The 72,089-nt window shown below is 45.3% G+C and overlaps 2 protein-coding genes across 2 annotated transcripts; both read left to right on the forward strand.

Moving 5' to 3' along the window:
* The first annotated feature begins 3,732 nt into the window (after positions 1-3,732).
* Positions 3,733-9,223, forward strand: LOC128475372 (uncharacterized). Its single transcript, XM_053457875.1, has 7 exons — positions 3,733-3,782; positions 6,837-7,121; positions 7,468-7,704; positions 7,856-7,951; positions 8,403-8,462; positions 8,995-9,051; positions 9,204-9,223. Exons 1-7 carry the CDS (start codon positions 3,734-3,736, stop codon positions 9,221-9,223), a joined length of 804 nt encoding a protein of 267 aa, XP_053313850.1. The 5' UTR covers position 3,733.
* A 25,672-nt stretch (positions 9,224-34,895) lies between these two features.
* LOC128473021 (butyrophilin subfamily 3 member A2-like) lies at positions 34,896-56,919 on the forward strand. Its single transcript, XM_053455045.1, has 5 exons — positions 34,896-35,016; positions 50,248-50,293; positions 50,737-51,066; positions 51,761-52,039; positions 56,872-56,919. Exons 1-5 carry the CDS (start codon positions 34,999-35,001, stop codon positions 56,907-56,909), a joined length of 711 nt encoding a protein of 236 aa, XP_053311020.1. The 5' UTR covers positions 34,896-34,998; the 3' UTR covers positions 56,910-56,919.
* The last annotated feature ends 15,170 nt before the right edge of the window (positions 56,920-72,089 follow it).

The following is a 72,089-nucleotide window of genomic DNA, read 5'->3' on the forward strand; positions in this document are numbered from 1 at the left end:
TATGGTTAATGGGGTCTTTAGGGTTGATTTCAGGGGCTGTTATGGTTAATGGGATCTTTACGGTTAATTTCAGGGGCAGTTATGGTTGATGGGGTATAAGGGTTAATTTTATGCTGATGACTGAGGGTTAATTTAATTAATTTAATAAAGTTAACTGTAGGTGCAGTTATAGGTAAAGGGGGGCAAACTCAGGGGAATCTAAATCCTGGGGGCAGTGTGAACATTATTAATGTATTTATTTATAAAAGTATGGTATCAGTGATATTCTCTGAATGATTCGAATCTCTGTAAGATTCGGATCCTTGTAAGATCCGGATCCCTGTAAGATTCGAATCATTCGACTCTTCGGATCATTCGACTCTTCGGTTCATTCGACTCTTCGGTTCATTCGACTCTTCGGTTCATTCGACTCTTCGGTTCATTGGACTCTTCGGATCATTCAACTCTTCGGATCATTCGACTCTTTGAACGACTCTCTGACTCTATGAGTCATCGTTCCTGTGTGAATTAATGAGCTTTAACCTGACCCCAGAGTGCTCTGCAGATGACTCACAGCTCTAGGATCAGGTTACAGCTGCATGATGATTCACAGACTGAACTAGTCTAGTGAACCGACTCATCCGGATCACTAAAAAGAACCGGATCAAATGAACGATTCGTTCATGATCCGGACATCACTAATTATATAATGATGGGGATTTTTCAGAGCGTTTGCTCTGAAAAAACCCTCATTTTATAATCGATAATAATCGATTCAACTAATCGATAATGAAATTCGTTGCCAACGAATTTCATTATCGATTATTATCGATTTTATCAATTAGTTGTTGCAGCCCTAATATAAACACACACATATATATATACACACACACATATATATACATACACACATTATATATATATATATATAGACACAAACACATATATATACATACACACACACATTATATATATATAAACGCACACACACATATATATACATACACACATTAACATAAAACAAGATATTGGGATACAAACCGCCCCCTTAATCTGCCTCCCAGAGACAACAGGGGCAGTAACGGGATTAACAATACAATAGGTGGGGGAGACTGATTTATACATTAGACTAAAACAATGGTGGTCTCTCCCTGGTGGCAGATCCTGGCTGTCTGCTGGAGATAATCCCCTCAGCCAGTGATGAGAGGATACTGCTGGGGGTAGCCACAGAAGTCTCTACAAACCCAGGGCCCATAGTCAATAGGGAGGAGGCTGGCAGTCAGACCTCTCCAGTGGCCCCGGTGATGGAGGATTCTGTCACAACAGTAAAACAAGAACTTTATTTACAAACACACAGAACTTTATATATAACCTCAATCCAATGTGTTTTGGGTGTTGTGGGGTAAGCAGGCGCCGGGCGTTGTGGGGTAAGCGGGCGTTGCAGGGTAAGCGGGTGTTGCGGGGTAAGCGGGTGTTGCGGGGTAAGCGGGCGTTGCAGGGTAAGCGGGTGTTGCGGGGTAAGCGGGTGTTGCGGGGTAAGCGGGCGTTGCAGGGTAAGCGGGTGTTGCGGGGTAAGCGTGTGTTGCGGGGTAAGCGGGCGCCGGGCATGGTGGGGTAAGCGGGCGCTCTCCTCCCGTCAGCTTCATTCTCGCGTTCCGCTTCGGCCCCGGCTTGGTTCTCCCGCTGCCTGGTTTGGCTTCATATATATATATGTATAACGTATACAGATTGCCGAGCGGCCCCGCGGTGTGAGGGATGTAGAGACTCATCGATGGAACCGACTAGTTATACATCCTCCATCCTGCAGGGCGGTGCTTTATCGGGGCCAGTCAGCAATCTGTATAAATGATACGTGTCCTGGAAAACGTGGTCACCCCGGTAACCGACCCGGCTTCCCTCATCACATCCGCACTCTGAGTCCGGTCACAAAGACCGCACCGCCGCACACTCAGACGCACACTCGGCGCGCCAACGCACACTCGGACACACTGATGCACACTTGGATACGCTGATGCACACTCGGATACGCTGATGCACACTCGGACGCACACTCGGACACGCTGATGCACACTCGGATATGCTGATGCACACTCAGACACGCTGATGCACACTCAGACACGCTGATGCACACTCGGACACGCTGATGCACACTCGGACACGCTGATGCACACTGGGATACGCTGATGCACACTGGGATATGCTGATGCACACTCAGACACGCTGATGCACACTCGGACACGCTGATGCACACTGGGATACGCTGATGCACACTCGGATACGCTGATGCACACTCAGACACGCTGATGCACACTCGGACACGCTGATGCACACTGGGATACGCTGATGCACACTCGGACACGCTGATGCACACTCGGACACGCTGATGCACACTCAGACACGCTGATGCACATTAGCTGCTCCGACGCACACTCGTACCGACCAATCTCAGCCACATAGACATCCACCGAAACACATGTGTGACCCGCACTTACACGTCCCTGCCACATACTATATATAATATAATGTATGTAATATGTAATATAATGTATGTCATATATATAATATAATGTATGTAATATGTAATATAATGTATATCATGTATGTCATATATATAATATAATGTATGTAATATGTAATATAATGTATATCATGTATGTCATATATATAATATAATGTATGTAATATGTAATATAATGTATGTCATATATATAATATAATGTATGTAATATGTAATATAATGTATATCATGTATGTCATATATATAATATAATGTATGTAATATGTAATATAATGTATATCATGTATGTCATATATATAATATAATGTATGTAATATGTAATATAATGTATGTCATATATATAATATAATGTATGTAATATGTAATATAATGTATATCATGTATGTCATATATATAATATAATGTATGTAATATGTAATATAATGTATGTCATATATATAATATAATGTATGTAATATGTAATATAATGTATATCATGTATGTCATATATATAATATAATGTATGTAATATGTAATATAATGTATATCATGTATGTCATATATATAATATAATGTATGTAATATGTAATATAATGTATGTCATATATATAATATAATGTATGTAATATGTAATATAATGTATATCATGTATGTCATATATATAATATAATGTATGTAATATGTAATATAATGTATATCATGTATGTCATACATATAATATAATGTAAATAATATATATGTATATATATAACGTCCGCCCTTATCTGCCGCACGCACCCCTCCTACCCGCCCTGCTTATCATTCTGCCCCAAGTTCCCTAACTTTATATGACGAGGCCGCCCCTCCCCCACCGGACAGAGCAGCCGTAACCCCAGCCGATCCGCGGGGGGCCGATAATCACCGGAGGTTATTCCGGGGTAGAAGGGGGGTTTCAGCGGCCGGGTCAGGAATTACCCCTCAGTAACGGCGCCATCGGAGGGACTGAATCAGGGTAGGGTGGGGCAGAAAGCCTTCTGCAGGGGAAACCCCGCGAACAGAACTCTGACTCCCGGCGGAGGCGGCTCCTTCACATTTCCTCATTTTATTTTTTTGCCAAAAATTGTTATTTACGGTTAATATACAACGTGCAGCGGACTCCGCCACGAAAGGGTCAAACGGCGCAGGCGACAAAGCGGGGAGGGAGGAGCCTCATTGCCTGTCACTCGTCCCGGAAGTCACTCGTCCCGGAAGTCCCGGCCAGAAGCCGGCTCCGGAGTCATGTTTCTGTGGATGCTCTTCCCGCTGTCCTTCGTGGCGGTGACACACGGTGAGAACGGATATAGTTTAGTCGGCGGCCCCCTGTATAACGTATATAGATAAGTGGGCGAGCCGGGCCCCTGTATAACGTATATAGATAAGTGGGTGAGCCGGGCCCCTGTATAATGTATATAGATAAGTGGGCGAGCCGGGCCCCTGTATAACGTATATAGATAAGTGGGCGAGCCGGGCCCCTGTATAACGTATATAGATAAGTGGGTGAGCCGGGCCCCTGTATAATGTATATAGATAAGTGGGCGAGCCGGGCCCCTGTATAACGTATATAGGTAAGTGGGCGGGCCGGGCCCCTGTATAATGTATATAGATAAGTGGGCGAGCCGGGGCCCCTGTATAATGTATATAGGTAAGTGGGCGAGCCGGGGCCCCTGTATAACGTATATAGATAAGTGGGCGAGCCGGGGCCCCTGTATAATGTATAACGTATATAGATAAGTGGGCGAGCCGGGGCCCCTGTATAATGTATAACGTATATAGATAAGTGGGCGAGCCGGGGCCCCTGTATAATGTATAACGTATATAGATAAGTGGGCGAGCCGGGGCCCCTGTATAATGTATAACGTATATAGATAAGTGGGCGAGCTGGGCCCCTGTATAATGTATATAGATAAGTGGGCGAGCCGGGCCCCTGTATAATGTATATAGATAAGTGGGCGAGCCGGGCCCCTGTATAACGTATATAGATAAGTGGGCGAGCTGGGCCCCTGTATAATGTATATAGATAAGTGGGCGAGCTGGGCCCCTGTATAATGTATATAGATAAGTGGGCGAGCCGGGCCCCTGTATAATGTATATAGATAAGTGGGCGAGCCGGGCCCCTGTATAACGTATATAGATAAGTGGGCGAGCCGGGCCCCTGTATAACGTATATAGATAAGTGGGCGAGCCGTGCCCCCTGTATAACGTATATAGATAAGTGGGCGAGCCGGGCCCCCTGTATAACGTATATAGATAAGTGGGCGAGCCGGGTCCCCTGTATAACGTATATAGATAAGTGGGCGAGCGGGGCCCCTGTATAACGTATATAGATAAGTGGGCGAGCCGGGCCCCTGTATAATGTATAACGTATATAGATAAGTGGGCGAGCCGGGCCCTTGTATAATGTATATAGATAAGTGGGCGAGCCGGGGCCCCTGTATAATGTATATAGGTAAGTGGGCGAGCCGGGCCCTGTATAACGTATATAGATAAGTGGGCGAGCCGGGCCCCTGTATAATGTATATAGATAAGTGGGCGAGCCGGGCCCCTGTATAATGTATAACGTATATAGATAAGTGGGCGAGCCGGGGCCCCTGTATAATGTATATAGGTAAGTGGGCGAGCCGGGCCCCTGTATAACGTATATAGATAAGTGGGCGAGCCGGGCCCCTATATAACGTATATAGATAAGTGGGCGAGCCGGGCCCCTGTATAATGTATATAGATAAGTGGGTGAGCCGGGCCCCTGTATAACGTATATAGGTAAGTGGGCGAGCCGGGCCCCTGTATAACGTATATAGGTAAGTGGGCAGGCCGGGCCCCTGTATAATGTATATAGATAAGTGGGCGAGCCGGGGCCCCTGTATAATGTATATAGGTAAGTGGGCGACCCGGGGCCCCTGTATAACGTATATAGATAAGTGGGCGAGCCAGGCCCCTGTATAATGTATAACGTATATAGATAAGTGGGCGAGCCGGGGCCCCTGTATAATGTATAACGTATATAGATAAGTGGGCGAGCCGGGGCCCCTGTATAATGTATAACGTATATAGATAAGTGGGCGAGCCGGGGCCCCTGTATAATGTATAACGTATATAGATAAGTGGGCGAGCCGGGCCCCTGTATAACGTATATAGATAAGTGGGCGAGCCGGGCCCCTGTATAATGTATATAGATAAGTGGGCGAGCCGGGCCCCTGTATAATGTATATAGATAAGTGGGCGAGCCGGGCCCCTGTATAACGTATATAGATAAGTGGGCGAGCCGGGCCCCCTGTATAACGTATATAGATAAGTGGGCGAGCCGGGCCCCCTGTATAACGTATATAGATAAGTGGGCGAGCCGGGCCCCTGTATAACGTATATAGATAAGTGGGCGAGCCGGGCCCCCTGTATAACGTATATAGATAAGTGGGCGAGCCGGGTCCCCTGTATAACGTATATAGATAAGTGGGCAAGCTGGGGCCCTTGTATAACGTATATAGATAAGTGGGCGAGCCGGGGCCCCTGTATAACGTATATAGATAAGTGGGCGAGCCGGGCCCCTGTATAACGTATATAGATAAGTGGGCGGGCCGGGGCCCCTGTATAACGTATATAGATAAGTGGGCGGGCCGGGGCCCCTATATAACGTATATAGATAAGTGGGCGAGCCAGGGCCCCTATATAATGTATATAGATAAGTGGGCGAGCGGGGCCCCTGTATAACGTATATAGATAATTGGGCGAGCCGGGCCCCTGTATAATTTATAACGTATATAGATAAGTGGGCGAGCCGGGCCCCTGTATAACGTATATAGATAAGTGGGCAAGCCGGGCCCCTGTATAATGTATATAGATAAGTGGGCGAGCCGGGGCCCCTGTATAATGTATATAGGTAAGTGGGCGAGCCGGGCCCCTGTATAATGTATAACGTATATAGGTAAGTGGGTGAGCCTGGGCCCCTGTGTAATGTATATAGATAAGTGGGCGAGCCGGGGCCCCTGTGTAATGTATAACGTATATAGATAAGTGGGTGAGCCGGGGCCCCTGTATAACGTATATAGATAAGTGGGTGAGCCGGGGCCCCTGTCTAACGTATATAGATAAGTGGGTGAGCCGGGGCCCCTGTATAACGTATATAGATAAGTGGGTGAGCCGGGCCCCTGTATAATGTATATAGATAAGTGGGCGAGCCGGGCCCCTGTATAATGTATATAGGTAAGTGGGCGAGCCGGGCCCCTGTGTAATGTATATAGATAAGTGGGCGGGCCGGGCCCCTGGATAATGTATAACGTATATAGATAAGTGGGCGGGCCGGGGCCCTGTATAATGTATAACGTATACCCGCTCTGTGTTCTCTCCCCAGCGCTGCAGGTCGTGGAGCGGGTGGAGGGGGAGGACGTTACTCTGGTTCCAGAATTTTCCGGGGAGGCCGAGGAGATTCTGTGGAAGATACAGGAGGATAAGCTGGTGGAGCTGGTCGGGGGCCGACTCCCCCATTACTATCAGCTGGAGGGCCGAGCAGAGGCCCAGCTGCCGACCGGCAACCTCACCATCCGGCGCCTGACCGGCAACGACAGCAACCGCTACACGGCGGAGATCCTGATTGGCTCAACATACACGTACTCCGCGCATGAGCTGCGAGTGCTGCGTGAGTGCAACTTATCGACCCGCTCGAGAACGGAAGAGTATTATTTACCGAGCGGGTGGTAGATAAGTGGGACAGCCTCCCAGCAGAGGTGGTAGAGGGTATTAAACATGTGCGGGATAGACATCCAGCTCCTGACTGATTGGGATTATTTAATGGGCGGATTAGATGGGCCTGATTGGGCGATCTCCCGGCAGAAGCCCCACCCCTCCCTGTCCGATTGGTTTAGATTTATGCCCGGTGACCCCTCCGGACTGACGACTCACCGCGTTTAACCCCGTGGGGCGCGTTGGGCTTTTGTCCCTCTGATTGGGTGTATTTGTTGACCCCGCCCCTTTCCCTCCCGCAGCTCCCAGGCCCACCGTGCGCTATGTGATTGGTCAGGAGGGGGTTAATCTGTTTTGCGTGTCCCCGGTGAGCGTGAGCTTCGTGTGGCGGGATGGCGGCGGGAACGTTCTCGCCGAAACGGCCAACTTCACGGCCAGCATCGAGAAGCTCAGGAACAAGACCGATGTGACCTGCGTGGTCAGCAACTCGCACTATAGCAACAACCGAACCCTGCAGCTGGATCTGCCGCCCGAGGGAGGTGAGTCCGGTGCTGTGCGCTCCCTGCCGTTATATAATAGGGGGGTACCGGCCCACCCTCGCTGTACGGTGTGGGGGGGTCGTAGCCCGCCTTGCGTACCCCAACTGATGCGCGTGAGCGATGGCTGAGGCTGATGTGATTTATCTTGCAGGGGAATCTTCCGGGGGCCACACTGCCGTCTGGGTCCCGATCCTGGTCGTGATGCTGCTCGTGATTGTGGTCGGCGTTAGCGGCTTGGCCTATATATGTAAGTCCTCCCCGTTAGTCTGTTCCGTGTCTCCGTCCTTTTAATTGACGGGAGATCGGCTGCAGCCTCCATGTTTACTGCGGTCGGTGCCGACCCCCATCGCCAGGGGCTGAAACCGTGACGGGGGCGGGGGAGACCTCAGCGTGTCCGGCGTGGGGGGGGTTAGAGAGACGGTTAAATCCATAAAAGGGTTAATAAAGGACGGGAGGGAATTTATTTCAAAGGAGGAGAAAAGGGAGCGGAATCTTACACTAGAGAGTCAGAGACTGAGATGGAAGGAAGTTTTACTTTACTGAGAGGGTAGTAGATAAGTGGAGCAGCCTCCCAGTAGGAGTGGTAATGCAGTGAGGGTGGGTGGGATAGACATTTGTCTCCTGTATCTGAGACCCGCGAGGTGTTTGTAGGATAGACGGCCGGAGTCGCCTTCACCGATCTCTCCGTTTATTTGCAGATCGCGATTCCATCAGAAGTTGGTCTTCGGGCTTCAGTGCGGTGCCAAGGGACCCAGTCCGTGAGTACCCAGCGATCGCCGTGAAATAGTAGTCTGTGCCGTCACCGGCCGCCCGGCTGCCTTCTCCCTCCCCCGCAGAGGTGTACACACTTTTTACAGAGACTTCCTGTTTAGAGGGGAAGAGAGAGCCGCCGATCGGCCCGTGACATAAAATTAACTTTATTTGGCAGTTACCATGGCAGCAAATATTGTGAACGTGGCAGCATGCTGGGAAAGCCTCGGTTCCTTACACGCAGCGACTGGAGACGCAGGGAAACTCCCATCACCCCAGTCAGAATAGTGATGAGAGTGATGAGAGTTGTAGCCCCGAAAAGCAGGCAGACCAGGCGTGTGAAAGGGATTTCTTGCGTGTGGCTCACTTTATGTTGTGGGTTGCGTGTGCTGTCTGCATGTATGTAAAGCCGCTTGTCATGGATAACGGTATGAAGGCGGGGCTTCCAAAAGAAATACTTGATTATTTATTATATGCTGTTTTGCGGGATTTGGGCAAACTGGGTGAAATCTGACCTTTTTCTAATTTATTTTTATGTAGAACTCGAAAGAACTAAAACAATCACACCGGAGGAGCCCTTCTGCGATGGGAATGATGGTAAGGGGCGGGGTGAGTGGTATATACCTTAGCCCCACCTACTTTTGGACATACTCTGTCCTACCCAGGCTCCGCCCATTATGCGTAGTTTTCCTATTCAGTATGGTTAAGGGGCATCTGGGGCACTTTAACCCTTTAACGTCCATTGACAGGTCAGGCACAACACGGGTAAAGGTCACTTAACGACCTATGACGTGCCTAACACGTCATTTCATTAACTACGCATAAATGGTGTTGCTGTAATGCCTCGACGTCGCGATCGGCATCATGGGCCGTGTCTGGCCCCTCCCTGTGGGCGTCAACATCCGCCATACATTGTATGGCGGCGTACGCCAGTTTTAAAAGTTTTGGAGGTGATCAGCGATGAATGCTGTTGCTGAAATGATCACAAGACATTCAGCGACACCAAACACTCACCCCAGGACACACCGTGACCGCTCCGGAGAGAGCGGCCACAACCGCCACTGCGAGTGATTTCGCCAATCGCAAGATGGCGGCCGCCTTGTAAAAAAAAAAAATATATAATAATAATTAACAAAGTTGTAAAAGTTCCCCAGAGGGTCCCTCCTGAGAATCTGGCTCCACTTGCTGGTTGAATACAGGTACTGCGTCCAACCATGCAAGTCAATGGAGCCCAGCTTTCTAATCACAGTGTGATTCGTAAAATATATAAAAAAAAAAAAAAAAAAAATATGGGAAAATAAAAGCTTAAAAAAATTGGTAGCATTTAAAATAATTATGCATCCGGTTCCAGCAGAATAAAATAAAATAAAAAGATAAAGTTTATTATGAGCAAGTGCTAAAATTAGTGCTGTATCTTCCCAAAACTCTTGACATTTCATTTCAAATACCCAGGGGGGTGTCTAATTTAATAAAGAATGAATGGTTTGAAGGGGTTAATTGGAGCGGCCGGGCTGGATAGGGCGTAGGCACAGACTGACCAAAATGGGAAAAAAAAGCGCACTTCCTAAATGTGGCCTTTTAACCCCAAACACCAGACAAACCCACGCATGGGGGGTGCTGAACACACAATGGGGGGGGGGTGACGTATACCAGGAGCTATACATTTATACCCAAAGTGCAATTCTGGTGGTAGAATTAGTGCATGGAAAGGGTTAAAATACCAGCATGTGAAATACCCTGGGGTGTCAGAATTTTTTTTTTTTTTTAATTTTCATCATATTTTCTTGTCCTGAAAACAATATATAGCTTATGTGTGTGCGTTCAGTAAATGAGTGAGGAGAAAATTACATCTAAACACGAGCGCCGCAAAAGTGCTAAAACAGCCTCAAAAAGACATCCCCCCCCCCGAGGCTCACAATCTAAATCTGCGTAACCCGGGATTTGTTTTATTCGTAGAAACTCCTGGAGGAGCTGAGAATGGAGAGAACGAAACTCACCCTGACGGAGAGACCAATGGCAGAGCTCCCCAGCCTTCAGCTTAAAGGTAAGGATGTTAGCCACGCCCACTTCTGGCTATGCCCCGCCCCGTATGGTATGTAGAAGGGCGTCTGCGCACTCCCTGGGATGAGTACGGCCGGGGTGTCTCGCTAACCGGGATGTTGTGTTTCCGCTCCTCAGATCAGCATTCGTTCAGAAAGTTCCGGAAGGCGGATGCCGTATCCGGCCCCTGCAGCTGCATTTGGAATAAAGTCTTCCTGAGTGAATGGGCCAACGAACACGGACTGTATTGAGCTTTGTGGGGGGCGCTGTGAATGCCTCCCCCCCCAGCTCATTGCACTTTTATAATTTCCGACTCCGGGGGATGAAGGAGCCGCCGGGCCCCTGGGCCGTCTCCAAACTGTCATCCCAACCCAGAAGCTCTTCTCCTGGCCACGTAGAGGTTAACCACACAGTTTAATGCCCCGGGCAGAGCTGCCGCTGGAAGCGTCTTACCATGTATCTACTACACCTTTTCAGACTTTAGTGTGAGTGTGAGTGTGGGTTAGTACAGGGGTAGTGACCGCGGAGTAGTGGATACATTGTTGGGCGGTTAAAAAATGAGCATCGCTTAGTATAATGAAGTATGGAGAGTATATGTGTGTGTTATATATATCTATCTATATATATATATATATATATATATATATATATATATATATATATATATATATATATATATATATATATATATATATATATATATATATATGTAAGTGTGTGTGTGTATATGTATGTATTTATATATGTGTGTGTGTGTGTGTGTGTGTATATGGTATGTATGTATATGTGTGTGTATATATATGTATTTATGTATATGTGTGTATATATATGGTATGTGTGTGTGTGTATATGTGTGTGTGTATATATGATTGTGTGTGTGTATATATATATGTGTGTGTGTGTGTGTATATGGTATGTATGTATATATATGTGTGTGTGTGTGTGTGTATATATGGTATGTGTGTATATGTGTGTGTATAATACACGCAGTCGTGTGAAATAGAAAGTGCCCCGGTTTGAAGTCTATGCTTTCCATCTCCGGACTCGGCGATCGGCTCTTATGATGTAATAGATTGTAGAACCTCGTTTAGCGGGAATAACCCAAAGTGAGCGTTTTCTCATATGGGGGGGGTCTGGGCCGCTCTTCTGTACAGCGTTGCTCCGGCTTTGTGGGTGGGGGATTGGTTTGTCGGCGGAGGATTGGTTTGTGGGCCGCTCTTGTGAGGTCCGCCGCAGCATTTCAGTGGGGTTGAGGTGAAGGCTTTGGGTCATCGGGGCGCCGGGTTCTTTCCCCTTCCAACCGTTGTGTTGTGATTTGCTGGTGTGGTTGGGCTCGTTGGCCTGGTTCATGAGCCAATCCCGGCCCGGCTTTTGCCGTCTGACAGATGGCCTCACGTTTGGCTCTCGAATACTTTGGTATACAGAGGAGTTTCTGGTCGGCTCAATGACTGCAAGGTTCCCGGGTCCTGCGTCTGCGAAACCCTCCACCCCGGGCTTGGCGAGCGGCACGAGCTGTCTGTGCCGATGCGCTGCTCATTTTGGCCAAACTTTGTTCCAGAATTCTGGTGGTTTCTTCAGATTCAGCTTTGCAAACCTAAGCCGTGGCGCCGCGTTCTTTTTAGAACCCTTCCCAATAACCCATACGTGTTGGGTCATGGACTGTAACGTGTAACGTGCTCTCCGAGGCCCGTGGAGTCAGATGTCTTGGGTTATTGGGGTTCAGTTTCTGGGACGTTCTCTCCTGGGTAGACTGGAAAATATTTTGAATGTCTTTTCCGCTTTTGGTTAATCTTTCTCGCTGTGAAATGATTGGAAATGGTCTTATATCCACTCCCAGACTGAGGGGCAGATGATCAATTAATCGGGGTCACTTTATTGGCACCGCCTGTCTGCCGCTTAGCATCTTAATTCCTATGGAAGCAGTAAGGATGTACTTAGTTTTTCACACATGGCTTCTCCATTTGGGCTTTATTTTTGTTGAATAAATCATGACACCGTGTAATATGTCATGCTAAGGAACACATGATTATTATGTCCTGATATGTAAAACTAGAATATATAGAGTACTTTCTTTTTCACACACGTGTGTATGTATGTATGTATGTATGTGTGTGTATATATATATATGTTTTCGTTTTGTGTGCAGCAGCTGCACCCAGGCTTCAAACTGCTTATTTGAGCCGGTTTCTGGAAATCCGCTTGATCGAGACATTCCTAGACCTCCAGTTGCCACCAGCGTGCCTGCTCGGGAAGGAATGTAGTTCTGCAGCCACTGGTTGGTGCTTTCTGCTGGGAGGCTGTTCCAGGTGCCAACTTTTTTTTGCTGCCTCGTGAGCAGGGTGCAGAGCGTGGCCGCCTGATACCCCTGCCTGTAGGGAGCAGAGCATGGCTGCCTGATACCCCTGCCTATAGGGAGCAGAGCGTGGCCGCCTGATACCCCTGCCTGTAGGGAGCAGAGCGTGGCCGCCTGATACCCCTGCCTATAGGGAGCAGAGCGTGGCCGCCTGATACCCCTGCCTGTAGGGAGCAGAGCATGGCTGCCTGATACCCCTGCCTATAGGGAGCAGAGCGTGGCCGCCTGATACCCCTGCCTGTAGGGAGCAGAGCATGGCTGCTTGTATCAATCTGGTCCCCCCCCCCGGGATCTGCTTCCATTCATTCCCCATTGTGAAGAAGTGAAGGGTTTGGCTTCGTCCTGTGAATGATGCTCACAGTGTTTGTTTGTTTTGTTTTTTATACTTTTTAGTATTTTTCTGCACTCGTATCTTGTTTAGCACAACCTGCGGTGCCCTCCGCGTCTCTGCGCCCTGTGTGCCTGCGCTGCGGCAGCTGATTATGTAACTATTTTTTATTCAATATACCGTAATATACCCATTGTACAGCGCTACGGAATTTTATAAAACAATAAATAATAAGGCTGATATGTAATATTATCACTGCGGGAATGGTCTGTCTCTGCCCCGCCCAGCATTTCTGCCCCTCACTCTCTCGATCAGCCGCAGAGAGAAGAGGGGAAAGGGTTAAAATGTTTTATTTTAATAAATATCACGCTGCTTATTATGCCGTCACAGAAATGGAAGCGTTTGTTTATTTGATGAACTCTCCAGATTTCTCATTCGCTGTCTTTTCTACTTTTCAGGCTTTTCTGACTCTTCGGAGCTCTTTCTCCTCTTTCCACCTTCCTTCCCGGCCGTCTCGTCTGCCCGGGGGCCGCACCGCACCTCGCTGGCGGACATCTTTCACTCCCTTGTCGTCTCTCGTCCACTCGTAGTCTCCCCTTTGATCTGTGTTCTACATGTTGGGGGTGGGGGGCGGGGGGCGTTCTGTCTCTGGGTCGGTTTTCTCCATACAGCGGGGGTCACTCACGCTCTCCCTGTTACTCCTCCTACTCTGTCCATTATAGACTCTGTAGCCCCACCCTCTCACAAAGCCACGCCTCCAGAAGTGGGTTTTCTTGGTGACCTGCCTGGTGTGGGTTTATTTCTCTGTGAGAAGGGCTGAGCTGGCCCTGCGTAATGTATAGTTCCCTGAGAGCAGGGAGGTAATAAACCCCGGAACGGACTTCTCCTCCACTCCCGAGGACTGGAAACCGGTCGTTAGACTTCAGCTGCCATACATCATAAAAAGGGCTCCCAAGAAGGCGTGGATAAATGTAATAAACACCAGAGTAAGAAATACAGTAACATATACACTTACCTTATAATTCAAACGCAAGAGGAGAGCTCGACCGGTCCGACCGACTCTGTGACCGTGGAAGGTGATAAATATTTACGGTTTGGTCATCCCTGATATTTTACTGAGTTGGGGGTAGCCTCTGAACGAGTTCTCGGCTCCCTTCTCTGGCGACGATAAACCCAGCAAACGAGCCCAGTGAACGGGGTTAAATTCTCAGCGGCTGCGCTTTTAATTTATCTGAACGCAAACCCGCGGCGCGTTAGCCGAGTGCCGCAGAGGACATGAAACGCGAGCGGGGAGGACCGGAAAATATGAATGAAAACCCCGGAGTCCTGACGCTCTCCATAAACATTTTGGCCTTTTGGGGGGGGGGGGTTGTAGAGGATTATTTTCCTGCCATCAGCTTCATTTTCAAGTTTTTTTTTTTTTCTAAGAAATGGGGAATATTTGCATTGTTTTTGTGTAGAGTCTAATGCGGTATTTCTATAAAACATGTTTTTAGATTTATATTAGGGCTGCAACTAACGATTATTTTAATAATCGATTAATCGGCCGATTATTTTTTCGATTAATCGATTAATCGGATAAAAAAAAACAATATGCAAATTTTTCGTTTATTTAAAAGAATTTAATGAACTGGATGTTAAAAAACAACTTAAAATTTACATTAACATTCTTATTTTGTTATGATGTAATAAAAAACAATATTTTCAAAGTACAAGAACCCAAACACAATATTTATGAAACAAAATAACCCCAAACATTCTGAAAAGAGGTGGACTATTACTGTTCAAGAAACTTTGCCCCAGCACTTTGCACTTTGCACCCAGCACTTTGCACCCAGCACTTTGCACCCAGCACTTTGCACCCAGCCCTGGCACTTTGCACCCAGCACTTTGCACCCAGCACTTTGCCCCAGCCCTGGCACTTTGCATCCAGCACTTTGCACCCAGCATTCAGCACTTTGCACCAGCACTTTGCACTTTGCACCCAGCCCTGGCACTTTGCACCCAGCACTTTGCACCCAGCCCTGGCACTTTGCACCCAGCACTGGCACTTTGCACCCAGCACTTTGCACTGTGCCCCTGCACCCAGTCTCTAACTCTGCCCTGCACCCAGCCCTGCCCCCACATTCTGCCCTGCCCCCACACTCACACTCTGCCCTGCACCCACTCTGCCCTGCACCCACACTCACACCCTGCCCTGCATCCCCACCCCCACTCTGCCCTGCACCCAGTCTCCCACTCTGCTCTGCACCCACACTCACACCCTGCATCCCCACCCCCACTCTGCCCTGCACCCAGTCTCCTGCCCTGCACCCCCCACCCCCACTCTGCCCTGCACCCCCACCCCCACTCTGCCCTGCACCCCCACCCCCACTCTGCCCTGCACCCACACTCACGAACCGCTCTGTGCGAATGGAGCCACTCGCACAGAGCGAACCGCTCTGTGCGAATGGAGCCACTCGCACAGAGCGAACCGCTCTGTGCGAATGGAGCCACTCGCACAGAGCGAACCGCTCTGTGCGAATGGAGCCACTCGCACAGAGCGAACCGCTCTGTGCGAATGGAGCCACTCGCACAGAGCGAACCGCTCTGTGCGAATGGAGCCACTCGCACAGAGCGAACCGCGGTTCGCTCTGTGCGAGTGGCTCCATTCGCACAGAGCGATTCGCTCTGTGCGAGTGGCTCTGTGCGATCCGTGCACATAGACATGAAGAATACTTACCTCCGGAACGCGTCACATCCGTCACGTAGCTAAAAGAAGGCGGAGACTGCAGAGCGTGTAGCAGAAGCGGGGAACGCTCGCGGAGGTAAGTAAAAGGAGCCGAGTGCTCCAACAACGAATTGATCACTCGATTAATCGATAACGGAAATCGTTATCGATGATTTCCGTTATCGATTATTATCGATTTTATCGATTCGTTGTTTCAGCTCTAATTTATATAAATGTATTTATAACATGGAAAGTACGTATTGTATGGAGGGGGTGGCCGCAGCGTTAAAGGGCCGGCCGCTTGGTTTTGGGATAGAAACACAGAAAGTGACGGCAGATAAGAACCAGTAGGCCCATCCAGTCTACCCGACCTCTGAGTTCTTTCCTTTAGTACCGGCCCCTTATCCTATATCTAGCTTGGCCTTATGCCTACCCCATGCTTGCTTAAATGCCTTTACTGTATTAACATCTACCACTTCTGCTGGAAGGCTATTCCATGCATCCAAAACCCTTTCCGTACAGTAATATTTCCTGATGTTACCGTTAACCCTTTGCCCCTCTAGCTTATGACTATGTGCGCTTGTTGTGGTTTTATTTCTCCTTTTAACCCCTTAAGGACCGGGCTCATTTTTCGTTTTCTACCCTGTGGGACCGAGGCTGTTTTGACACTTTTGTGGTGCTTGTGTTCAGGTGTAATTTTCTCCTCACCCATTTAGTGTACCCACATAAGTTATATATTGTTTTTTTCAGGACAAGATGGGCTTTCTTCAGATACCATTATTTTGATCGTATCATCTTATTTACTATAAAAAAAATAAAAAAAACATGGTGAAAAATTGAAAAAAAAGACATTTTATGACTTTTATTTGAAAAATCTTTTACTCACCTAAAAAAGCAAGTAAAAAAACTAGCTAAATAGATTCTACTACTTGTCCTGAGTTTAGAAATACCCAATGTTTTTATGTTTTCTTGCTGTTTTTTGTAAGTTATAGGGCAATAAGTACAAGCAGCGTTTTATGATTTCCAAATCTTTTTTAACAAATCTGGTCAGTCTGCCTCATCTCCTCTTTGGAACATCTTTGAAGCCGGTTAACTCAATTTAACCCATTCAAACCATATATTTTTGAAAACTAGACACCCCAGGGTATTCCAAATGCTGTTATTTTAACCCTTTCCATGCGCCAATTATACAACTACACTTTGTCAAACTTTGTAATAGTAATTTTTTTTATTTTTTTTTCCACACAAATTGTACTTTAGTTATAGATATACAGGTTCTGGTATATGTCACTGTCAAACAACACCCCAATATGTGTTCAGGAACATCTCCTGAGTACAGCGATACCCCACATGCATGGGTTTGTCAGATTGTTTGGCTGGTAAAAGGCTACTTTTGGGGCATGCGTAATCCAGGTGGTCATTTGGTCAGTCTGCCTCCATCTCCTCTTTGGAATATCTTTGAAGCGGGTTAACTCAATTTAACCCATTCAAACCATATATTTTGGAAAACTAGACACCCCAGGGTATTCCGAATGCTGTTATTTTAACCCTTTCCATGCACCAATTATAGAACTACACTTTGTCAAACTTTGTAATAGTAATTTTTTTCACACAAATTGTACTTTAGTTATAGATATACAGGTTCTGGTATATGTCACTGTCAAACAACCCCCTAATATGTGTTCAGGAACATCTCCTGAGTGCAGTGATACCCGACATGCATGGGTTTGTCGGGTTGTTTCAGATTTAAAATGCCACATTTGGGAAGTGCGCTTTTTTTCTCCATTTTGGTCAGTCTGTACCTATGCCCTATCTGTGAGCTAGGCCACTCCAATTTACCCCATCAGCCATTTTTTTTTATATTAGACACCCCTTGGGTATTTGAAGTGCTTTTATTTTAACTCTTTGAGATTTTTGAGAAATTTTAGCACTTGCTCAAAATAATAAACTTTATTTTTTTATTTTTTTAATACTTTTTTTATATTTTTTTTACACATTTTGCTGGTACTGGATGGTTCATCTAGTGACATCACTGCATAATTATTTTTAAATGTTAGCACATTTTTTTTTTTTTTCCATTTTTTTATTTTTTTTTGAATATTTTACTAATCACATAGTGATTAGAAAGCTGGGCTCCATTGACTTGCATGGTTGAATGCAGTACCTGTATTCAACCAGCAAGTGGAGCCAGTTCTCTAGAGGGTCTGGAGACCATCTAGCAAACTTTTTCTTGTTTGTTTTTTTTTACAGAGCGGCGGCCATCTTACTTGATGGCGAAGATCACGGGCAGCTGCGGCTGTGACCGCTCTCCGGAGCGGTCACAGCCCACCTAAAGGTAAGTGTTTGGTGTCGCTGGATGCCTCCTGATCGAGGCATTCCAGCGACACCATTTAAGTTTAGGAGGCGATCGTTGATCGCCTCCTAAACGCTTTTAAAACGGGCGTCCGCCGCCATACAATGTATGGCGGCTGTTGACGCCCTGGGGAGGGGCCAGACATGGCCCCCGATGCCGATCTCGGCCTTGCTGAATGCCTCGACATCGAGGCATTGCAGCAAGGCCGTTTAAGCGAAGAAAGTGATCCTTGATCACTTTCCAAGCTTATTTAACTTTTTGACGGTTCAGGACCGTCAAAGGTCATTTAGTGACCTTCTTGTCATGACGGTCCTGAACCGGCAAAGGTCGCGAAGGGGTTAAATAAACTCTCTTCCTTTATCTTGTGGATTCCCTTTAAGTATTTAAATGTTTCTCTCATATCCCCCCTGTCCCGTCTTTCTTCCAGGCTGTATATACAGTGTAATATATATTATATATATGTGTATATAGTACAGTGTATATGTGTATAGTACAGTGTATATGTGTATAGGTTAAGATCCTGTAACCTGTCCTGGTAAGGTTTATCCTGTAATCCATGAAGCAGTTTAGTTGCCCTTCTCTGCACTTTCTCCAGCATCTCTATCCTTCGGGAGATCCGCTCTCCAGTGCTGTACACAATACTCCAAGTGAGGTCTCAGCGGTCCTCTGTACATCGGCACGATCCCTCTCTACTGCTAACACCTCTCGCTGTACAGCCCGCGTTCTGCGAGCGTCTCCTGCTGCTCTATTACATCCTCTACCTGCTTTAAACGACCCTGATTATAAGACGACCCCCCAAAATCTGAATATTAACTTAGGAAAAAAAGAAAAAGCCTGAATATAAGACGACCCCAAAGGAAAAAAGTTTTACCAGTAAATGTTAATTCATGTAAAATATTTTTTTTGTTTTTATTTCTTGTATTTTCCAACCTGTCCCCCAGTTACGCACATCTGCCCCCAGGCTTGCCACTCCAATATGGCACTGTGGCCCATGATATGCCTTTTAACCCTCTATATGCCACTGTGCCCCATGGTATGCCTTTTGACCCCCGTTGTGCTACTCTGCCTCCAGAAATGCCTTATACCCCTATATCCCATTCTGGCATTTAGGGGGTTAAAATGCATATTATGAGGCAGAGTGGCATATATGGAGGTATAAGGCATTTCAGGAGGCAGAGTGGCATTAAGGGAGTTAAAAGGCATTGTATAGAGCACTCTGCCTTCAGAAATGCCTTATACCTCCCTATATGGCACTCTGCCCCATAATATGCCTTTTAACCCCCTAAATGCCAGAGTGGCATATAGGGGGTTAAAAGGCATATTATGGGGCAGAGTGCCATATAGGGAGGTATAAGGCATTTCAGGAGGCAGAGTGCTCTATTAAATGCCCCCTTAACGCCACTCCAGAAATGCCCTATGCCCCCATTTAACACACACACACACACACACACCCTATGCCCCCATTTAACACACACACCCTATACCCCCATTTAACTAACACACACACACACTCTCTCTCTCACCCCTCTCTCTCCCCTCTCAGCCCTCTTACCGGTGCTTCCAGCCGGGGCAGTGGGTTGACGTCGCCCTCCGCTGCAGCCGGAAGGAGGTGGAGTTGGCAGCGGGGGTTTGTCTGCGTCTGTCGCGTATACTTTCCCCGGCTGTCAGAGATCAGAGTTCCCCGCACCAGTGCGGGGAGCTCTGATCTCTGACAGTCGGGGAAGGTCTACGCGACGGACGCAGACAAACCCCCGCTGCTAGCCACACCTCCTTCCGGCTGCAGCGGATGTTGTCTACGCGGATCGCGTAGATGTCAACCCGCTGCCCCGGCAACACAGCAGGAAGCACCGGTAAGTGTGTATGATGGGGGCGGGGGGGGGGGAGACAGGAGGATCCAGGTCCCCTGCAGCGGTGCGGGGGATCTGGATCTTAGTCTCCCAATCAGACCTCTATTTGAGGTCTGATTAGAAGACGACCCCGATTAGAAGACGAGGGGTATTTTTCAGAGCAAAAAAAACCTCGTCTTATAATCGAGCAAATACGGTAATTGCCCCTAAACCCCCCTCCTCAGGACTGTATCAGGTATTCTGTACTCTGCCGTTGGGGGTTTTATGCCCCAGATGCGTTACTTTGCATTGATCCGGGTTAAATGTCGGTTGCTGGGGCTCTTAAAGAGAACGGGTCGAAATAGAGACCGCTGAGGTACCCCACAGGTAGACCTCGCTCCGCATGTACTCCACTCACTACAACCCTCTGTCACTCAGCCGCCGCCTGATCCGTTCCATGCAAGTCAATGGAGCCCAGCTTTCTAATCACAATGTGATTAGTAAAATAAATTAATAAAAAAATAGCTTAAAAAAAAAGTGGTAATATTCAAAAATAATTATGCATCAGATTCCAGCAAAATGTGAAAAAAAGTCCAAAAAGAATAAAAAATATAGTTTATTATTATGAGCAAGTGCTAAAATTAGAACGGAATATTCCCAAAAATCTTGACATAGAAAGAGTTAAAATAAAAGCATTTCAAATACCCGAGGGGTGTCTAATTTAATAAAAACCGAATGGTTTGATGGGGTAAATTGTATTGGCCGGCTTCAAAGATATAGCGCGTGGGGGAAGTATTACCGGATTTGGGGGGAAATGGTTGTGAAATAGCAAAACGCCGTCGGTACTTATTGCTGGACTTGCGCATTCGTCTTCGAACTTGAAAACACGAAGAGTGCGTTTTTTTGTTCGTTCCGAAGAAGAGAAGACAGCGGCAGTAAAACTTAGACGAAGATGAAGACTCACACCACGAAGATCTTCATGATCGTCTTCGTCTACCACTCTCCCCGGTCCCTTCCCCTTCTAACTTACCTTGGCATCGCGGCATCGCAGGGGTTAACGGAAGCGGAAATCCTTAGGTTAAAGGGCCGTGCAAGCGACCAATAGGCTCACTCGCACAGCCCCTTAACTCCTTAAGGTGCAACCTGACCACTGGTCTCCCTGCTGCAAGAGTTAAAGTCGCTCGTACGGACATTTAACTGATAGAGCAGGGAGATCAGCGGTCTCTGCCGGCCAAGTTACGGCACCAGGATTTTAAAAGTAAAGTCTGTCCGAGCGACTATTGGTCGCCAGCAGGGGGCTCGTCTGCCATCAGCCATTGGTTGATGGCCGACGAGCCCCCTGCTGGCGACCAATAGAGTTGCTCATACGGACATTTAAACTCCTGGCGCCAGAGCTGCTGCCGTACGCGTTAACCCCTTATTAACCCCGTATACAAAACTAGGAAAAAAAACGAACACGAAGAATGTCCACGAATATTCGCCCGAAGAGAAGACAGGAACGGGCGAATATTCGCAGAATACGAAGATTTTTTTTTTTTTTTTTTTTGTCAAAGACGAACATGAAGACCTCCCTGGTGCCCAAGTCTACTTATTGCCCCATGAGGTGCAGAAAAAAGCATAAAAACATTGAGTATTTCTAAACTCAGGACAAAGAGTAGAATCTATTTAGTAGGTTTTTTCATTAGCTGTTTTGGATGAGTAAAAGATTTTTCAAACAAAAGTGTTTATTTTTCATCAGATTTTACATCTTTTTTTTTATAGAAAATTAGATAATATGATCAAATTGTAGCTGAAGAAAGCCCTCCTTGTCCTGAAAAAAAAATTTATAAGACGACCCCCCCAAATCTGAATATTAATTTAGGGAAAAAAAGAAAAAGCCTGAATATAAGACGACCCTATAGGAAAAAAGTTTTACCAGTAAATGTTAATTCATGTAAACTATTTTTTTAATAAAAGCTATGCTTGAGAAAAATGTTTTGGTTTTATTTCCTTCTATTTTCCAACCTGCCCCCCTTCCCTTGCATTTACTCTGAAAAAAACCTCGTCTTATAATCAAGCAAATACGGTAATTTGTGCGGGTTCACTAAATGAGCGAGGAGATAATTAAATCTAAACACGAGTGACGCAAAAACAGCCTCAAATGGTACAAAAAGTAAAATACAGCCTGCTCCTTAGGGGTTAATAACTTGGGGTGAATCCCATCAGCCCCATCGACTTATTTGTCTGTAGAAACTGAGCAGAGATCTCGGCTGAGGCCGGCGGCGATTCTTTTTTTATCCTTTTCCACATTCCTTCCTTCTTTTGTTTTCAATCCGTTTTTTTACTTTCCTTTTCTCATTTCTTCATCGTTTTATCTCCTGACGGGGAGATTCTTATAACTCGCTTTGCCTCTGTCTGATAATCTTATAGATCTCGTTATCTTCCTCACTTTGGTTTTTTTTTTATTTAATAAATGCTAACTTCTTGTTTTTTCTTCATTTTTTACTCTTACTGACCAACCGAACACAACCTTTAATAATTCAATTTAAATAATCCCATTTCCCACTCCCGGTCTAAACGGCCCCCGTCTGATAAATGACCCCGTCACACGTATTCTCATGTTAGGAAAGTCCGTTTTTGTGCCATGTGACTCGGTCTCATCCGCTAACCAATCTCTGTTTGTGACACTAAATCCAATATGGCCGCCTTACGAGTCGCTCCCGAACTATTGGTTTTACGGATAATCCCAGTGGGGCGTTTAGAAGATCTGCGCCCCGGACGCAGCCGGCCGCTTTGGTTTTAAAGATTTAAGTCACCAATGATTATAATGCCCCCCCTCGCTGTCATTTTAGCCATTTCCTCAATCAGTAGGTTATCAAGCTCTTCAGCTTGACCAGGGGGGTCTTCTGCTTGTCCAGGGGATATGTGTTTTATGTGGGGAGGGTCTTATGAAAGACCCCAATTAGCTAATTGAGTGAGAAGATTGTTATATACCTGCCAGGAAAGACCCCACGAAATGCACATAAAGAAGCCCAAAAGGAGGACAAAACACATTTGGTTTTGAGCTTCAGTCCCAGCTTTCAGACGGATTTCTGACATTGCGCCCGGGATCCTTTGTGGGCTTCTTGCACGCTGGGTGAGAACCTTGCTGATGTCTTTTATGCAATGAGACGGTTTTTCTATTTTATTGCTGACGCCTGATCATTACGTTAACGCGTCCCCTCCAGCTCACCGTACAGGGTCCCGACCCCAGCGAGCACCTTTGGGATGAAGTGGAGCGGAGATCGGGGAGGAGGTTGCAGAGAAGCTTCCGGGTCTCAGATAATAAAGTATGGCGGGAAAACCACAAATGTATTCCACAGCGAACACGCAAACATATTAACATATCAAATCCACGCACGATTTAGAATGCGGGCAGCCAATGGCGGCTGTGCTGACAAAACATTAGTGTTCACAAAGCCTACATGTGATTGGCTGAGAACCCCATGGTGACGTTTATAATGAAATAAAACAATCATGCAGAGAAAAGGCTCTAAACTGGGGGAACTTTCCAGAAAAGAACATATCAGAACTTACTAATAATGCACCTATTATTGCCTTTTATTTATATAGCCCCAATAATTCCCGCAGCGCTTCTTACAGTCCCTACATTCAAAGGGGCTGACAGGACTAAAACAGCCCGATACGGACGGAAGGAGGGTCCGGCTCGCAAGTTACTAAACCACTTACCCCCGACAGATCCTCACAGGGCAGCGGACGGCCCCCCCAACAATTCCATAACGTCTATACTTACTATATGACTTTATTTACTGTATCTCCCTCTATTACACAGCAGGCGGTAAAGCAACAAAACACCATAAATAAACACAATATAAATATAAATAAAATATACAGAATCTGGTTTTCTTTCTCTGCCACTAGGCGGCGCTCAGCGGCAGAGACCAGCATTTTTGGCCCTTGTTACGTTCGTTCATCTATAATGATCCCGTCTTCATGTTTGGAGAGCCCACATATATATATATATATTTTGTTTTTTTCAGGATGTGTAGGACATTATAGAACATAGAATATTTATATATTTCTACTGGCATATATATTTCCAGTGGAGCGCAGCACTGACTGATATTTACAGATATTAACCCCTGTAATGCCGCCATACAAAAACACGGAATCGAAGGGGTTAACACCGAACAATAACCTTTCTCCCCGTCCCTGAAGCTGCCTCTCGCAGATAGGACACAAGCGCCGGTAAACCTGTAGAATCGATCAAAGGACTTTGGGGGGGCTCTTTTTTGCTGTTGCTGCAGCAGAGCCCAATACAAAACGGTGTTAACCCTTAAAATCGTAGCATTGAAGGGGTTAAGGCTGAACTGTCGCTCTCAAGGAGCGATCAGGCAGCAGTGGAATGTTGTGGCAGGTCCCCATACTTGTGTGGGGACCCCCTTCCCTGAAGCGGCGATTGCATTTTGAGCAAGCATAATAGCTCCGTGGGAATGATCAAAAGCTTGGGGGTGGCTCTGATGGTCTGGTTTTTGGATGACATACGGAACCTCTGAGCCCACTTGTGCATGGCGTACCTGGTACGTCACCAGACGCAAAGGGGTTAAATTTATGTTTTGTTTAATTTTTTACTTTAATAAATTTCACTCCCTTCTCTTCTTACCAGGTGCTGAGAATTATTTCCATGTAACTTTCTGTCAGCCTGCCAAGAGATCTTCCCAATGAACTTTTCAGGAAGTCACAGTATGCTATCAGGAAGTGTTATTACATCCTACGTTTTGAATTATTAATGACTCACCTTACACTGCATAAAAAACCTTATTCAAACCTCCCCATCCACATACCAAAGAACATTTACATCCAACTGAGCAGCACAGAATCCTATGTATTATATACTCTCCAATCCATATAACTAATCCCGTCCTTATAACCCGTTATATCCTGTATATTCCTCATATTATATATGTTATATACTCTCCAATCCGTATAACTAATCCCGTCCTTATAACCCTTATATTCTGTATATTCTTCATATTATATATTATATACTCTCCAATCCGTATAACTAATCCCGTCCTTATAACCCGTTATATCCTGTATATTCCTCATATTATATATTATATACTCTCTGGCCGAATAACTAATCCCGTCCTTATAACCCGTTATATCCTGTATATTCCTCATATTATATATTATATACTCTCCGGCCGTATAACTAATCCCGTCCTTATAACCCGTTATATCCTGTATATTCCTCATATTATATATTATATACTCTCCGGCCGTATAACTAATCCCGTCCTTATAACCCGTTATATCCTGTATATTCCTCATATTATATATTATATACTCTCCCCCCGTATAACTAATCCCGTCCTTATAACCCGTTATATCCCTGTATATTCCTCATATTATATATTATATACTCTCCAATCCGTATAACTAATCCCGTCCTTATAACCCGTTATATCCTGTATATTCCTCATATTATATATTATATACTCTCCGGCCGAATAACTAATCCCGTCCTTATAACCCGTTATATCCTGTATATTCCTCATATTACATATTATATACTCTCCGGCCGTATAACTAACCCCGTCCTTATAACCCGTTATATCCTGTATATTCCTCATATTATATATTATATACTCTCCGGCCGTATAACTAATCCCGTCCTTATAACCCGTTATATCCTGTATATTCCTCATATTATATATTATATACTCTCCGGCCGTATAACTAATCCCGTCCTTATAACCCGTTATATCCTGTATATTCCTCATATTATATATTATATACTCTCCGGCCGTATAACTAATCCCGTCTTTATAACCCGTTATATCCTGTATATTCCTCTTATTATATATTATATACTCTCCAATCCGTATAACTAATCCCGTCCTTAAAACCCTTATATTCTGTATATTCTTCATATTATATATTATATACTCTTCGGCCATATAACTAATCCCGTCCTTATAACCCGTTATATCCTGTATATTCCTCATATTATATATTATATACTCTCCGGCCGTATAACTAATCCCGTCCTTATAACCCGTTATATCCCTGTATATTCCTCATATTATATATTATACACTCTCCGGCCGTATAACTAATCCCGTCCTTATAACCCGTTATATCCTGTATATTCCTCATATTATATATTATATACTCTCCCCCCGTATAACTAATCCCGTCCTTATAACCCGTTATATCCTGTATATTCCTCATATTATATATTATATACTCTCCCCCCGTATAACTAATCCCGTCCTTATAACCCGTTATATCCTGTATATTCCTCATATTATATATTATATACTCTCCAATCCGTATAACTAATCCCGTCCTTATAAACCTTATATTCTGTATATTCTTCATATTATATACTCTCCGGCCGTATAACTAATCCCGTCCTTATAACCCGTTATATCCTGTATATTCCTCATATTATATATTATATACTCTCCGGCCGTATAACTAATCCCGTCCTTATAACCCGTTATATCCCTGTATATTCCTCATATTATATACTCTCCGGCCGTATAACTAATCCCGTCCTTATAACCCGTTATATCCTGTATATTCCTCTTATTATATATTATATACTCTCCGGCCCGTATAACTAATCCCGTCCTTATAACCCGTTATATCCCTGTATATTCCTCATATTATATATTATATACTCTCCGGCCGTATAACTAATCCCGTCCTTATAACCCGTTATATCCTGTATATTCCTCATATTATATATTATATACTCTCCGGCCCGTATAACTAATCCCGTCCTTATAACCAGTTATATCCTGTATATTCCCCATATTATATATTATATACTCTCCGGCCGTATAACTAATCCCGTCCTTATAACCCGTTATATCCTGTATATTCCTCATATTATATATTATACACTCCCCGGACCGTATAACTAATCCCGTCCTTATAACCCGTTATATCCTGTATATTCCTCATATTATATATTATACACTCCCCGGACCGTATAACTAATCCCGTCCTTATAACCCGTTATATCCCTGTATATTCCTCATATTATATATTATATACTCTCCCCCCGTATAACTAATCCCGTCCTTATAACCCGTTATATCCCTGTATATTCCTCATATTATATATTATATACTCTCCCCCCGTATAACTAATCCCATCCTTATAACCCGTTATATCCCTGTATATTCCTCATATTATATATTATATACTCTCCCCCCGTATAACTAATCCCGTCCTTATAACCCGTTATATCCTGTAAATTCCTCATATTATATATTATATACTCTCCCCCCGTATAACTAATCCCGTCCTTATAACCTGTTATATCCTGTATATTCCTCATATTATATATTATACACTCCCCGGACCGTATAACTAATCCTGTCCATTTGGAATTGCTGATCTCAGTTTATCAGACTCTCATATAGACTCCTCTCTAGAGGACTGCATTGGGATGCGGGTCCCGCTGTGTTGCGGGCGGGAGCAGGCGGTCAGACACTGTACCTGTGGGTCCCAGTAATCCCGCAAGGCTGCCTTCCCACTGCTCCCTCACAGCATCTCTTCTCTTGCTCCGTCCAGGAACACAACGGAGTCATATGATGTGATGTCACTTCCTGGGCGGAACAAGAGAAGAGACGCTGTGAGGGAGCAACTCGAAGGCAGACTTTACGGGACTGGGCGGCCGGGATTAAAAAAGCAGTCTCGCGCAGGGCTCTACTCCACTCTTCCAAAAAAAATGTAATCTCCTTTTCTTTGAGAAAGCCCATAAAGTAACCGATTGCCGAGGTTTGGGGTTAATGAGACTTTTCCAGTCTGATGAACTAAGGGCCCCAGGTTATGATGATTTAACTTCAGCATCATGGACTAGTCTGATTGCCTTTGGAGTCAAGAAGGATTTTTTTTTTGGGGGGGGGTTGCCTCTTTTTGGATTAACCTGCGTGTGACAGAACTGGGTTACTGTGTTATATGTTACATAGTTACATAGTACACAAGGTTGAAAAAATACCTAAGTCCCTCAAGTTCCACCCTTCTACCCAACCTTCCTATTCTTGATCCAAAAGAAGGCAATAAACCCCCTAATTAAGCTACTTGGAATTCTGCCATCAGGCCCACATATATTTATTTATATAATGTATATCGGCCCCGTATATACCATATTTGCTCGAGTTTTTGTATTTGCAAATGCTCTGAAAAATAACCATCGTCTTATATTCGAGGTCGTCTTCTAATCAGACCTCAAATAGAGGTCTGACTACAAGACTAAAATCCAGATCCCCCGCAGCGCTGCAGGGGGCCTGGATCCTCCTCTCCGGCAGAAGGCGCCTGCGTTTCTGCCGAGGCTTCTATGACATCGCATGACTTTCCGGTGCTCATTCATAGAAGCTCAGGTCCTCCACCGGCTTCCCCACTAGACACCAAGGAATCTGGAGCATGGCGAGAAGTCTAAAGAAGCACTGGTAAGTTGGGGGAAATGGGGGGTTAAAATTAATATCAGGGAGGCAGAGTGGCATATAGGGGGTTAAAAGGAATGTCAGGGAGGCAGAGTGGCATTTAGGGGGTTAAAAGTAACATCAGGGAGGCAGAGCGGCAAATAGAGGGTTAAAAAAATTATCAGGGAGGCAGAGCGGCATATAGGGGGTTAAAAGGAATATCAGGGAGGCAAAGCAGTATATAAGGTGTTTCTGGGCGACTGAGTGTGATATAAGGGGGTGTAAGGCATATCTGGGGGGCAGATGGGCATAACTGGGGCAGGTTGGGAAATAAAAGCAAAAAATGCATTTTTTCTCAATTATAGTTTTTATTAAGTAAGAAAAAATAGTTGACATGTGAATTAACATTTACTGGTGAAACTTTTTCCTATAGGGTTGTCTTATATTCAGGCTTTTTCTTTTTTCCTAAATTAATATTCAAATTTTTGGGGGGTCGTCATATAATCGAGCAAATACGGTATTTATATAATGTATAGCGGCCCCGTGTATATTTATATAATGTATATCGGCCCCGTGTATATTTATATAATGTTATCGTATCCCCTCTGAGGTGCCTTTTTTCCAGTGTATATACCGTATTTGCTCGATTATAAGACGACCCTGATTATAAGACGACCCCCCAAAATCTGATTAACTTAGGAAAAAAAGAAAAAGCCTGAATATAAGACGACCCCAAAGGAAAAAAGTTTTACCAGAAAAAGTTAATTCATGTAAACTATTTTTTTTAATAAAAGCTATGATTGAGAAAAATATTTTTTTTGTTTTTATTTCTTGTATTTTCCAACCTGTCCCCCAGTTACGCACATCTGCCCCCAGGCTTGCCACCCCAATATGGCACTGTGGCCCATGATATGCCTTTTAACCCTCTATATGCCACTGTGCCCCATGGTATGCCTTTTGACCCCCTATGTGCCACTCTGCATCCAGAAATGCCTTATACCCCTATATCCCATTCTGGCATTTAGGGGGTTAAAATGCATATTATGGGGCAGAGTGGCATATAGGGAGGTATAAGGCATTTCAGGAGGCAGAGTGGCATTAACCCCTTCGTGACAATGGCCGTTTTAACATTTCTGCGCTGCTCGTGTTTAGCTGTAATTTTCTTCTTTCCCGTTTACTGAACCCACACACATTAGATATTGTTTTTTTTCAGGACAAGAAGGGCTGTCTTTAGATGACATTGTTTTGATTGTATCACATTATTTACTATAGAAAAAAATGACTGTTTCTAACTTTTAGTTGAAAAATCTTTTACTCATCAATAAAAGCTAATGAAAAAACCTGCTAAATAGATTCTACTATTTGTCCTGAGTTTAGAAATACCCAATGTTTTTATGTTTTTTTGCTTTTTTCTACACATTATGGGGCAATAAGTACAGGTAGCGTTTTGCTATTTCAAAACCATTTTTTCCAAATCTGGTAATTCTTCCCCCCATGTGCCATTTTGGGTATATTTGAAGCCGGCCAATGCAATTTACCCCATCAAGTCATATATTTTTGAAAACTAGACAGCCCAGGGTATTCCAAATGCTAGTATTTTAACCCTTTCCAAGCACTAATTCTACCATCAGCCTTTGTCAAACTTTATGGTAGTAATTTTTTTGCATTTGTTTTGTCACACACATTTTACTTCAGGTATAAATTAACAGGTCCTGGTATATGTCACTATCATAAAACACCCCAATATGTGTTCAGCAACATCTCCTGAGTACAGCGATACCCCACATGAATGATTTTGTCTGGCTGTTTGGGGGCAAAAGGGCCACATTTGGGGCATGCACATTTTTCAATGTTGAACTTTGGCATTTGGGGATGCACTGCCCATGCCCTATTTAGTACATCTTTGAGCCGGGCCATTTCAGTGTGCCCAACAAAACCATATATTTTTGAAAACTAGACACCACAGTGTATTTTAAATGCTGGTATTTTAACTCTTTGCATGCACACATTTTACCACCAGCATTGTTTCAAAGTTTGCAGTAGTATTCTTTTGTGTGTATTTTTCCCACACACACCTACTTTATGTATGAATTTACAGCTCCTGGTATATGCCGCTGTCACACGACACCCCAATATGTGTTCAGCAACATCTCCTGAGTGCAGTGATACCCCACGTGCATGGGTTTGTCATTTTTTGGGGGAACTAAAAGGCCACATTTGGTATGTGTGCATTTTTTTTAATTGGAAATTAGATGTGTGGCCATCCTTCCCCCCTTGTTAATTGGGACATTGTTGAAGCCGGCCAATTTACCCCATCAAATCATACATTTTTTAAAAGTAGACACCCCATGGGCATTTAATATGCCAGTATTTTAACTCTTTCCATGCGAGAATTGTTTTAAGCTAATATGCTAATTTTAGGACTTGCTCACAAAAATATATTTTTTATATATATATATATATTTTTTTTGCCTTTTTTTTACATTTTTTTTCAACTTGAAGGTTCCCCTGATAGTGACATCAGTGGGAAATTATTTTTACATTTTACTGTTTTTTTTACTATTTTTTTTCTAATTATTATTAATTTTATTTTATTTTTAATTTATTTTTACTAGAAAGCTGAGCTCCATTGACTTGCATGGTTGAATGCAGTACCTGTATTCAACCTGCAAGTGGAGCCAGAGTTCTCTAGAGGGTCTGGAGACCGTCTAGCGAACTTTTTAGTCTTTATTGTTTTTTTTACAGGGCGGCCGCCATCTTGCTTGATGGCGAAGATCACCTGCAGCGGCGGCTGTGACCGCTCTCTGGAGCGGTCACAGTCCATCCCAAGGTAAGTGTTTGGTGTCGCTGGATGCCTCCTGATCGAGGCATTCCAGCGACACCATTTAAGTTTAGGAGGCGATCGTTGATCGCCTCCTAAACGCTTTTAAAACGGGCGTCCGCCGCCATACAAAGTATGGCGGATGTTGACGCCCCGGGGAGGGGCCAGACATGGCCCCTGGTGCCAATCGTGGCGTTGCTGAATGCCTCGAGGTCGAGGCATTACAGCAACGCCGTTTCGGTGCACAAAGCGAAAATAGTTCGCTTTCTGCACCCGTTTAAAGACGTGCCGGTCCTGGCACGTCAATTGTCATCAAGGGGTTAAGGGAGTTAAAAGGCATTGTATAGAGCACTCTGCCTCCAGAAATGCCTTATACCCCTATATGCCACTCTGGCATTTAGGGGGTTAAAAGGCATATTATGGGGCAGAGTGGCATATAGGGAGGTATAAGGCATTTCAGGAGGCAGAGTGCTCTATTAAATGCCCCCTTAACGCCACTCCAGAAATGCCCTATGCCCCCATTTAACACACACACACACCCTATACCCCCATTTAACTAACACACACACTCTCTCTCCGCCCCCCTCTCTCACCCCCCTTCCCCCTCTCTCACCGGTGCTTCCAGCCGGGGCAGCGGGTTGATGTCGGCTTCCGCTGCAGCCGGAAGGAGGTGGAGTTGGCAGCCGGGGTTTGTCTGCGTCCGTCGCGTATACTTTCCCCGGCTGTCAGAGATCAGAGTTCCCCGCACCGGTGCCGCACTCTGATCTCTGACAGTCGGGGAAGGTCTACGGGACGGACGCAGACAACCCCCGCTGCTAGCCACACCTCCTTCCGGCTGCAGCGGACGTTGTCTACGCGGATCGCGTAGACGTCAACCCGCTGCCCCGGCAACACAGCAGGAAGCACCGGTAAGTGTTTGTATGAGGAGGGGGGGGGTGAGACAGGAGGATCCAGGTCCCCTGCAGCGGTGCGGGGGATCTGGATCTTAGTCTCCTAATCAGACCTCTATTTGAGGTCTGATTAGAAGACGACCCCGATTAGAAGACGAGGGGTATTTTTCAGAGCATTTGCTCTGAAAAAAACCTTGTCTTATAATCGAGCAAATACGGTAATTGTAACTTTTTTAGTGTCCCTCCATAACGAGTATCTCCCAATCCCCTTATTCATTTTGTTTTCCTCCTTTGCACTTTTTCTAATTCCATAATTTCCTTTTTAAGGACCGGTGCCCAGAATTGTACCGCGTATGCAGGGTGAGGTCTTACCAATGACCTGTAAAGAGGTGGATAATATCCCGTTATATACATGCCAAAACCTTATTGGCCCTCGCAGCTGCTCGCTGGCATTGAGCACTGTTGTCAAGTCTATTAATACAGGGTTAATTTGACGATAATGGAAAAATGCAGTGGAAACGTTTTTTTGATCAACTTTTATATGTAATTCCATCAATACTAAATGACTTAAACAGCAAAACAAAGTCTGTCCACAAACCATCTAAAACAAGTTTAGCCAAATAAAACCGCACTCAGGGCCGGCCCGACCATGGAGCAGAGTGGGGCAATTGCTCCAGGCGGCACGTTGCCGCCCCAAGCGCTGACGCACACTGTGGCTACGAGCCGGCTGGGACACGCCGCGGGTACGGGCCGGCTGGGGCACGCCGCGGGTACGGGCCGGCTGGGGCACGCCGCGGGTACGGGCCGGCTGGGGCACCCCGCGGGTACGGGCCGGCTGGGGCACCCCGCGGGTACGGGCCGGCTGGGGCACGCCGCGGGTACGGGCCGGCTGGGGCACGCCGCGGGTACGGGCCGGCTGGGGCACGCCGAGTTGATCGGTGCTGAGGATTTTGGTGGCCATTTTATGGAAATAAATAAAATAGAATCTTAACTCCTCGGCATCGTTGTGTACCGGATGAAGATGACATCAGCGCTCAGCTCATAATACAAGATAGAAATTTATGTGATGGGATTGGGAGTAATCAGTACACTAAAAAAATCATCATACACGGGACGCCTGAAGCCACAATTTACTGCCACTAATCCTTTTTAATAAGATATGCAGATTGAAATAAAGTAAATAACACAAAACCTTCACTTTTCCTCTCACTGATTTCTGGGCCTAGAAAGTTTTGTCCTCTGAAGTGACGACAAATTCAGGAGGGCGTTTTATCTCCAGATAAATAGTTCAATTTATTCCTACAGTTAGTAAAGTGCCAGGAAACAGATGACCAAATACACACCAGGACAGGTTCTGCCACACCGACCCCCCCAAACCCACACACACCAGGACAGGCTCTGCCACACCGACCCACAAACACACACCGGGACAGGCTCTGCCACACCGACCCCCCAAACACACACACACCAGGACAGGCTCTGCCACACCGACCCACAAACACACACCGGGACAGGCTCTGCCACACCGACCCCCCAAACCCACACACACCAGGACAGGCTCTGCCACACCGACCCACAAATACACACACACCAGGACAGGCTCTGCCACACTGACCCCCAAACCCACACACACCAGGACAGGCTCTGCCACACCGACCCACAAACCCACACACACCAGGACAGGCTCTGCCACACCGACCCACAAACACACACCAGGACAGGCTCTGCCACACCGACCCACAAACACACACACACCAGGACAGGCTCTGCCACACCGACCCACAAACCCACACACACCAGGACAGGCTCTGCCACACCGACCCACAAACCCACACACACCAGGACAGGCTCTGCCACACCGACCCACAAACACCAGGACAGGCTCTGCCACACCGACCCACAAACCCACACACACCAGGACAGGCTCTACCACACCGACACCCAAACCCATGCACACCAGGACAGGTTCTGCCACACCGACCCACAAACACACACACACCAGGACAGGCTCTACCACACCGACACCCAAACCCATGCACACCAGGACAGGTTCTGCCACACTGACGGCTGTAAGACCGCCTCTGCTGGCGCTCCGCTTAAAGTCCAGTGGGCTGCATTTGGTCTGCGGGCCGCACGTTGGACGCCCCTGGTCTATGCTGAACCTCATCTGCCACTCGCCCCGTCCCCAACTCTAAATCCTACTGCAAAGAAGAAACATGCAGATTAGTCTGAATTACCCGGCCTAATTTTGTGTCATCAGAAAACCTGTGACGCGGCTCTCAATGCAGCTTTCTAAATAAAAAGAGACCCCTGAGGCCTCCACTTAATACCTGCGTACCGGCTGAGAAACTTCCATTCACAACAACCCTCTGCGTTGTCTTTCAGCCGATTTCAGATCCACAGACAGACATTTCCCCCGAAGCCTATTTCTGTATTTATAGAGCAGCCTTTTATGCGGGACCGCATCAAATACCCTCTTCCCTGACGGCTCCTCGCGTCTCCCGGCTGCCCATCAGAAGCCTGCGCTGGTTCCGCTGCGTACAGGATACATAGGCCAGACCGTGGGAAGGGAGGGAAAGGGAGGGGAGGGGCAGAGCTACCGAAAAGACCTCCCAAGGGAGGGGTATCAGCCCCCATCTGACAGACAGTGAACGCGCACAGCAGTCGCATCTCTCTGCGCAGAACGGGACTCGCACACAGAAAGGGACTCGCTTACCGCGCGGTATCCGTTACCCAAATTGCCTGATTTCGTCAGCTGACTGCGTTGGTCCGGCCGGCCGCGCTTTCATTGCTAGTTGGAATGGCCGGTCTGCTCTGGGTAAGTCCGGTTTTCGGAGTATTTCTAGGGCTGCCCCCGCCACGACTTGCCCCTGATCGCAAAAGGAGCCCCACGAGCCCTTTGATCGCTTCGACGGGCAATAGTGCCCCAGCTGCCGGGACAGGGCTGAAGTTTCTTCGGTCTCCGTGATAAAATGATTGTGTGAATGACAATGAGTGGCGCGCGCGAGAGAGGCTGCCCGAGTCTCTGTCCCCATTTGCCCCCCCTAAATATGAAAACTGGAGGCACCGCTGTGGGGAGGTCTGTCTCTAAACGGGACATACTAAAACGAATGACAAAATGGAATGCCCATAGAGTATAATGGGGAGGAATGCCCATAGAGTATAATGGGGAGGAATGCCCATAGAGTATAATGGGGAGGAATGCCCATAGAGTATAATGGGGAGGAATGCCCATAGAGTATAATGGGGAGGAATGCCCATAGAGTATAATGGGGAGGAATGCCCATAGAGTATAATGGGGAGGAATGCCCATAGAGTATAATGGGGAGGAATGCCCATAGACTATAATGGGGAGGAATGCCCATAGAGTATAATGGGGAGGAATGCCCATAGACTATAATGGGGAGGGATGCCCATAGACTATAATGGGGAGGGATGCCCATAGACTATAATGGGGAGGAACGCCCATAGACTATAATGGGGAGGGATGCCCATAGACTATAATAGGGAGGAATGCCCATAGACTATAATGGGGAGGAATGCCCATAGACTATAATGGGGAGGGATGCCCATAGACTATAATGGGGAGGGATGCCCATAGACTATAATGGGGAGGGATGCCCATAGACTATAATGGGGAGGGATGCCCATAGAGTATAATGGGGAGGGATGCCCATAGAGTATAATGGGGAGGGATGCCCATAGACTATAATGGGGAGGAATGCCCATAGACTATAATGGGGAGGAATGCCCATAGACTATAATGGGGAGGGATGCCCGTAGACTATAATGGGGAGGAATGCCCATAGACTATAATGGGGAGGGATGCCCGTAGACTATAATGGGGAGGGATGCCCGTAGACTATAATGGGGAGGAACGCCCATAGACTATAATGGGGAGGGATGCCCATAGACTATAATGGGGAGGGATGCCTATAGACTATAATGGGGAGGAATGCCTATAGACTATAATGGGGAGGAATGCCTATAGACTATAATGGGGAGGAATGCCCATAGACTATAATGGAAGGGAAAAGAATAATTGATTTTTAAATAAAAGCTTAAGAAATAGCATTTAGATCTTTGGCACACAGACTCCCCTAGCACACACATGTGATCTAAAACTCAGATTAAGTGGGATTATAGCTGTGTTCTATGGAATGACAGGTGTGTGACTATTGCAGCCAATCATCCCATCATCCCAAAATTCTGTTTAGTACATCCCGATATAGAGATATATATATGTGTAAACAGGGAAAAGAAAAAATTTTGGTGCGCTAAGCTAGTCTCAGGCTCAAATAATACAAATGTGTAATACGAGGCCTACCAAACAGGTGTAAGCATGCTGCAAAAACAGTGTATTGGCTGTACAATGTATACAAAAAACAAAAACTGTCTGCGCTTCTTACCCTAATAAAGTTGGCAACAGATATATAAACTTAATATAAATGAGAGGTTTTGGTTATATGAATATGCTTTGGCCAATTAATATAACCAAAACCTCTCATTTATATTATGTTTATATATTTGTTGCCAACTTTATTAGGGTAAGAAGCGCAGACAGATATATATATATATCCGCTGATTGTATGTCCGTATCTATATAATGCTGGCTGTGTATATGTATGTGTGTGTATTAGGGCTGCAACTAACGATTATTTTAATAATCGATTAATCGGCCGATTATTTTTTCGATTAATCGATTAATCGGATAAAAAAAAACAATATGCAAATTTTTCGTTTATTTAAAAGAATTTAATGAACTGGATGTTAAAAAACAACTTAAAATTTACATTAACATTCTTATTTTGTTATAATGTAATAAAAAACAATATTTTCAAAGTACAAGAACCCACACAATATTTATGCACTTTGCACCCAGCACTTTGCACCCAGCACTTTGCACCCAGCACTTTGCACCCAGCCCTGGCACTTTGCACCCAGCACTCAGCACTTTGCACCCAACACTGTGCCCCAGCCCTGGCACTTTGCACCCAGCACTTTGCACCCAGCACTGGCACTTTGCACCCAGCACTTTGCACCCAGCACTGGCACTTTGCACCCAGCACTTTGCCCCAGCCCTGGCACTTTGCACCCAGCACTTTGCACCCAGCACTTTGCACCCAGCCCTGGCACTTTGCACCCAGCACTTTGCAGTCAGCACTTTGCCCCAGCCCTGGCACTTTGCACCCGGCACTTTGCACCCAGCCCTGGCACTTTGCACCCAGCACTTTGCACTGTGCCCCTGCACCCAGTCTCCAACTCTGCCCTGCACCCAGCCCTGCCCCCACATTCTGCCCTGCACCCCCACTCTGCCCTGCCCCCCCACCCCCACTCTGCCCTGCCCCCCCACCCCCACTCTGCCCTGCACCCAGTCTCCCACTCTGCCCTGCACCCAGTCTCCCACTCTGCCCTAACCCCCCCACCCCCACTCTGCCCTAACCCCCCCACCCCCACTCTGCCCTGCACCCACACTCACACCCTGCATCCCCACCCCCACTCTGCCCTGCACCCAGTCTCCTGCCCTGCATCCCCACCCCCACTCTGCCCTGCACCCAGTCTCCTACCCTGGCCTGCCCCCCCACCCCCACTCTGCCCTGCACCCCCACTCTCCCCTGCACCCACACTCACACCCTGCCCTGAAACCCCACCCCCACCCCGCCGTGGACCCCCACCCCGCCGTGGACCCCCACCCCCGCGAATCGCTCTGTGCGAATGGAGCCACTCGCACAGAGCGATTCGCACATAGACATAAAGAATACTTACCTCCGCTACGGACTCGTTCCACTTCAAACTTTTAAAACTTTATTGAACTCGATTGAAGCGCGTCACATCCGTCACGTAGCTAGAAGGCGGAGACTGCAGAGCGTGGAGCAGAAGCGGGGAACGCTGGCGGAGGTAAGTAAAAGGAGCCTAGTGCTCCAACGACGAATCGATCACTCGATTAATCGATAACGGAAATCGTTATCGATGATTTCCGTTATCGATTATTATCGATTTTATCGATTCGTTGTTTCAGCTCTAGTGTGTATGTATATATATATATATATATATATATATATATATATATATCTCTATATATATATCTCTCTATATATATCTCCATCTCCATGTATGGGGTGTGCGCTGAAGTCTCACGAGCAGTGAAGCCATCAGACACTTTTTGTTTCAGATTAGCATTAGGCATATAAGAACTGCAAACGTGATAATAAAGATATAATACAATTACATTTATTTATAGATTCCGCAGCGCTGTTACAGTCAGAAGAACAATTTATAAACAACAACACATACAACAAACTGGTGCAAAGGAGAAGAGGGCCCTGCTCCCGGGAGCTTACAATCTAGTCATCAATTATGACTGGATTAGGCAGAGTTTTTACATATACACACACACATATACACATATCTACAAAATTATATCGTTTTATTAAACAAATTAAAGGTAAATAACAGACCTTTTCCAGCAAATGACGTTTTCTAACATTTCTGGATACATTACAAAAATCCCACATTGGACCCCATTACAGAACAGTAATGTCACAAATACCCCCCCTATAATATCTTACAATATGGAAAGATTACACTGCACATATCTCACCCCCCCTCTATAATATCTTACAGTATGGAAAGATTACACTGCACATATCTCACCCCCCTATAATATCTTACAGTGTGGAAAGATTACACTGCACATATCTCACCCCCCTGTATAATATCTTACAATATGGAAAGATTACACTGCACATATCTCACCCCCCTGTATAATATCTTACAATATGGAAACATTACACTGCGCATATCTCACCCCCCCTCTATAATATCTTACAATATGGAAAGATTACACTGCGCATATCTCACCCCCCCTCTATAATATCTTACAATATGGAAAGATTACACTGCACATATCTCACCCCCCTGTATAATATCTTACAATATGGAAAGATTACACTGCACATATCTCACCCCCCTCTATAATATGTTATATGTGAGGGGTTAATGGCCGTGTGTTGAGTTATATTTGAGGGGTTAATGGCTGTGTGTTGGGTTATATTGAGGGGTTAATGGCTGTGTGTTGGGTTATATTGAGGGGTTAATGGCTGTGTGTTGGGTTATATTTGAGGGGTTAATGGCTGTGTGTTGGGTTATATTGAGGGGTTAATGGCTGTGTGTTGGGTTATATTTGAGGGGTTAATGGCTGTGTGTTGAGTTATATTTGAGGGGTTAATGGCTGTGTGTTGAGTTATATTCGAGGGGTTAATGGCTGTGTGTTGGGTTATATTGAGGGGTTAATAGCTGTTTGTTGGGTTATATTGAGGGGTTAATGGCTGTGTGTTGGGTTATATTGAGGGGTTAATGGCTGTGTGTTGGGTTATATTGAGGGGTTAATGGCTGTGTGTTCAGTTATATTTTAGGGGTTAATGGCTGTGTGTTGGGTTATATTGAGGGGGTAATGGCTGTGTGTCGGGGTATATTTGAGGGGTTAATGGCTGTGTGTTGGGGTATATTGAGGGGTTAATGGCTGTGTGTTGGGGTATATTGAGGGGTTAATGGCTGTGTGTTGGGGTATATTGAGGGGTTAATGGCTGTGCGTTGGGGTATATTGAGGGGGCAGTAAAGTTACTCTGTTATACAGGCTGTACACTCGCTGCGTTACATTGTAGCAGAGAAGTCATTTCTTCAGCGTTATCACATGAGAGATATAATAACATATTTACAACAATGTGAGGGGTGGACTCGCTATTGGGAGATACTGTATACACACACCATATATGGATATACACATACACACACCATATATGGATATACACATACACACACCATATATGGATATACACATACACACACCATATATGGATATTGTGGTAAAGTGTATGGGAGAGTGGTTGATGGGATATATATCTCACCTGGTTACCTCAGCCAGGCATGGTAGCAAACCCAGGTGCTCTCAGGTGAGGCTTCCTAAGCTCGTTACTGGGGAGGAAGCCTTAAAAGAGAGGGCTGTTAGGTTTGCAGAGAGAGGAGAAACTGGTGGAAGGAGCAGCTACAGCCAGCGCTGCAGCCGACCAGGTATGAGGCTTTACCCATGCAAAACCATTTACTTTACTTTGCTTTGTGCCAGACCTTGGCTTGTAGAGAGGTATCCGGATGTTTAGTTAGAGCCGGACAGGCTTAGAGTTTGTTTTGTTTATAAGGTCCTCTGTGCCTACAGCATCTAAATAAACCCGCTTTACGTTTGAAACCGGTGTGAAGACTGTCATTGCCGCCCCATGCGTGAGCTGTTCCCTACAATTGGTGGAGAATGCGGGCAAAGTGGAGCAACGGCATGACAAAACACTGCATCTGAAATTTGTGGACATTTAAAGGGCCGGAAGCATATGTCCTGAGTGAAAGCTGCAGCACTGTACGGCCCATCCGGCACAATGGAGGAGGTGATAAAACAGCTGATACAGGCTAACCTGAGACATGAGCAGGCTTTTGAATCCCTGCAACATGCGCAACAGCAGACTATGGCCCAACAACAGGAAACGAATCGCCTGTTAATGGAGCAGATTGCTGCGCTCAGAGAGACTGTTGTGGCTCAGCCCCAACGAGTGGAGGCAAGCCCCCTTGAGACTGTTGATGTGAGGAGGGCCGTTCAGCGGGGCTTACAAAAAATGACGCCCGACGATGACGTTGAGGCCTACCTCACCGTATTTGAGAGAGTGGCGGAGAGAGAGAGACTGCCAGTTGCAGAGTGGGCAGAAGTGATTGCACCCTTTCTGACTGGTGAACCGCAAAAGGCCTACTATGACCTCGGGGAGCAGGATGTCCGGGACTTTACAAAACTAAAAATGGAGATCCTTGCTCGCCTGGGTGTTACGCCCGCTGTTCGGGCCAAGAGAGTCCACTGTTGGAAATACACCATGGACAAGCCTGCCAGGTCCCAAATGTATGATCTTATTCATCTTGTACGTAAGTGGCTGGAACCAGAATCCACTACACCAGCCCAGATGGTGGAAAAGGTGGTAGTGGACCACTACTTCCGCGCCCTCCCGGCGGAGCTACAACGGTGGGTTGGGCATGGAGACCCCAGAACTGCTGAGCAGCTTGTCAACATGGTGGAAAGGTTCATAGCAACCGAGGACTTCCTCCGTGAGGTCCCTGCAGCACCAACACCTTCCAAGACCGTCAGACCCGCGACATCTTTCGGTAAGAGAGTTCCAGCTGGAGGTGTATGGAAAAATGTGAGCGAGAGCAGGGCTCTAGAGTTTGGGCGAGGGCAAAAGACTGATCCTGAACCCCTGGGGCCCCACAGTCCTAGAAAGGGCTCCCTACTAAAGAGGCCAGGGACCCCCCAGTGCTGGAGGTGCCACGAGTGGGGACACATAGCCGCCTATTGCCCTCTTAACTCCGAACCCATGGTGTGTGACGCTAGTCGGCGTCAGTCCCTATTTGCAGAACCTGTTTGTGCAGCCATTCCAGAGTCAGAGACTGAGCCACATTTTTGTATGGTGACAATAAATGACTGCTCCGTGAAGGCACTTTTGGACTCGGGTAGCCTGGTGACTTTGGTTCGGGCCGGCCTTGTGGCTATGGACTACGTGCCGAACAAGCACATAAGAGTGCTATGCATCCACGGGGATATTGTCGCTTACCCTGTGGCCCCCATTAAGTTGGTGACCCCATCTGGAACTGTGACCTACGAAGTCGGAGTTGTAAAAAGACTTATGCATCCGGTTATATTAGGCCGCGATTTCCCATTGTTCTGGGAGTTGTGGAAAAGGGGGAACGTTTCTGCAGCGGGGGAACAAACTCCGGCAGAGTCTGTACCCTTCCCTGTAAATAATGGGTCATGTGAGATGGCCATTGGAAACAATGATACCAGTAAGGGGCATGATGAAAAGGATGTAGGCCCACCTGAAATGTATAGTGAAGATTCTTTCCCCTTGCAGGTGTTAGCTGGGGAGGAAGAAGAAGAAACTTCCCTACCCGGCCAACAGGTCTTAGATTTAGAAATGTCTCGGGGTAACTTCGGGACCGAGCAAGTGAGAGACCCCACTCTGGGAACTGCACGGGCAAATGTCACCGTAGTAAATGGGGTACCACAGGAACCCGAAGCTGACCAGAAATTTCCACATTTTGCCATGAATGGGGATCTAGTGTACCGGGTCACCAAAGTTAACACGGAAATTGTGGAACAGCTTCTGGTGCCGAAACCATACCGACACCTGGTGCTGGACATAGCTCATAACCATGTGTTTGGGGGGCACTTGGGGACTAATAAAACGCAAGAGAGGGTCCTCCAAAGGTTTTATTGGCCTGGGGTGTATGAAGAAGTAAAAAGGTATTGTGAGTCATGCCCCACATGCCAGAAAAGTGCCCCAACACCACACTTCCGTAGCCCCTTGGTGCCACTTCCCATCATCGAAGTACCATTTGAGAGAGTTGCCATGGATTTGGTAGGGCCCATTGTCAAATCTGCTAGGGGACACCAATACATTTTGGTTGTATTGGATTATGCTACCCGGTACCCAGAGGCGGTACCCTTAAGAAACATGGCCTCCAAAAATATTGCTAGGGAGTTGTTTTACATGTTCTCTCGCACGGGGATCCCTAAAGAAATTCTTACTGACCAGGGTACGCCCTTTATGTCACGGGTCATGAAAGACCTGTGTAAGTTGTTTAAAATCACTCACCTCCGTACCTCAGTGTACCACCCTCAAACAGACGGGTTAGTTGAGAGGTTTAACAAAACCCTCAAGCATATGCTAAAAAAGGTGGTAGAAAGGGATGGTCGGGATTGGGACTGTCTATTACCCTACCTCATGTTCTCTATCCGGGAGGTGCCCCAAGCGTCTACAGGGTTTTCCCCCTTTGAGTTAGTCTATGGCCGACATCCAAGGGGTTTGTTAGATATTGCCAAAGAAACTTGGGAGACCGAGGCCACCCCATATAAAAGTGTTATTGAACATGTGGCTCAGATGCAGGACCGAATAGCGACAGTGATGCCTATAGTTAAAACGCATCTGCAAAGAGCACAGGAGGCCCAGAGCAGAATTTATAACAGATCTGCCAGGTTGAGGGCCTTTAATCCTGGGGACAGGGTCCTGGTTTTAGTGCCCACCGTTGAAAGTAAGTTTTTAGCCAAGTGGCAGGGTCCCTATGAGGTTGTAGAGAAGGTGAGTGAGGTGAACTACAAGGTCCATCAACCAGGCAGGAGAAAACCCTTCCAGGTTTACCACGTAAACCTGATCAAGCCGTGGAAAGATCGGGAGTCTTTGGGGGCAACCCAGGCAGGGGTCAAAGAAGTGGGGCAACCCGTTCCCCCAGTAACAATAGGAGAGGCACTGTCAGTGCCCCAGAAGCAGGAGGTGAGGGAGTTCCTGCAGGAAAACAGACGCAAGTTTTCGGACCTACCTGGCCGTACCCACCTCATAAAACACCATATTAAAACTGAGCCTCACAGTAAAGTGAACCTGAAGCCATACAGGATACCAGAAGCACGTAGGGAGGCGGTATCCTCTGAGGTCAGGCGCATGCTTGAATTAGGTGTGATTGAGGAATCCACTAGTGAATGGTCAAGCCCCATTGTGCTAATCCCAAAGCCCAATGGGACGTGGAGGTTCTGTAATGACTTCAGGAGATTAAATGAGGTCTCAAAGTTTGATGCGTACCCCATGCCCCGAGTGGATGAACTGGTTGAGAGGCTTGGGAAGGCAAGGTACATCACAACACTTGACCTTACAAAGGGCTATTGGCAGATACCGTTGACTGAGGAGGCTAAAGAGAAGACTGCCTTTTCCACTCCAGAGGGCCTGTTCCAGTATGTTGTAATGCCATTTGGGTTACATGGGGCCCCTGCTACCTTCCAGAGGCTGATGGATCTGATTTTGAGACCGCATCGTGATTATGCCGCTGCTTACCTGGACGATGTGGTAATTTTTTCGTCTGACTGGAAAAGTCACCTCTGTAAGGTACAGGGCGTGTTAGACTCCATTAGTGATGCAGGCCTAACCATAAACCCTGAAAAATGTGCAGTGGGTCTGGAGGAAGCAAGATACCTGGGTTATATCATTGGTAGGGGGCTGGTTAAACCCCAGATCAATAAGATTGAGGCGATACAGAACTGGCCTAGGCCAGTAACAAAGAAACAAGTGAGGGCTTTCCTTGGCATAACCGGGTACTACCGTCGGTTCGTGCCCAACTTTGCCTCAATGGCAACACCATTGACAGACTTAACGAAGGGTGATAAGTCAGTGATGGTAAAGTGGAACCCCGAGGCAGAGAAGGCTTTTCAGAGTCTGAAGTCTGCCCTATGTGACCAGCCAGTGCTCGTTTCTCCAGATTTTAGGAAACCATTTCTGGTTCAGACAGACGCGTCTGCTAGAGGTTTGGGAGCAGTTTTGTCGCAAGTGGTTAATGGGGAAGAACACCCAGTGCTGTACCTGAGTAGGAAACTGACCCCAGCAGAGGCAAATTATGCCATAGTGGAAAGGGAGTGTCTCGCCATCAAGTGGGCGTTGGAGTCCCTGAGATATTACCTGCTGGGCCGGGAATTCGTGTTGGTGACTGACCATGCTCCTCTGGCATGGATGAAACAGAATAAGGAGAGAAATGCAAGAGTGACCAGATGGTTTCTCTCCTTGCAAAATTTTAGATTTACAGTGGAGCATAGACCAGGGAAGTTACATGGGAATGCGGATGCGTTGTCCAGGGTGTACTGTATGGTTGCTGACGCTGTCCAGACCTCTGGTCTGGAGTCGACGGGGGGGATATGTGGTAAAGTGTATGGGAGAGTGGTTGATGGGATATATATCTCACCTGGTTACCTCAGCCAGGCATGGTAGCAAACCCAGGTGCTCTCAGGTGAGGCTTCCTAAGCTCGTTACTGGGGAGGAAGCCTTAAAAGAGAGGGCTGTTAGGTTTGCAGAGAGAGGAGAAACTGGTGGAAGGAGCAGCTACAGCCAGCGCTGCAGCCGACCAGGTATGAGGCTTTACCCATGCAAAACCATTTACTTTACTTTGCTTTGTGCCAGACCTTGGCTTGTAGAGAGGTATCCGGATGTTTAGTTAGAGCCGGACAGGCTTAGAGTTTGTTTTGTTTATAAGGTCCTCTGTGCCTACAGCATCTAAATAAACCCGCTTTACGTTTGAAACCGGTGTGAAGACTGTCATTGCCGCCCCATGCGTGAGCTGTTCCCTACAATATATACACACACACACACACCATATAGGGATATATATACACACACACACACACACACACCATATATGGATATATATACACACACACACCATATATGGATATATACACACACACACACACACACCATATATGGATATATATACACACACACACACCATATATGGATATATATACACACACACTATATATGGATATATACACACACACACACACCATATATGGATATATATACACACACTATATATGGATATATACACACACACACACCATATATGGATATATATACACACACACCATATATGGATATATATACACACACTATATATGGATATATTCTCACTCCCCATGGCGCCAGGTCGCCATGGGGAGTGAGAATTTTGTCCTGGCGCCTAGGTCAGGGGCGTCCGGCGTGCGGCCCGCTGGACTTCAATACTCACGGTGCAGCACGGTGTGTGCAAGCCGGCGGCCTAATAAAAGGGAAAAAGGCCAGCGTGCACACGGTCTTACCACCTCACGGCCGCACCACGTCAACGTTGGCCCGCGGACTGGCCCAGCGTTCACGTGGTGCAGCCGTGAGGTGGTAAGACCGCCGTGTGCACACACCGTGCTGCTGAGTGGCAGCGTCTCAGTGAGTTATGAAGAGTTCCTCGTGACGGGGAGAGGATCGTCACGTCGGAGGAGAGCGGGGAAAAAAAGAAAAGCCAAAATGTAAGTATTTAAAAAAACAAAAAAAAAAAATAGGGGTTCGAGGAAAGTGGACCTATATTTAGGGGGGGATTCTTTTGGGACATCATTAAAATTTAAATAATACAAAAGTGGGGGCTGGGTTTTGAAATTACAAAATCAATATAAACTGGGGTGTGTGTGTGGCTGGGGGTAATACACATGGCAGTGGGGGCATCAACAGACAAAAGGGTGGTTGGGCATCACATGAATTAATACTAAAGGGGGGGCATCACATTAACCACTATAAAAGGGGTGGGGGCAACAATACCCAAGGGATGGGGGTTGGCTGGGGGCAACACATAAATCATACAGTCACAAAGCGGGGCAATACACATTAATCAATACTAAAGGGGGGGCTGGCTGGGGTATTAATACACAAGGGGCAAAAATGGTTAATGGCAAATACAAGGTATGTTCATGGCCACAAAAAGCCAAGTGTATACATATATATATATATATATATATATATATATATATATATATGTATATGTAGTGTATGTGTGCGTGTGTGTATATATATGTTGTGTGTGTGTGTGTGTGTGTATATGTGTGTGTATGTATATATATATATATGTAGTGTATGTGTGTGTGTGTATATATATGTTGTGTGTGTGTGTCTGTGTGTGTATATATATGTAGTGTGTGTGTGTGTATATATATATATGTAGTGTGTGTATATATATATATGTAGTCAGTGTGTGTGTGTGTGTGTGTGTGTGTGTATATATAAATATATGTAGTGTGTGTGTGTATATATTGTGACAGTGTGAACCCCAGGGAGTTGATTGGCATGGCATCTGGGTACAGCTGCTATGCAGATTATACATATGGGTCCCTGGGGTGGCGCAATTGGAGAGCAGGGTGGGCCAATGCTCCATTCCCCCATTCTGTGGAAACTCCATGCCGGCTTTTCCAGGAGGCAAGAAATCTGCAGGATCCGGTCCGGGATTCCTATGGGGCCGGCATCAGGCCCAGGTGCTGGACATTAAAATCCCCTGGAGCCTGATACTCAGAGAGACTGTTGGGGAAGAGGAAGCTCCCTGCGCTCCCAGGGCAAGGAGAGGCCCTGAAGAAGCCCATCCCTGAGCCAAGTGCGGCATCTTGGAGTGTGCTGTCTGGGGAAGGTTTTCCAGAGCCTGGCGTAGCTGGGTCTGGCAGGGAGGTTGAGTTAATGGGTGATTAGGCCGGTCAGTCTGGGCCAGCATAGTTCAGTTAGAGACGGCTCAAAGTGGGAGCTAGGTGTTTCTTTTTATGATTTGGTTTTAGGGTTTGAGCGATTAAAAATAAAGCTCTATTTTGTTCAAAGCTGCTGTTCCTGACTCTCATTGCCCTAGAGGACTGTGCTTAGGACCCCTAACTGTGATGTTTATGGCCCTCGTGCTACAGGGTTTGTCACAATATATATATGTAGTGTGTGTGTCTGTGTATATATATGTAGTGTGTGTATATATACCGTATTGGCTCGAATATAGGCCGCACTTTTCCCCCCCACTTTAAGTCTTTAAAGTGGGGGTGCGGCCTATATTCGGGGTCTAGCGCCCGACGCCCGGGACGGCACATCTAGTGCCGGCACCGGAAGTTGTATTGCGTAGATGTCCCCCGCCGGCCCCGCAAGACACCCGGGAGTCTGCTCCGGTAAGTCGGGGGGGGGCAGAGGAGGACAGTGGCAGCATATCTCGGGGGGGGGGGAAGGACAGTGGTAGCATATCTCGGGGGGGGGGAGAAAGGACAGTGGTAGCATATCTCGGGGGGAGGACAGTGGTAGCATATCTCGGGGGGAGGACAGTGGTAGCATATCTCGGGGGGAGGACAGTGGTAGCATATCTCGGGGGGGGGACAGTGGCAGCATATCTCGGGGGGGGGGCAGAGTGGCAGCATATCTCGGGGGGGGGGACAGAGTGGCAGCATGTTTTTTTTGGTGCTTTTTTTAAAGAAAAAAACTTTTTCTTTAAAAAAGCACCAAACTTTTAGGGTGGGGCCTATATACGGGGGCGGCCTATATCCGAGCCAATACGGTATATATATATGTAGTGTGTGTGTGTGTGTGTGTGTATATATATATATATATATATATGTGTATATGTGTGTGTGTGTGTGCATGCGTTTGCGTTGATTCTCTCTGCTGCCCCTCGGTGAAGTAAACTCAGTCTGTGCCGAGCTGAATCTTCCCCGTTTCATGGCAGCGGACGGCAGCCCCTCTCCCCGGCTCCCTCTCTGTCATATAACGTCTTAAATGTACAACATAGACACACAGAACCTGCCGGCAAGTCGGCCCCTGTCTGGCCCCCGTTTCTCCTGATGTAAAGACCTTAATCAGTCGTTGGTCTTGTCATAGATTCAGGAGCCGTATGTCTATCCCATGCATGTTTAATACCCTCGCTGTATTACCCTCTACCACTTCTGCCGGGATGCTGTTCCACTTATCCACCACCCTCTCAGTAAAGTAAAACTTCCTTCCGTTCCATCTCAGTCTCTGATCCTCTAGTGTTAGATTCCGGTCTCTTGTTGTAACTTTTTTCTCCTCCTTTGAAATACCGTATTTGCTCTATTATAAGACGAGGTCGTCTTATAATCAGACCTCAAATAGGTCTGACTATGAGACGACTAAGATCCAGATCCCCCGCAGCTGCAGGGGACCTGGATCCTCCTGTCCCCCCCGGCACCGGTGCGGGGAACTCTGATCTCTGACAGCAGGGGAAGGTCTGCGCGACGGACGCAAACAACCCCCGCTGCTAGCCACACCTCCTCCCGGGTGCAGTGGAAGTCTACCCGCTGCCCCAGCTACATGACAGGATACTCAGAAGTACGGTAAGTTTGGAGGAGGGGGGGAGGGGGAGTCTTAAATGGGGGCATAGGGCATTTCTGGAGGCAGAGTGCTCTGTGAAATGCCTTTTAACCCCCTTAACGCCACTCTGCCTCCTGAAATGCATTTTAACCCTCTATACGCCACTCTGCCTCCTGAAATGCCTTATACCTCCCTAAATGCCTCTCTGCCCCATAATATGCCTTTTAACCTTCTAAATGCCAGGGTGGCATATAGGGGTGTAAGGAATTTCTGGAGGCAGAGTGGCACATAGGGGGTCAAAAGGCATACCATGGGGCACATTGGCATATAGGGGGTATAAGGCATTTCTGGGGCAGATGTGCATAACTGGGGGACAGGTTGGAAAATAGAAGGAAATAAAACCAAAATATTTTTCTCAATCATATCTTTTATTAAAAAAAATAGTTTACATGAATTAACATTTACTGGTAAAACTTTTTTCCTATAGGGTCGTCTTATATTCAGGCTTTTTCTTTTTTTTCTAAATTAATATTCAGATTTGGGGGGTCGTTTTATAATCGAGCAAATACGGTACTCTTCCCTCCTGTTCTTTATTAACCCCTTTATGGATTTAAACGTCTCTCTTCTCTCTCTTTTCTCCCATCCCCCTCTGTCTTTTCTTCTCCAGGCGAGGTATATTGAGATTATTGTAGTCGCCTCCTCTGAACTCTCTCCAGAATGTCATTGTTCTTCTGGAGTTGGGGTCTCCGGAACTGCCCCCAATACCCCAGGTGAGGTCCGGCCAGAGATCTGTAAACGGGGCAGATCCCTCTTCCTGCTACTGATGCCTCTGCTGTGCTGGGATTTTTATGTCCCAAGTGCGTTATTTTACATTTATCAGCGTTAATCTGCATCGCCGACCCCTCTGCATCATAGAAAGTTTGCCCCCTTGCGAATAAATCATGGTTATGTTATCCTCATCACCCGTTATTATTTATTATAATTAATGACTTAGTCATGTGACTTGGCACGTTTCTCAGCCAATGTCTCGATCAATCAATCATCAGTGGCGCTCTTGTCTACGGAAACATTTTTGTGGTTGACCGGTAATGAAATGGTTAACTCAAAAAAGTGACAAAAATGTATGTCAAAAGCCATAAAATGTTATTACCAAAGATAATCCCGGCCCCCAAAATAACATCCATCAAAATGTTTGTACAGATTTGAGCATTAACCCCTTAAGGACAATGGGCGGTCCCTAAACCCATTGAAAACAATGCACATGTACAGGCTTTGTCATTAAGGGGTTAAAATGAACCAACGTTCCTTTTTTGTCCTCTGGACTGACGCCGGAATATTTCTTGTTTCAGGTTTCCGGGGGCCTTTTGTTGCTCGTGTCCGTCGTGAAGTCCGAAGGTAAGCCAGACATTAATTATTATAGAAACCAATTATACCGGCTGCGATGAGGTCACTGTGACATCATAAGTGGTAGCCAAACGTCTCCAAACATTTAATTCCCTTCCCTTCTCATTGCATTTGTGCTGCTGCACCCTTCTCTCCAGCTGGCAGGAGTAGGGCCACCTGTGTTGGCTCCTTTGTCGGCTCCGAGGTTGAAGCCAAGCCTTTTTGCTTGTTTGCATGTTCTGTTTTGCTACCGGACAGGTGGTTTAACCCTTTGAGTTTTGAGGGTCGGTCATGGTGGTCTGTCGTCTGCCGAATGACTTCTGGAAAGATCTAAACAATGAAAATCAGCTTATCGTTCTTTATAATAATTTGGTGCCGGATACCGATATCTGGTTTGTTTGCCTTTCCGCTTCGATAATTTATATTATTAACCCCGTCTCGTCTGCCACAAACAGCTTCCGTGCAAAATGCCTCCTTTTACGGAAGCGCCGTCCTCCCGTGTGAATTCCCCTTCGTGTCGGGGAGAGATGATCTGCAGGTTACATGGTTCTTCGTGAAAGATGTCAATGAGGAGCCCTTAGTGGTTCGCAGCCTCCTCAACGGGCAAGACAAGTCGGAAGCCCAGTCTTCTCAGTTCCGGGGTCGCACCTCGATACCTGGGCTGTCTAACGGGAAGCTGGACCTCACTCTGGAGCGCGTGGACTTCAGTGACGAAGGCGTTTATATCTGCTCTGCGGCCACCGCAAAGGGACACGGAGATATTGAGACGAGACTGACGATTAACAGTAAGTCGCGTCCTGTATCGCCCCCACGGCAGCTCATATTGTCCGTAACGTCCCCGCGCTGCGGCCAGGCGTAGTCTCTGCAACTCACGTCATACAATGGAAAGCGCGTGACTTCTTTGCGTGTTTGCGGGAAATGCCGGCACTCCGGGGCGGGAAAATCACCCCTCGGACCTACGAGCCAGGGCAAAAAACTTACGTGCCCTCTTCGTGTCATGCTATTCAGCCAGAACGTTTATTAACGCCTGAGCTCTCCGGGTCGATCTCCTTTACTCTCCACCACAAGCCTACAGACCGCTCTCACACACCATATAATCGTTCATCAGTTAGTTGCTATTTATTACTAACTATATTTATTCATTTTCTATTTCTATGTTTTTTCCATGTATTATATTTATTATCGCTTTACATATAGTCGCTTAATCCCTGCCACGCGAGACCCTCCAACATATATTTATATAATTAAACGAGCAGGGATCTGTAGTCATAAGGGATTTTCTAATAATAATAAACGAATAATTCCGCTCCCCAGGTGATCGTCTTATTTTGTTCAAATCTTCAGATTTTGTCAAAGTTGCTACAATAACCAAAACACAATCACAAGACGTAATTCGGGGCTCAGCGGGGTTCACAGACGTGGAAGAGAGTGCAAGGTGTCCTGCGCGTCCTCTCATGTAACTGTGGGGTCTCTTTTTAGGATTAGAGGCGAATGACCCAGCGGTTGTGCTGAGGTATGTCGATGGCCAGAGGCAGCTGAAATGTACCGCCACCGGCTGGTTTAAGGATCCTCGCGTTCAGTGGAGTAACAGAGATCACGAAGACTTATCCGAATACGCAAGAACCAGCGTGAGCGACCTCCCCGACGGGAGACGGACGGTGGAGTCTGTGTTAGAGAGCAACGTGGAGGAAAACGTCCATTACTTCTGCCAAATCAAGGAGGGGAGGCTGAAGAGGTCTGTCCGGGCCGTGATCTCAGGTAACGCGTCTGCGATGAGATGGGTTCAACACAAATTAACACTTTGGTTTTTTTTATCATCATTGTCCGAACGCGTCACAAATCCAAGGGGGGCAAAACGGAATCGAGGTCAGACAGTCTGGGTTTGTGGCGGGCAGCGTAGAATTACAGGTCCGCGTAACATCTAGGCCGTGGGTCATCTAGCGACGGGCGTCTACCTTGTAACCCTCCGTAAGGGGAGGCGTGGGTGTGCGGAGGGGCTTCGTTCCATGTATCCAGCGGCATCCCCTTTACCCTCGATGGGTATAGATTGTTTGGGATGGGGGCTACCGCACCAGCTGTGACATCGCGCCCAGGAACCCCTTCAATCCCCTATAGACGTACCTGGACATCCAAAAAACGCCCACTAAGAAACCCCTATGGACGTCCCGGTACGTCCAGCCCTTCGTGCAGCGCCAGGGACACATCCCTGCTGCTGCACGGGAGACCAGGCATCGCCGGCTTTCTGCTGCCCGATCTCCCGTAACAGCTTCTGGCATGAAAGCCAGTAAGCTGTTACAGTTGAAAGTGCCGGATCGCGCAGTTGCAAACTGCGTAACCCGTAACTCGGAAGGTCATCGGAGGACAGGATATCCCCTGCGGGGATATCCTGCCCTCCGATGAGGCACAGAGACGATCGGTGCAGGGGGATCGCGGGGAGGGGAGTGAGAAACCATCTCTCTTACTCCCCCTCCCGTCCTGTAACAGAAAAGCTGGAGAGAAAAAAAAGTTAAACCATTTAAAAAATATTAAATAAATCATTAAAATAATGATATAAATAATACTAAAAAAAAAATATAATGTGAGCTGTGATGTCATTGTGATGTCATTGATAAAGACCTCATCGTGAGGTCGAAACGTTGTTGTCTATCTCCTTCAATAAATCTGCCTGATGGAACCCTTGAGTGCCTGGAGCCTTTTTCTATTTTGATTTACTGGGGAGCTGGCCCTTCCTGGCACAGCTAAGCACCTGAGTTCCTGTGGGGAGTGTGTGCAGATTCCTGATTCTGGTGACGTGACATCACTGGCATGTTCAGGAGGTCCCTAGGAGGACCTCTAACCATTACTGTGTAAAAAAAAAAAAATATATAAAAAATACAAATAAATGTTAAAAAAAATAAAATAAAAAAAAGTTAAAAAAAAAATATAAAAAAAGATACCGTATTGGCTCGAATATAGGCCGCACTTTTTCCCCCCACCTTAAGTCTTTAAAGTGGGGGTGCGGCCTATATTCGGGGTCTAGCGCCCGACGCCCGGGACATGCAGTTCCGGGCGCCGGGCAGGCAGCGGGTTTAGGATACAGATCCCCCGCAGCGGTGCAGGGGACCTGCATCCTACTCTCTGTTACGCTCAGACAGCCTCCCCTGCCAGCACTTCCCACGGGGGAGTCCTGTCACGGGAGATTGTTAAAGCACATCGTGCAGATGTGCCGTCCGCACGATGCGTTTTACCTCTGCCCCCAAGACTTACCGGAGCAGACTCCCAGGTGTCTTGCGGGCCCGGCGGGGGACATCTACGCAATACGCGTATACAACTTCCTGTGCCAGCACATCCGCTGAGTGCCGGCACCGGAAGTTGTATTGCGTAGATGTCCCCCGCCGGCCCCGCGAGACACCTGGGAGTCTGCTCTGGTAAGTCGGGGGACGACGACGACAGTGGCAGCATTTCTCGGGGGGGGGGGACAGTGGCAGCATATCTCGGGGGGGAGGGAGAGACAGAGTGGCAGCATGTTTTTTTGGTGCTTTTTTAAAGAAAAAAACTTTTTCTTTAAAAAAGCACCATACTTTTAGGGTGCCCCTTATATACGGGGGCGGCCTATATCCGAGCCAATACCGTAAATAAAATGCTTAAAAAAACCTTACATCCCATTGCCCTAGCATAACATCTAGCCAGTATAACCCTCCTGCCTCCGTTCACAACACCCAAACCCATTAAGCCATAGGCATAAAAATTATACAAAATTGTACACCTTATAGTATGCTCCCTGGTGCTGGGAAAGTCTGGAAAATCTATATAAATTAGGTTTTTCTGAAATCAGGACGTCTGAATTAATAAACTTGGAGGGGATTTTCCATCACTTTACCTAATTTTGTGAGGATTCAGAGGGAAAATGTTTTTACTAAATTTCTCATTCTAAATTCTCAGCTAATCATCCAACTATGGTATCAAACGAAAGCTCTATCTCTCCTTGAAAAAACAATATATAGTTTACATGGGTCACTATTCACAGGAAAAGAGAATAATCGCTAAACCGACATACCCCAAAAATGGCAAAATTGCTCTGGGCTTTGAGGTACCAAAAACCCCTGGGATTGAAGGGGTTAAAGCCTCCAGGTGAACACAATGCCGGTGCTCAGGTATTCTCGCCCTCCTGTGTATGGCACATTGTTCCTTGCTGTGTTCCCATCAGTACCTTCCCCTGAGCTCCCAGGTTTCCAGCCCTGTGCCTGCCCGACTCTCCATTGCCTCCTACCCCAATACCTGGTTTGTTTGTTTAACCTTTTGTCTGCCTCGGTGACCTTGGATTGCACCTGTTTAACCCCTGCCTGCCTTCTACCTATGTGACGTCGGCCTGTCCCTGTTTATCTCTGTTTTCACTATTTGTGCCTTCTACAGATCCTACCTGCTTTTGATTCAAAAGAAGGCAAAACACCTCAATTAACCCCTTAACGACAATCCCCGTACATGTACGGGGTTGCCGTGCAACGGGTTAACGACAATGCCCGTACATGTACGGGCTGCCGTTAAATAGCTGCATCGCCGCGATCGCGGCGTTTTCGCCGCGATCGGCGGCTTTGCAGCATCCACGGAAGCCTCACAAGTGAGGCTGACCGTGGATTCGGGGAGGGCAGCCCTCGGCAGCCCTCCCCGGAAGAAAAATGGCCGCCGCCGCACCGATCATGAAAGATCGCGGCGGCGCCCGGCTAAAACTGCTTAGGAAGCGATCTGAATCGCTTCCTAAGCATAAATGGTGTTACTGACATGCCTCGATATCGAGGCATATCAGCAACACTAGCCCCCGACCCCCGATCACCTTGTGATTGCTCCGAAGAGCAACCACAAGTGCCATCCTGTGAATGACGTTGCCGTCATTCACAGGATGGCATTAACAATAGATTTGAGTTCATAGAGGGTCTATCCAGACCCTCTTGTGAACTCTCGAGCTCCTCCTGCAGGTTGAATGCAGGTACTGCATCCAACCATGCAAGGTCAATGGAGCCCAGCTCACTAATGAGTGATTAGTAAAAAAAAAAAAAATTAAAAATTAAAAAAAAATTAAAAAAAATGTTTAAAAAAATAAAAATAATATGGTAACATATAAAAATCCCCACTGTCACCAAAAAAAATTTAAAAAAAATTAATAAGCAAGTCCTAAAATTCTTTATCTTTACAAAAATTCCAGCATGGAAAGAGTTAAAAATATTGGCATTACAAATGCCCATAGGGTGTCTCGTATTAAAAAATGCATGAGTGGATGGGATAAATTGAATTGGCCGGGTTCAAAGGTGTCCCAAATATGGGACATGGGGGCAGTAGGACCAGATGTCTAAATGGCCAAAAAATACACACCTCACAAAGGCGGCCTTTTACCTCCCAAATAACCCAACAAACCCATGCATGTGGGGTATCACTGCGCTCAGGAGATGTTACTGAACACATATTGGGGTGTTGTTTGACAGGGACATATACCAGGAGCGATAAATTTATACCTGAAGTACAACGTGTGTGAAAAAAATACAAAAAAATTTACTATCATAAAGTTTCACAAAGGCTGGTGGTAAAATTAGTGCATGGAAAGGGTTAAATTACCAGCATGTGAAATACCTTGGGGTGTCTAGTTTTTAAAAATATATGACTTGATGGGGTAAATTGCATTGGCCGGCTTCAAAGAGACCCGAAATGGCACATGGGGGGAAGAATTACCAGATTTGGAAAAAAAGGTTTTGAAATAGCAAAACGCTACCTGTACTTATTGCCCCATAACGTGCAGAAAAAAGCAAAAAAACATAAAAACATTGGGTATTTCTAAACTCAGGACAAATAGTAGAATCTATTTAGCAGGTTTTTTCATTCGTTTTTGCAGATGAGTAAAAGTTTTTTGTTTAAAAAGTGAGAAAAAGTAATTTTTTAACAAAAAATCCCCATATTTTATCATTTTTTTTATAGTAAATTAGATGATATGATAAAATTAATGGTATCTAAAGAAAGCCCTGTTTGTCCTGAAAAAAACAATATATAATATGTGTGGGAGCACGAAATGAGAAAGAAGAAAATCACAGCTAAACAGGAACACCGAAAAATGTTAAAATAGCCATTGTCCCACAATATACTACGAGTAAAAACCCCTATTGTCCTTAAGGGGTTAAGCTTAGAATTAGAATTTTACCACCTAGGGGCACAAATTCCTTCTTGACTCGAGAAGGCGATGTAATCTCTGAAATATTAAGGTGATATTCCTGCTGCTAAACGCCTACACTTGGAATGAGTGCATTTTTTCAATTTAGAATTCTGCCCCCATATTTTTTATATTATATAACACTGGGTATTTCTAAACACGGGACACATAGAACCCGTTTAGTAGTTTTTCTATTAGCTTTTGTAGCTGAGTAAAATATTTTTCAAATAAGTCAGTGGTTTTTTTTAAAAAAAAATGCCATATTTTTAGTTTTTTTTTTTTATGTATATAGGAAATTAGATGATACGATCAAAATAATTGAATCTAAAGAAAGGGCTTCTAAAAAAAATGTACATTTATACTTTCGATGTCTTCCACATGTTTTAATTTTAGCTTTTGTGTGTTTTCTCCATTCCAGATGGCAACCACGCAATAACCCTGAAGGAGGAGATCTAATACAGAAGAAGAGTGTTAACCCCTTTGAGACCAGGACGTACCTGGTACGCCATCTCAAAAAATGCCCCCACGTTGCCACAATCGTGGTGATCGCGGGGGCGCTGCTGCTGCCGTCTCCCACAGAGTGATTTTGTCTTTTTTTTCATAAAGTGCCACGATTGCGGCATTGAAGGGGTTAACGCTGTACTGACACTCTCATGGAGCAAACAGGCAGCTTCAGGCAAGTGTGGGGCCCTGACAGAACACTCCCCTGCTGCCTGGTCGCTCCATGAGCGTTATCCAGACCTTTTTTCCCAAATCTGGTCATTCTGCCTCCATCTCCTCTTTGGGAACATCTTTGAAGCCGGCTACTTCAATTTAACCCCATCAAACCATATATTTAAAAAAATAGACACCCCAGGGTATTTCAAATGCAGGCATTTTAACCCTTTCCATGCACCAATTATACAACTACACTTTGTAACCGTAATTTTTTTTACATTTTTCTTTTCTCACAAATTGTAATTTATTTATAAATATACAGGTTCTGGTATATGTCCGTATCAAACACCCCAATATGTGTTCAGCAACATCTCCTGAGTACAGCGATACCCCACATGCATGGGTTTGTCAGATTGTTTGGCTGGTAAAAGGCTACTTTTGGGGCATGCGTAATTCAGGTAGTCATTTGGTCATTCTGCCTCCATCTCCTCTTGGAACATCTTTGAAGCCGGCTAATTCAGTTTACCGCATTAAACCATATATTTTTGAAAACTAGACACCCCAGGGTATTTCAAATGCTGGTATTTTAACCCTTTCATGCATGAGATTCTACCACCAGCCTTTGCCAATTTTTTGGTATTTTTTCACACAAATTGTACTTCAGGAAATGAATTCATAGCTCCGGGTATGCGTCACTATCAACCAACCCCCCAATATGTGTTCAGGAACATCTCCCGAGTGCACTGATACCCCCCATGCATGGGTTTGTCGGGTTGTTTGGGATTTAAAACGTCACATTTGGGGAGTGTGCATTTTTCATCTTGGAACTTTATTGTCCTACTGCCATCATGTCCTAAGTGGGCCATCTTTGAAGCCGGATAATTCAATTTACCCCATCAAACCATATATTTTTGAAAACTAGAGACCCCAAGGTATTTCAAATACTGGTATTTTTTTTATTTTATACAAAAGTACAAAAAGACTTACACATGTATACATAAAAAACAGACCGTTACAGACAATCCAAAATTTACATTCCAATTGTCAATATGTTGCAAAAAAAAAAAAAAGAGAAATAAAGTGCTTTCTAAATCAGCGTGTTACTGACTCATTATTACCAGTCCATTTTACCTTCCGAAAGGATTTTTAGCCATTTTTCCCAGGCATCAGAACTTTTTTTTATTCCATCTGTCATGGGATCAATTTCTCCATATAACGTTGATGTAATATTTGGGGCCTTATCTTTGTCCAACTTATTGGATCTGAGGTTTTCCAGTTTCTAGCTATAGTTATCTTGATTGCAGCCAACAGATGTAATAAAAATTGTATGTTCTGAATTGAGGAATTAGGTAAATTTTGTGTAATAACGCTCTTTCTGGTGTTAATCCCCATTGTGGTCCAAATAGTTCTGTAAGCGTGTTAGAGATTTTCAGCTCTATTTATCGGGACGCAGCTCCACCAGATATGAAGAGGATCGCCAACGGTGCGATATGTTATTTGGAAACGTGGGTACTAAATACCACCGGTTCATCCATTTATATTGCAACTCATTTAGGTTTAAGCAATGTATATTTTTATAAGATACATTTAGTGCTTTATTCCATTCCTCTGTTTTAATTGAGGTTTCTAGATCTTTCTCCCATTTTTTTAATGCCGGAGGGGTATATTCCTTTTTGAGTAGCGTTATCAAACTTGCAGATTTTGAGAGCGGTTTTCTCTGTGGATCCCCTTCCGCTAGGATCCATTGGAGTTTTTGAATTTTAGGATTGTGATTCCAGTTTATCGATTTTAATAAAAAGCTCTTAACCCTTAGATAACTGTAGGATTCATTATGTGGGAGTTTAAATTCTGATTGGAGCTGTGTAAATGTTTTAGTATTCTTCCCATCCATCAGGTCCTTTATTTTTTTTGTACACCTCCTTGTTTCCAAGTTGTTAGATTTATATTGTCTATTACATTTTCTAAGATATGAAGCGGTAAATCTATTATCGTATCTTTAAGGTCCGGTTCTTATAGATCTGTCGTAAGATTGGGCTGTTTATTATTACCATTATTTCTGCTGCTCTCCTAGAGGAAATCCAAACGAGAGTTTGAAGGTCTTTATAGGGGTGATTTTTTGGGATCTCTCCCCTTTACCATGGCTCTTGTATAGCGTCCTTTCTCTGCGTGATGCACGCTTGTACTAACAGGGCTGCTTGGGAGTATTCTTGGATCAGGGGTTCACTTAGTCCGCCTTGAGATTTATTCTTTGTAATAAGTTGAGCTTTTAGTCTGGGTTTCCTGGCTCCCCATATGAATCTATTAGGTGTATTCAGTGGGATCATCCTGAATAAGTAGATAAACTTAGGTAAGGTGTACGCTTTCACTACATTTATTCTTCCCCACCAAGAGATAAAAAGACCTCGCCATCTTTTAAAAGATACATTAATTTCTTTAATCAGTGGGAGAAGATTATATTCCATCCATGAGCTTGGGGTAGTAGTAATTTTAACACCAAGATAAACAAGTGATTCATTAGTCCACCCAAAGCCTGTTTTCGCAATCTCTTTTGTGTTGCGTTAAGGCAGAATGGTAATGCCGTTGATTTCTTTAGGTTTAATTTATAATTGGGTATAGAGCTATATTGATGGATCAGCGCCATGATCTCTTTTATTGAATTTAATGGATCTTTAACAGTCAATAAAACATCATCTGCATAAAGTTAAATTTTTTGTGCTCCTCCCTCCACACAGCCCGCTATCTCCGGACTCGCTCTGATGTCTCTCGCGAGCCGTTCCAGCGATAGAACGTAGAGCAGCGGGGAGAGAGGACAACCCTGTCTTGTACCATTTGCAAACGGGAACCAATTCGATTTTATTCCTGCGCCTATGACTCTACCTTTCGGATTGTTATAAAGGGCCATTATCGCTGGATGGATTTTCCCCCTCATCCCGAATGCTTTCAGACTCTCGGCTATATATCTCCAGCTGACCCTGTCAAAAGCTTTTTCAGCATCAGAGACGGGGTCAGCTGGGGAGCTCCAGTTTGTGTGTTTTCTTCAAATTTAATGAAGCCAACTCGATCCTTATGGATCACCTGCGGCAGTACCACACTGAGTCTCCGCATATATTTTTACATCTGTGTTTGAGAGGGATATGGGTCGATAGCTAGTTTTTTGTTTTTTTTTGTCTCAAACAACAGTTGACTTATAATGAGATAATTTACATTGAATAAGTATTGGGCCATGTGAAGGTCTGTGACACATGATTAATTAGAATGAGATTATATAAGTAATATGGCACTCTTGCACTCTAGGGCGGTGATGGGCAACCTTTTTGGCGTGGTGTGTCAAAAATCGGCAAAAAATCGAGCATAACTCGCGTGGTTTGTCACTTCGACAAAAAAACATAATTTTGCGCAATTTATAGTTTCAACTACAAAAATGTATAATTGCAATATATAATTGTATTTAATAAACCAAAAACAAATTATTTAACATACCTGCTTAGTAACTACTTACCTTTCAGGAGTCCTGCGGTGGGGGTGCAAGGCCTCTGCCTCCCAGCTCTGCCACTGTATGGAACAGTATAGAGTGATGGGAGTTATGATGTACTTTAGAGCATAATTATATAATGAAAAATACATTGGAAATGGTACAGCATAACACCCATCACTCTCACACACTTACCAATCCACACACATACCAATCCACACATATATACCAATCCACACATATATACCAATCCACACATATACCAATCCACACATATATACCAATCCACACGCATACCAATCCACACGCATACCAATCCACACATATACCAATCCACACACATATACCAATCCACACATATACTAATCCACACCCTTACCAATCCACACATATACCAATCCACACATATATACCAATCCACACATACACCAATCCACACCCTTACCAATCCACACATATATACCAATCCACACATATACACCAATCCACACACATTTACCAATCCACACACATACCAATCCACACACACATACCAATCCACACACATACCAATCCACACACACATACCAATCCACACGCATACCAATCCACACGCATACCAATCCACACACATTTACCAATCCACACACATACCAATCCACACACACATACCAATCCACACGCATACCAATCCACACACACATACCAATCCACACACATACCAATCCACACACATACCAATCCACACACATACCAATCCACACATACACCAATCCACACACATACACCAATCCACACACACATATACCAATCCACATACACCAATCCACACACACATATACCAATCCACACACACATACCAATCCACACACATACATACCAATCCACACACACACCAATCCACACACATACCAATCCACACACATATACCAATCCACACACATATACTAATCCACACACACACCAATCCACACACATATACTAATCCACACACACACCAATCCACACACACATACCAATCCACACATATACACCAATCCACACACATACCATTCCACACACATACCAATCCACACACACACACCAATCCACACACATACCAATCCACACACATACACCAATCCACACACATACCAATCCACACACATACCAATCCACACACATACCAATCCACACATATATACCAATCCACACATATACACCAATCCACACACATACCAATCCACACACATATACCAATCCACACATATATACCAATCCACACATATACACCAATCCACACACATACCAATCCACACATATACCAATCCACACACATACACCAATCCACACACATTCACCAATCCACACATATACACCAATCCACACACATACCAATCCACTCCACACACATATACCAATCCACACGTATACCAATCCACACATATACACCAATCCACACATATACACCAATCCACACACATACCAATCCACACACATACATACCAATCCACACATATATACCAATCCACACACATACCAATCCACACACATACCAATCCACACACACATACCAATCCACACACATACCAATCCACACACATACAACAATCCACACACATACACCAATCCACACACATACCAATCCACACACATACACCAATCCACACATATACACCAATCCACACACATACCAATCCACACATATACACCAATCCACACATATACACCAATCCACACACATACCAATCCACACACATACCAATCCACACACATACCAATCCACACACATACCAATCCACACACATACACCAATCCACACACATACACCAATCCACACACATACCAATCCACACACACATACCAATCCACACACATATACCAATCCACACACATACCAATCCACACACACATACACCAATCCACACATATACACCAATCCACACATATACCAATCCACACACATACACCAATCCACACATACACCAATCCACACACATACCAATCCACACACATACACCAATCCACACATATATACACCAATCCACACACACATACCAATCCACACACATACCAATCCACACACACATACCAATCCACACACACACACCAATCCACACACATATACCAATCCACACACATACACCAATCCACACACATACACCAATCCACACATATACCAATCCACACACATACACCAATCCACACACATACACCAATCCACACACATACCAATCCACACACACATACCAATCCACACATATACCAATCCACACACATACCAATCCACACATACACCAATCCACACACATACATCAATCCACACACATACCAATCCACACATATACCAATCCACACACATACACCAATCCACACACATACACCAATCCACACACATACCAATCCACACATATATACCAATCCACACATATACACCAATCCACACACATACCAATCCACACATATATACCAATCCACACACATACACCAATCCACACACATATACCAATCCACACACATACACCAATCCACACATATATACCAATCCACACACATATACACCAATCCACACATATATACCAATCCACACACATACACCAATCCACACATATATACCAATCCACACACATACCAATCCACACATATACCAATCCACACATATACACCAATCCACACATATATACCAATCCACACATACACCAATCCACACATATACACCAATCCACACATATACCAATCCACACATATACACCAATCCACACATATACACCAATCCACACGTATACCAATCCACACATATACCAATCCACACATATATACCAATCCACACACATACCAATCCACACACATACCAATCCACACATATATACCAATCCACACACATACCAATCCACACACATACCAATCCACACATATATACCAATCCACACACATACACCAATCCACACACATACACCAATCCACACACATACACCAATCCACACATATATACCAATCCACACACATACACCAATCCACACATATATACCAATCCACACATATATACTAATCCACACATACACCAATCCACACATATACACCAATCCACACATATACCAATCCACACACATACACCAATCCACACACATACACCAATCCACACATATATACCAATCCACACACATACACCAATCCACACACATATACCAATCCACACACATACACCAATCCACACATATATACCAATCCACACACATATACACCAATCCACACATATATACCAATCCACACACATACACCAATCCACACATATATACCAATCCACACACATATACCAATCCACACATATACCAATCCACACACATACCAATCCACACATATACACCAATCCACACACATACCAATCCACACATATACCAATCCACACACATACCAATCCACACATATACACCAATCCACACATATACACCAATCCACACACATACCAATCCACACATATATACCAATCCACACACATACACCAATCCACACATATACACCAATCCACACATATACACCAATCCACACACATACCAATCCACACACATACCAATCCACACATATATACCAATCCACACATATACACCAATCCACACATATACACCAATCCACACACATATACACCAATCCACACACATATACCAATCCACACACATACCAATCCACACATATACATCAATCCACACATATACACCAATCCACACACATACCAATCCACACACATACCAATCCACACATATATACCAATCCACACACATACACCAATCCACACATATACACCAATCCACACACACATACACCAATCCACACACAAACACCAATCCACACACATACACCAATCCACACACATATACCAATCCACACATATACCAATCCACACATATACACCAATCCACACGCATACCAATCCACACATATATACCAATCCACACACATACACCAATCCACACACATACACCAATCCACACACACATACACCAATCCACACACAAACACCAATCCACACACATACACCAATCCACACACATACCAATCCACACATATACCAATCCACACATATACACCAATCCACACGCATACCAATCCACACATATACACCAATCCACACATATACACCAATCCACACATATACACCAATCCACACACATACACCAATCCACACATATACCAAACCACACACATACCAATCCACACACATACCAATCCACACACATACCAATCCACACACATACCAATCCACACATATATAAACCAATCCACACACATACACCAATCCACACATATACACCAATCCACACACATACACCAATCCACACACATACATCAATCCACACACATACACCAATCCACACATATACATCAATCCACACACATACATCAATCCACACATATACACCAAACCACACATATATACCAATCCACTCCACACATATACACCAATCCACACACATACCAATCCACACATATACACCAATCCACACACATACACCAATCCACACACACATATACACCAATCCACACACATACCAATCCACACATATATACCAATCCACACATATATACACCAATCCACACACACACCAATCCACACATATATACCAATCCACACATATACACCAATCCACACATATACACCAATCCACACATATACACCAATCCACACACATATACCAATCCACACACATACACCAATCCACACATATACACCAATCCACACACATACCAATCCACACACATACCCATCCACACATATATACCAATCCACACATATATACCAATCCACACATATATACCAATCCACACACATATACCAATCCACACATATATACCAATCCACACACATATACCAATCCACACGCATACCAATCCACACATATACACCAATCCACACATATACACCAATCCACACATATACACCAATCCACACACATATACCAATCCACACATATATACCAATCCACACACATACCAATCCACACACATACACCAATCCACACACATATACCAATCCACACATATATACCAATCCACACGCATACCAATCCACACGCATACCAATCCACACACATACCAATCCACACATATATACCAATCCACACATATATACCAATCCACACACATACCAATCCACACATATATACCAATCCACACACATACACCAATCCACACATATACACCAATCCACACACATATACCAATCCACACATATATACCAATCCACACATATACACCAATCCACACATATATACCAATCCACACATATATACCAATCCACACATATATACCAATCCACACATATACACCAATCCACACATATATACCAATCCACACATATACACCAATCCACACATATATACCAATCCACTCCACACATATACACCAATCCACACATATACACCAATCCACACATATACACCAATCCACACACATACATCAATCCACACATATACCAAACCACACACATACCAATCCACACATATATACCAATCCACACACATATACACCAAACCACACATATATACCAATCCACTCCACACATATACACCAATCCACACATATACACCAATCCACACACATACACCAATCCACACATATACACCAATCCACACACATATACACCAATCCACACACATACATCAATCCACACATATACCAAACCACACACATACCAATCCACACATATATACCAATCCACACACATACCAATCCACACACATACACCAATCCACACATATACACCAATCCACTCCACACATATACACCAATCCACACATATACACCAATCCACACATATACCAATCCACACATATACACCAAACCACACATATATACCAATCCACTCCACACATATACACCAATCCACACATATACACCAATCCACACACATACATCAATCCACACATATACCAATCCACACATATATACCAATACACACATATACACCAATCCACACACATACACCAATCCACACACATACCAATCCACACATATATACCAATCCACACATATATACCAATCCACACATATACACCAATCCACACACATACCAATCCACACATATATACCAATCCACACATATACACCAATCCACACACATACACCAATCCACACACATACACCAATCCACACATATATACCAATCCACACATATACACCAATCCACACATATACACCAATCCACACACCGCAAAGCCACGCCTCCAGAAGTGGGTTTTCTGGGTGACCTGCCTGGTGTGGGTTTATTTCTCTGTGAGAAGGGCTGAGCTGGCCCTGCATGATGTATAGTTCAATCTGTGCTTAACCAGGGGTCGGCCCTTCATAACGTAACCTTGAGAGCAGGGAGGTAATAAACCCCGGAACGGACTTCTCCTCCACTCCCGAGGACTGGAAAGTCGTTAGACTTCACGCAAGAGGAGAGCTCGACCGGTCCGACCGACTCTGTGACCGTGGAAGGTGATAAATATTTACGGTTTGGTCGCCCCTGATATTTTACTGAGTTGGGGGTAGCCTCTGAACGAGTTCTCGGCTCCCTTCTCTGGCGACGATAAACCCAGCAAACGAGCCCAGTGAACGGGGTTAAATTCTCAGCGGCTGCGCTTTTAATTTATCTGAACGCAAACCCGCGGCGCGTTAGCCGAGTGCCGCAGAGGACGTGAAACGCGACGGGGGAGGACCGGAAAATATGAATGAAAACCCCGGAGTCCTGACGCTCTCCATAAACATTTTGGCCTTTTGGGGGGGGGAGGTTGTAGAGGATTATTTTCCTGCCATCAGCTTCATTTTCAAGTTTTTTTTTTTTTCTAAGAAATGGGGAATATTTGCATTGTTTTTGTGTAGAGTCTAATGCGGTATTTCTATAAAACATGTTTTTAGATTTATATAAATGTATTTATAACATGGAAAGTACGTATTGTATGGAGGGGGTGGCCGCAGCGTTAAAGGGCCGGCCGCTTGGTTTTGGGATAGAAACACAGAAAGTGACGGCAGATAAGAACCAGTCGGCCCATCCAGTCTGCCCAACCTCTGAGTTCTTTCCTTTAGTACCGGCCCTTATCCTATATCTAGCTTGGCCTTATGCCTACCCCATGCTTGCTTAAATGCCTTTACTGTATTAACATCTACCACTTCTGCTGGAAGGCTATTCCATGCATCCACTACCCTTTCCGTACAGTAATATTTCCTGATGTTACCGTTAACCCTTTGCCCCTCTAGCTTATGACTATGTGCGCTTGTTCTGGTTTTGTTTCTCCTTTTAAATAAACTCTCTTCCTCTCTTGTTGATTCCCTTTAAGTATTTAAATGTTTCTCTCAAATCCCCCATCTGTCCCGTCTTTCTTCCAGGCTGTATATACAGTGTAATATATATTATATATATGTGTATATAGTACAGTATGTGTATATAGTACAGTGTATATGTATATATGTATATAGTACAGTGTATATGTATATATGTATATAGCACAGTGTATAAATGTATATAGCACAGTGTATATGTATATAGCACAGTATATATGTATATAGCACAGTATATATGTATATAGTACAGTGTATATGTATATATGTATATAGTACAGTGTATATGTATATAGTACAGTGTAAATGTATATATGTATATAGCACAGTATATATGTATATAGTACAGTGTATATGTACAGAGCACAGTGTATAGGTTAAGATCCTGTAACCTGTCCTGGTAGGGTTTATCCTGTAATCCATGAAGCATTTTAGTTGCCCTTCTCTGCACTTTCTCCAGCATCTCTATCCTTCGGGAGATCCGCTCTCCAGTGTTGTACACAATACTCCAAGCGAGGTCTCAGCGGTCCTCTGTACAACGGCACGAGCTCTTCCCTCTCTACTGCTAACACCTCTCGCTGTACGGCCCGGCATTCTGCGAGCGTCTCCTGCTGCTCTATTACCTCCTCTACCTGCTTTAAATCCTCTGAAATAATTGCCCCTAAACCAGTGGCGTCGCTACAGGGGGGCAAGGGGGGGACTTTAAATCCCGTCTTTTTTTTTTTTTTTTTTAATGTGGAGGAGAGAGAGGGTGCGGCCCGCGTAAGATCGGCAGCCAGGGCAACCGATCTTACTTGGGCCGCACCTCGAGCCCTGCTACTTACCTGTGGGAGGGTCTTCTGTACTGCATAGAGGAAGCGGAAGCTAGCAGAGAACGCGGAGGGAGGCCGCGCCCCCTGCTGAAGTCTGTGAGCGGCATCGAGGAGCTGCAGCGCAGGTAAGGGGGTGGGGAGGGTGTTTGAATGAGTATGGGTGATTGAGGGAATGAATCTGTGAATGAATGAGTATATGAATGAATGTGTGTGTGTGTGATAGCATGTGTGTGTAAGTGCTGGAACCTTGGCATGCTGGAACTGTGATTGCTGTTAGCAATCACACTCCTATCATGCCAAGTCAGCCAGTACATGCTGAAACCTAGCTAGCTGCCCCCCTTGTGTATTGATGCTGCCAGCAGTATGGGGTCTGCACATCACTTACAGCCACCCTGTACCAGCATGTACTGGCTGACTTGGCATGATAGGAGTGTGATTGCTAACAGCAATCACAGTCCCATCATGCCTAGGTTCCAGCATTTACTGGTTGGATGTGTAAGTGCTGGCACCTAGGCATGATGGGACTTTGATTGCTGTTAGCAATCACACTCCTATCATGCCAAGTCAGCCAGTACAAGCTGAAACCTAGCTAGCTGCCCCCTTGTGTATTGATGCTGCCAGCAGTATGGGGTCTGCACATCACTTACAGCCACCCTGTACCAGCATGTAGTGGCTGACCTGGCATGATAGGAGTGTGATTGCCAACAGCAATCACAGCAAGCACAGTCCCATCATGCCTAGGTACCAGCATTTACTGGTTGCCTTGGTATGATAGGAGTGTGATTGCTGTGTGGGCAGTGTGGACGCAACCTGTGATCTATGCCTGTAATTTAGGGGGTTTTAAATATACCTTTTAATTACGTGTTTTTATGTGAATTCCAGTTGATCTATACCTGCAAAGCTGGGTTTTTGCGTTATTCTGTAGAGCCATATCTATATATTTCCATACATTATTTATGTATACCTGCAAATACAGGGTTTGTATGTCTTATTCAGTTGATTAATACCTGCAATGCTATGTTTCATATACTATTGTATACCTGCAAATACAGGATTTGTATGTCTGATTCTGTTTATTTGATATATACCTGAGATCACAAGTGAATATCAGTTGATCTATACATGTAAAGCTTAGTTTGTGTGTTAATGTGTTGATCTATACCTGCTATCGGCAACTGGGGCTAATATTAATATATATATATATATGCAGCAGGGGCATCAATACACAAGGGGCAAAAACACTAAGGGGGGTATAAACGACAATGCAGTGTGAAAAATCCATCCTGATGTAGACGTCTGTGACATAGATTGTGTCCTGCTGTTTGTGTGTTTTTGGTTATCAGTGTAGCAGAGCCTGTCCTCGGGTGTGTGTGTATAGGTGTTGGTGTGGCAGAGCCTGTCCTGGTGTGTGTTTGGGTGTTGGTGTGGCAGAGCCTGTCCTAGGGTGTGTGTTTGGGTGTCAGTGCCTGTCCTGGTGTGTGTGTGTGTTTGGATGTGGGTGTGGCAGAGCCTGTCCTGATGTGTGTGGGTGTCTGTGTGGCAGAGCCTGTCCTGGTGTGTGTGTGTTTTGGTTGTCGGTGTGGCAGAGCCTGTCCTGGTGTGTGTCTGGGTGTTGGTGTGACAGAGCCTGTGTTGGTGTGTGTGTCTGGGTGTTGGTGTGACAGAGCCTGTCCTGGTGTGTGTGTCTGGGTGTTGGTGTGACAGAGCCTGTGTTGGTGTGTGTGTCTGGGTGTTGGTGTGACAGAGCCTGTGTTGGTGTGTGTGTTTGGTCATCTGTTTCCTGGCACTTAACTTACAGTAGGAATTATTTAATTTATATTTATCCAGAGATAAAATGCCCTCCTGACGTTGTAGTGACTTCAGGGGACAAAACGTTCAAGGCCCAGAAATCATTTAGTGGAAAAGTTATTTATTGTGTTATAATATTTATTTCAAGGATTAGTCACACTCAATTGTGGCTTCAGGTTTCCCATGTTGAATGACCAAGTATTATTTTAGCCCAATAACAAAAGTATAATTCCATAGCACATTACTTTTGGAAATGATGAATGCCCCCCCCAGTTTGACTGTGGTATCTTGTGTGCCCCCCCTATATATTGTTTCTAGAGTCGCCACTGCCTTAAACCCCCCTCCCGAGGACTGTATCAGGTATTCTGTACTCTGCCGTTGGGGTTTTTATGCCCCAGATGGGTTACTTTGCATTTATCCGGGTTAAATGTCGGTTGCTGGGGCTCTTAAAGAGAACGGGTCGAAATAGAGACCGCTGAGGTACCCCACAGGTAGACCTCGCTCAGCATATACTCCACTCACTACAACCCTCTGTCACTCGGCCGCCGCCTGATCCGTTCCATGCAAGTCAATGGAGCCCAGCTTTCTAATCACAATGTGATTAGTAGAATAAATTAATAATAAAAGAAAAAAGTGGTAACATTTAAAAATAATTATGCATCTGAGGAACCATCCAGTTCCAGCAAAATGTAAAAAAAAAAAAAAAAAGTCCAAAAAGAATAAAATACAAAAAAAATAAAGTTTATTATTTTGAGCAAGTGCATCGGCTGATGCCAGAGGAAGACCCTGCAGGTGACCAATAGGCTCACTCGCACGGCCTTTTTAACTCCTGACAGCGAACCTACGGATTTCCGGTCCCGTTATCTAACGCAGCATCGCAGGGTTTAACGGGACCGGAAATCCTTAGGTTAAAGGGCCGTGCAAGCGACCAATAGGCTCACTCGCACAGCCCCTTAACTCCTTAAGGTGCAACCTGACCACTGGTCTCCCTGCTGCAACAGTAAAGTCGCTCGTACGGACATTTAACTGATAGAGCAGGAAGACTCTGGTCTCTGCCGGACCAGGGTTGTAAAAGTCTGTACGAGCGACTATTGGTCGCCAGCAGGGGGCTTGTCTGCCATCAGGCATTGGTTGATGGCCGACGAGCCCCCTGCTGGCGACCAATAGAGTTGCTCATACGGACATTTAAACTCCTGGCGCCAGAGCTGCTGCCGTACGCGTTAACCCCGTATTAACCCCTTATTAACCCCGTATACAAAACTAGGAAAAAAACAAACACGAAGAACGTCCACGAATATTCGCCCGAAGAGAAGACGGGAACGGGCGAATATTCGCAGAATACGAAGATTTTTTTTTTTAGCAGGTTTTTTCATTAGCTGTTTTGGATGAGTAAAAGATTTTTCAAACAAAAGTGTTTATTTTTCAAATTTTTCATCAGATTTTACATTTTTTTTATAGAAAATTAGATAATATGATCAAATTGTAGCTGAAGAAAGCCCTCCTTGTCCTGAAAAAAAAATATTTATAGGACGACCCCCCCAAATCTGAATATTAATTTAGGAAAAAAAGAAAAAGCCTGAATATAAGACGACCCTATAGGAAAAAAGTTTTACCAGCAAATGTTAATTCATGTAAACT

The sequence above is a fragment of the Spea bombifrons genome, chromosome 2 (assembly GCF_027358695.1).
Source record: "Spea bombifrons isolate aSpeBom1 chromosome 2, aSpeBom1.2.pri, whole genome shotgun sequence".
In the NCBI taxonomy this organism is placed as follows: Eukaryota; Metazoa; Chordata; class Amphibia; order Anura; family Pelobatidae; genus Spea; species Spea bombifrons.

Excerpts from the sequence above, each read along its gene's own strand:
- LOC128475372 (XM_053457875.1), top strand. The coding sequence starts at position 3,734 with ATGTTTCTGTGGATGCTCTTCCCGCTGTCCTTCGTGGCGGTGACACAC. Across the intron at positions 3,783-6,836 it reads CTTCGTGGCGGTGACACACG|CGCTGCAGGTCGTGGAGCGG; the intron begins GTGAGAACGGAT and ends TTCTCTCCCCAG. Across the intron at positions 8,463-8,994 it reads GGTGCCAAGGGACCCAGTCC|AACTCGAAAGAACTAAAACA; the intron begins GTGAGTACCCAG and ends ATTTTTATGTAG.
- LOC128473021 (XM_053455045.1), top strand. Across the intron at positions 50,294-50,736 it reads GTCCGTCGTGAAGTCCGAAG|CTTCCGTGCAAAATGCCTCC; the intron begins GTAAGCCAGACA and ends TGCCACAAACAG. Across the intron at positions 51,067-51,760 it reads GACGAGACTGACGATTAACA|GATTAGAGGCGAATGACCCA; the intron begins GTAAGTCGCGTC and ends GTCTCTTTTTAG.